This window comes from Xenopus laevis, chromosome 6L (assembly GCF_017654675.1).
Source record: "Xenopus laevis strain J_2021 chromosome 6L, Xenopus_laevis_v10.1, whole genome shotgun sequence".
Lineage (NCBI taxonomy): Eukaryota > Metazoa > Chordata > Amphibia > Anura > Pipidae > Xenopus > Xenopus laevis.
The window spans coordinates 129,333,851-129,405,939 of NC_054381.1; the positions used below are offsets into that span (position 1 = coordinate 129,333,851).

General features: G+C 37.9%; 1 protein-coding gene across 2 annotated transcripts; it reads right to left on the reverse strand.

Moving 5' to 3' along the window:
- Positions 1 to 4,742: 4,742 nt before the first annotated feature.
- On the reverse strand, positions 4,743 to 53,836 carry trpa1.L (transient receptor potential cation channel, subfamily A, member 1 L homeolog). Of its 2 annotated transcripts, XM_018241519.2 has the most exons (28): positions 53,727 to 53,836; positions 47,317 to 47,462; positions 46,043 to 46,205; positions 44,538 to 44,713; positions 41,429 to 41,536; positions 39,921 to 40,029; positions 39,689 to 39,834; positions 36,993 to 37,129; positions 34,023 to 34,071; positions 31,386 to 31,485; positions 29,829 to 29,929; positions 27,152 to 27,321; positions 26,502 to 26,666; positions 26,217 to 26,331; positions 24,589 to 24,755; positions 23,833 to 23,923; positions 22,116 to 22,175; positions 20,329 to 20,427; positions 19,372 to 19,442; positions 17,740 to 17,953; positions 15,514 to 15,603; positions 14,583 to 14,758; positions 11,727 to 11,856; positions 10,514 to 10,696; positions 9,499 to 9,567; positions 7,579 to 7,698; positions 6,547 to 6,644; positions 4,743 to 5,593 (listed from the first exon to the last, which is right to left on the reverse strand). In XM_018241519.2, exons 2-28 carry the CDS (start codon positions 47,437 to 47,439, stop codon positions 5,395 to 5,397), a joined length of 3,429 nt encoding a protein of 1,142 aa, XP_018097008.1. In that variant the 5' UTR covers positions 47,440 to 47,462; positions 53,727 to 53,836; the 3' UTR covers positions 4,743 to 5,394. The 2 variants fall into 2 exon arrangements, with proteins under 2 accessions (XP_018097008.1, XP_041422426.1); XM_041566492.1 differs by lacking the exon at positions 53,727 to 53,836 and having other exon boundaries at positions 47,317 to 47,558.
- Positions 53,837 to 72,089: the final 18,253 nt, after the last annotated feature.

Sequence of the window (72,089 nt, forward strand, 5' to 3'; positions counted from 1 at the left end):
TGCATTCAATCATCCAAAGCTTTAAAGCCACATTAATTTATGGATTAAGGTCTGGTTCAGTGGAACCCTAAGAACTCTGTGAAATCTAAATCCTGCAAAAGAAAGTGCTCCGGTGCATCTGAATCCAGAGCCAAATCATGGATTTCAGCGCATGCACCAAGTTATGGGAATAACAGCAACACATGATGTTTTTAAATACCACATGAGTGTTTCATTGAAAAGGTCACTGATAGGACATCTCTTTTAAAGCATCACTTAGATAACCACAGTATATAAAATAGTCACTAGATGGCAGTGTCTTCAATTGCAAACCTAAAAAGCTGCCTTCTGCTACATAAAAATTTTAAATAAATAAAACTGGTGCTGTTGTTTTCCAGAGCACTTTATGCTTGTAGAAATGTTTATATAGTGAATAAAGCACCCCCTCTTGTAAAATATAAGGATATTATAAGTTACCGAGGAGTTTCATGACCATATAAAAGTACGAGGCCGAAGGCCTCGTGTTTTTATACAGGTCATGGAACTCCGAGGTAACTTCTAATATCCTCATATTTTACAACAGGGGGTACTTTATTTATTATAATACACAAGTTTTAGGGAGTCATGTGACAGAAATGACATCAGAACTCACCGTTTATAACTGATGACATCAGAACTCACCGTTTATAACTGATGACATCAGAACTCACCGTTTATAACTGATGACATCAGAACTCACCGTTTATAAGGATATAATTTACAAGATATTCATGGCTTTTGTGTATTATAATGGTATATAATATATATATATATATCAGTCTTAGCCCCATGCATGTTGTAGAGTCTATAGGTTTCAGCCTGGCAGCCTTTATCATAATTAACCCTGCTCAGATGCTTTATTTAGCAATGGCATAGATTTTGGATCACTGGACTAAAATACACCTGTACACGTGTTCTACCTGTATGTATTTGGCTCTTTTACAACAGGAATTTGCCCTGCATGTAGGTGTAAGTGTAGTGCAAAGTTGGCCCCACTGTATAAGAGAGAAGAGAGTAACAGAGAGGTTTTGATTTAAGGAGCTGTTCCCACAGACAATTGTTAGTTGCACTTTCAAGCACCAAGAATTATCACAATGGGTGGTTTGGTTGTAGATTCATATTTCTGCATACTGAGAAACATACCTACAAATAACACTGCATCAAACAGGGGCATGCTGGGTAACATCTCCCTTCTAGGACTAGGCTGCAACATTGCCCTTTTATGCATTCTCATCCTGTACAACAGCAATGACCCAAGTCCTTGTACTCCAGGCTTCATCACGCATCAATGCTATGATTATTATAATTAATAAAATAGATGGTTCATTTGCTCCTGGTTGTAAAGGGATCAGGTCAGTGGCGTAACTAGATATTACTGGGCCCCACAGCAAATTATTTTTCAGGCCCCCAAAATTTTTAGCAGTTGACTTGTTTTACCAATATTTAATGAAACTGTATATGAATTAGGGCCTTGTGGGGCCCCTATACCTCCTGGGCCCCCCTGCAGGCGCAGGGTCTGCTTCCTCTATAGTTACGCCCCTGGATCAGGTGGCAATGCTTTCTCCCAGTCACACAGAAAATTAACACCACCTAGAACAGTATATATATATATATATATATTTTTATATATATATATTGCAAAAAATTCCAGCAACACCGAGATAATTTAATAAAAAATTGTTCAAGTGTATTAAAATTGCATGAACAGCCAACGTTCTCGGACCTTTCTCAAGGCAACACAGTATACACTCACGGGCATAGAAAAATAGTAGATTTATTGAAACCTGACATGTAGTGATGAGCAAAGTTGTTTGCCAGCCATGAATTCACAGCGAAATTACGAATTTCTCCATGTGCGAATTTTTCATGAAACTCATCTAAAATTTGCAGCGAAGAAAATGCTCAAAAGAAAAACACCCATTGACTTTAATGCATTAAGACAAAAAAAGTCACCATAAGAAAAAACACCCTTTGACTTTAATGCAATTGGAGAAAAAAGTCGCCATAAGAAAAAACGCCCATTGACTTTAATGCATTAGGACAAAAAAGTCGGACAGATTCACTCATCACTACTCACATGGTCTGCCACATCAATGTGTTTCGGTTCTCTTTGAACTGTCATTGGGATATATATAGATAGAGATATATATATATATATGCATCAAAGGACTTGGTGAGCAACTTGTTGTTCATGAGCCACTGGTTGGTTTTTATTGGCAAATATGATCTAATAAGTCTCATAATATCTGTATTCACTGTTTATTGGATAAAAGCATAAAACCACTAATTAGTATCATCAGTAACGTGAATACTACATGTGGAAATAGTGACACTCTTTGTAACAGTAGAGTGTGTTTGTATGAGTTGGATGAAACTCTTTACTGCAAAACATATCAATTAAAAAACAGGCGACTTTTAGCAACAGTAACAGATATTCAGTCTGAACCTACGAGAAAGAAACCATTACTGTGGGATGGATAACAGTTGTAAAATGGATACATTTTATACCTGAACCAACAAATGTATTGGAAATATTGGTGTGTAGGTGCCATCTCAGGTCATTTTGCCTGGTCATGTGCTTTCACAAAGAGCCAGCATTTTGGGATTGAACTGCTTTCAGACAGGCTGTTGTTTCTCTTAATCAATGTAACTGGAGGAGTCATGGTAGGATTTTTATTATTAAGTGCTATTCTCTTATGTACCATTAGGTGGGGATGGGAGCATTTTCAGCAATGCAGATGTCAGGGAGCTGGTATCTGGTTAAATACCCATTGTTAGGTTAATAAGCTGCTGGGGGGAAGAGGGTGCTATCACTCCAACTTGCAGCACAGCAGTAAAGAGGGACTGAAGTTTATCAGCGTACACATCACATGACTGAGGATACCTGGGAAACTAGCCCCACTAATGCATTTTGGAAAAAACATGTTTGCCTGTTATTGAATCCCTCTATCTAATGCCCTTCATGTTAACGGGCATTTAGTATAATTATACCCATTTTGAAGCAGTTAAGTTTGTAGTGCAAAGGGTTTTTTTAGGGTTATAGTAAAACAGAGAACAGCAGCAGTCTAAACTCTTCTGTTATTTCTAATAATACTGAATGTAAAGTGCCCTGCTTGCCTATGGCTTGGCCTATGAAGGCAGCTATAGCAGCCTTTTCTTTACTTTTACACAAGTCATTGAGATAATACATATTTAGTTCTAGCAATGCTGTGTTTATTTCTAGTAAACTCTAAGGAAATCCCTTAGGCTTTTACAAATTAATTGGAAATTGTAGTACAAGTCATAAACAGAAGTCAATGTAATATCGTTTATTAGATGCTTATAACACTGTAAACTGTTATAAACTACAGGAAGTTCTTAAAGGGGTGGATGCCTTTAGGTTAAATTTGAGTATATCATAGAATCTACCATTTCTAGCAACTTTGCAATTGGTATTCATTATTTTATCATAGTTTTTGAACAGTTTGGCTTTAGTTTCTACATCTTTCCAGCAGCCGATAAAATATTGCTCTGTGAGCTTAACATTTTAATATTAGGGGCACATTTACAAAGCTCGAGTGAAGGATTCGAATTAAAAAAACTTTGAATTTCGAAGTGTTTTTTTGGCTACTTCGACCATCGAATGGGCTACTTCGACCATCGAATGGGCTACTTCGACCTTCGACTACTACTTCGACTTCGAATCGAACGATTCGAACTAAAAATCGTTCGACTATTCGACCATTCGATAATCGAAGTACTGTCTCTTTAAGAAAAACTTCGACCCCCTACTTCGGCAGCTAAAAGCTACCGAAGTCAATGTTAGCCTATGGGGAAGGTCCCCATAGGCTTGCCTGCGTTTTTTTGATCGAAGGATATTCCTTCGATCGTTGTATTAAAATCCTTCGAATCGTTCGATTCGAAGGATTTAATCGTTCGATCGAACGAATAATCCTTCGATCGTTCGATCGTAGGATTAGCGCTAAATCGTTCGACTTCGATATTCGAAGTCGAACGATTTTAGTTCCTAGTCGAATATCGAGGGTTAATTAACCCTCGATATTCGACCCTTAGTAAATCTGCCCCTAAGTGTTAGTATTTTTGCTTATCTTTCTATTCAGTCCCTCTCCTATTCATGTTGCAGACAGTCTCGCATTCAAACCACTGCCTGGTTGCTAAGATAAACAAGACCCTAACAACCAGATAGCTGCTGAAATTCCAAATTGGAGAGCTGCTGAACAACAAGCTAAATAAATGAAAAATCCACAAAAAAAATAAAAAAACAATTGCAAATTATCTCAGAATATTAATGCATATGTGATACTAATAAGCCAATTTAAAGGATAAGTAAACTTGAAAATAAGTGAATGTAAAATTGATGAGGGTGCAATTCTAAGAACTTTTGCAATGTACATTCATTATTTATTTATTTTTAATTCCAAGATATTAAATGATTTATGTAGTGTTATAAATGAATTTTGTTACAACAGCGCCACCTGCTGTTATTAACAAAAAACATTAGAAAACTTTCTCAAATCTTTCCTAACCAGAAAACATCAGACCAGCCCTCTTTCTTTCTCCTGACAATTTCCTTGACTACTTGGTGGTCAGACTGGTCAGGTGGTGCTGTTGTAACAAAATTCATTCATGTTAATAGTACATGTATCCTTTAATATCTTGGAATTAAAAAAACAAATAATGCATGTACATTGCAAAAGTCCTTAGAATAGCACTCTTGTCAAAAAAAAAAAAAAAAAAGTGAATGTTAAGGTTTACTTGTCCTTTAAGACCTGCTTGAAGGAGGCATTTTAGGCAAAATAAGAACTTTTCCAGTTTAGTATAAACGAGACAAATTCCAACATTTACAATCATTTTCCCAGTGGTGAGTTCACAAAACTTGTATTACATACAATACACACAAAGACAAAATTCTTTGCATAAATGAAAAATGAACAACTTTTATTGCATTCCCTCGTATATATGTTTTCATTTTTACCATGTACAATTACAAATATGAAATATTGGAAATGGCTGATATAAGGAAAAAGTTGCACAGTAACTCAAGGCACAAAAGAAGGCAAAATAATGTGACAGCTGAAGTCACTGCATCAAAATTGTGCGCACAACTTGATGCCACCTTGCAGACACTGAAAAGCTGTTGACAGGGTTTTTCATGTTTTCAATTGCAAATTAAATGTGTGAGTGTCACTTTAGAACAACTCTCTGTGTCTTAATATAATGGAAAAAAGAAGACAACCCTACCCCATGCAATAAGCCGCATATCACATATACAACAGCAAGTTCCAAAGAAAAGCTGGCGGATGACATTAAAGTGGTAATTTAAGTTAATTTTCTGTAACATGCCCACGTTTGGATGATTACACTGTGATGTTTTATCTAGGCATTCTTGGCTTTTAGAGCTTTCGCTACGCAGTCCCATTTGCTTTCTTTACGATCAAGCTTTTGTTTCTTCGTCATTTTGTTTTGATAGTGATCATTATCTTCATCTTCGGCCTCTGAGACAATCTCCATTTTCTGAATGATCAGCTTAATTAGGTCATTTTGCTTCTGCATCATTGTAGTGAGATCCTTCAACCTAGTGCACACATCAGAGACACAGTTATAGGTAAAGTTGTTTAGCACTTGGGGGTGCCAAATGTTAGGCACCCCAAGTGAATGTATTGACTTACCTGAAACCCTGGGCCAGTGCTCCTATCAGCAGAAAACTGCACTGGCCCGGAGTTATACCAGTGAGCACCACAGAGCGATCCACTTCCTGCTTCTTCTTTCTTCGCGGGGCTTTAACTAAAAAGTCGGCTTTTTCATTCTACTGTGCATGCGTCTGCCCCGGGAAATTTGAAGAAAGAAGAAGCCAGAAGAGAAGTGCTCTGTGGTGCTCACTGGTATAACCTCGGGCCGGTGCAGTTTTCTGCTGATAGGAGCACCAGCCCCGGGTTTCAGGTAAGTCAATAAAATCACTTGGTGTTGCCTAATATTTGGCACCCCCAAGTGCTAAACGACTTTCCTTCTCCTTTAACCAAAATCTGATGAATAGGGGTACAGCCCAGGCACAAGGACACTGGCAAGAAGACTCTATTGCATAATAAGTGAGAAGGTTCTGTGGGCCCATCTGGCTTTTGGACTTGCCGGTCCCTAATAAAAGAATCAGAGGCACTGGAATACAGGTATTATTTCAGTTAGGAATTAGGGATGCACAATCCAGGATTCGGTTCAGGATTCGGCCCAATCCTTCTGCCAGGATGAACCGAATCCAAATCCTAATATGCATATGCAAATATGCAAATGAAGGGTTGGTAGGGAAATCACATGACTTTTTGTCACAAAACAAGGAAGTAAAAACATTTTTCTCCTTCCCACCCCTAATTTGCATATGCAAACTAGGATTCGTATTCAGTTCGGTATTCGTCTGAATCTTTCATGAAGGATTCAGGGGTTCGTTTCGAATCCAAAATATTGGATTCGGTGCATCCCTATTAGGAATAGCATGAAATTGCATAATGCAAAAAAAAAAAAAAAATCAAAACTGACCTGTTTTTCTGTTTCCAAAGCTCCAATTCCATTGTTTCGTCGTTGCTGGGAATGTCTTCTTTCAAATCTTCACGAGAGAAAAAATAATGAAAAACATTCTGGGAAAGGAAAAAAAAAAGAATATATAAAATTACTGTATCTGTTCTGGGAAAATATAGCATTCTGACTAAAGCTTGTCATACACGGGCCAATAAAAGCTGCAGATTGAGTCCCCCAGAGTTGGCAATTTATTGGCCCATGTATGGCCCACTGCCTGCACAACCAATACCTACACAGGACAAGCATGGTGGAGAAAGGGAGTAATGAGAGATCAGACAAAGACTCATAAGTATTGTATAACATCAATAGGGCTGGAGATTACGGTAATACGGGTGGGACATTGTGATGAATATCTGGTGACACTGTGGCCAATATACAGCCTTGCGAGGGATAACATTTTGTGATGCAATTTTGGGGGCAAATGAGACACAGGCAAAATTTGACAATCTAACTCCATATGGTGTCAAAACAAACGTCATAACAATGGGATTCCTTTCTTGTAATATAGTATTGTACTGGGAGAGCTTATTTTATTCATCTTAATGGAACTCTTGTGCATTTGCAATTTAGTCTGCATTTCTTCCTAGGTTTAATTTACTCTTTTTAAGAATACATTTGCCTGCCCTAGAATAGACACATAATGGCTGGAGAGCGGCACATGGAGAGGATCAGACATTTCATTATTTTTATAGAGTTTACACCAGATGATAACATAGCAGGCCTGACATTTGGCATTCTTTTCTTTTAAAATTTGGAAAAAAAACATTTCCCATTGATTTTCAGTACCCTTTCTTACCTTACATCCAATATTTACCATAAACAAAAGACTGACTTTTAGCTTTTAAATGCATTTTAAATGCATATCCCATTAAAGTAATGTAAGTACATGAAAAAGCTCTGCAATACAAAGTAAATAACACATGCTACATACCAGTTCATGGCTAAGAACATATTTTAATCTTCTTAAAAATCAAACAGGCAAATACTACTTACTGATGTGAAAGAAATTCCCCAGATTCTTGGTCTGTTTGGGTAAACGGTAATACAGATCTGATCCACGCGTTTCAAGAACCAGAAAGGAAGCTTCTTCTCTAAACTTGTATGAAGGCTCACCTAAATACATTCAATATAAGTAACTTTAGAGTTGGGTGTTGGTAGCCTTAGAAGCCTACAAGTCCAGTGCCATAGGATGTCATCAGTGATATTAAAGGGCTAACATGCCAACGGTTCTCCTGGCTGCCCAGTTTGTCCACCTCACTGGAACAAGCTAGAATTGGAGAGGACCACATTGGGGATTTTAATATAGTTTCTCCCCCCATATGTAATAAAAAACACTACGTTTGCCCAGGAGTAATGTTGGGCAAAAAAATCACGAATCAAATTGAAGTCAATGGGTGTCAAAATAATTTTGCCGCACATCAATTTCGACACCCGCAGCAATTTTTATTTTAGAGTAGCGAATTTTCGCATATTTATTTGCCCATCACTGACCAGGAGCAGTAACCCATAGCAACCAATAAGATATTTGCTTTTAAACAGGCGACCAGTAAATGCCACCTGCTGATGAGTTGTTCTGGGTTACTGCTCCTGGCCAAGCTTAGTGCCTTTTATTACATATGGGGGTATGTGTCTTATGGTACTGGGAAATGTGGTTACAAAACGAAAAGCTGGAGATCCACATATTTTTCATTCTTGACTTATGGTGATTATTTAGTATTTCAGTTTACTTAAAATGGTTTGGAGCATTTAGAATAATTGTTACAATGGGTAATCTGAACCTTTCTCTATTTTTCTTTTTTTTTTGGTGCATGATAATGTTTTTGTCTACATGAGCTGTTTGGCAGGGTTTACTAAACTGATGCTAGAGAATGATGTTTTATTTATCTATACACTAGTAGATGTGATGCCAGTCTGTAATTTTTAGTTCGAATCGTTGATTCCAAGTCGTAGTCGAAGGTCGAAGTAGCCAATTCGATGGTCGAAGTAGCCAAAAAAATACTTCGAAATTCGAAGTATTTTTCATTCTAATCCTTCACTCGAGCTAAGTAAATGTGCCACCCAGATGTTACGTTTTGTACACATTCAGAGTGATCATATAAGTCAGTGCTGTCCAACTTCTGTGATACGGAGGGCTGGAATTTTCTGGCCTATGTGGTAGAGGGCCGATAATGGAAGCCAGTGTTGACCACTCCCTCTTTTAAGAACTTTTATGAGCATGTCCACATCAATAGTGGTAGCACAAATGGTTGGTGCTTACTACCAGAATTGGCTAGTATGTGAACAATAGAGGTGTTACAGGTGTGAACAATGCAGGGGGATTACATGTGTGAACAGTGCAGGATTTTATATTCTGAATTTGAGGTGTATACAATGTAAAAAAAAACGGCTTTTAAAGTTACAATAGACGGCTTTTTGCCTCCCCTGGTAACTGGCCACTCCATGCCGCCTGAGGCAAGATTCTCACCTTAGACGAAATAGGGACTGGAGAGCCTTTAATGTAATGATGCTGTTGTCCGAGTGATGTCCTGGATCTGCGCCTAATACACGAGAGTATGTTGAATTCTGCAGCCTTTAATGTAGTCTGAATTTCTTTATTGAAGCAGTACATGTTTCGGACCGCAAAGGTCCGAGCAAGGACCTTTGTGGTCCAAAACATATAGTGCTTCAATAAAGATATTCAGACTACATTGTACGGCTCTCCAGTCCCTATTTCGCCTATGATACTAAGTGGAAGTGGCTTCTCCTGCAACTGTTGATGAGCCTTAAAGATTGAAAGAATCTATGCATGAGTGGAATAACAAAGATTCTCCCCTTGCCTCATGGCAGGAGCGGCCCTGTGTCCCTGTGTGGGCCACCAGTTGGACAGCACTGATATAAGCTATTGATAGATATGGAAATGGTTGTGCTCCTCACCTGCATGGCAATCCTTTTTAGGCATGCATTTCGTTGAACTTCTGCAATGTCCCCAACAGCCAGACCAATCTATAGTAACATTAAAACAGGTGCGTTAGGTTATTGTACTGAACAACGTAACATTAACCAGTATTTCTAGTACTCACCTAGATAGTACTGCTACATCACTTATAGTTATTTCATGTACAAATCAGGTCTGGCAAACTGGGTTATTGGCAAACCCAGGGGAAAAGTGCAAGATCAGTAAAAGGCACAAGGTCACATCCCCAGGTTTTGCTGCCCCTGCACCTCACTCCAGATTAAAAATTCATCTGAAGAGGCAGAACACAGCGAGTGCAGGGCAGCTCTATCCTATGTTACTACTGCATCCCATTGTGTTATATCAAACACCAATCTGCGCTTACCAATTCAAAAAAATAATTATGTGCAAATAATGTGCACTACTGCACCCCCACAGCTCCCTAACTTGTGGGGGCTGAATGAAGTTAAGAGATGAGTAAGAGGTGCCTATGTGCAGGGGCGTAACTATAGAGGAAGCCAACCCTGCGGCTGCTGGAGAGCCCTGTGAGGTGCTAATTAATGAGCAATTTCAATGTATATAGGGAAAACAGAACAATCTTTATATATGATGGGGCCCCAAAATGAATTTGCTGTGGGGCCCAGTAACATCTAGTTACTCCACTGCCTATGTGCCTCCTCCTGTCTGCCCCTCTTATGCATAAAGTTATCTTAGCTCTGAAATGGAGCTCAGAAACCTTTCAAAGAAGGAAGGCAGTGTGGAAAGTTCAAAAAGCGCAGATTACACCTATATTCTGCACTTTGCACACTACCTCCCTGCTGGAAATTACTGAACAATTAGTGCAGTCCTTGTGTCCCTGATTATCCCTGTGATCTGGTCTATAGGTTGTGGTGCTGTGGGGAATAAAGTAAAGAAATATAGGGATATCTGAGAAGAGCAGGATAACTGTGCAGGAGTGGACATATTTATACATTTTGAAACATATTAAAAACTTACAAGCAAATTCATAAGTAGGATCGGTATCAGCAATGTAAAAATAACAAGGTGGATAAATGTAAAGAATGGGAACTGTATTTGGTCATCAAGTAGCGGTTTAAGAAATCCTTCTTCATAGTTAATATCTCCTAACATCATAGTAAATGACTGCATTAAGGCAAAGTAGGGTCTGCTGAAGGTCATCTGTAATGAAAATAAAAAACAGACAAAAACGTGAGAAATTTTAAACTTTTGGTCTTTTTTTTGGGGGGGGGGGGGTACAAGACTGTTCAAGACTGTACATAAATTTTGCTAAGTAATAAGGTAAAGGAATACTTTGATGCTGTTCTCTCAACTTCAAGCTCTTCAATCCTGAGTAATAAGAATAGGGGGGAAGCTAAAGAGAAAGTCCGGTTAAAGATAGGGAGGGGGGACATTATAATTTAATAAGCATTGGGCTGTTGGACACAACTGAACAGTTTTAGGTGTCAAGGCAAAAATAAAATGTGACTTTATTGCTAGGCACCCTAGGTATGTGTTCCTGACTGGATATGGCTGCAGAGAGTATAGAGCATGGCCACTAACTGCATCTATTTCTAAGAAATTGGAGATGGGGCTATGATATGTGTCAGGGGGAACTGGAGGAATTCTTAAGAATTATATAGATTATAAACATGATTGGTTTTTGAAGCAATGGAATTTGCACAGTGGTGGGCTCTGACTGTCAACTACTCACAGTCCCACAGTCTATGAAAAATTTTCAATCTATGAAAAAGAATTTACACCCCCAGACACAACACAGATCAGAAAGCACACCCTGGAGGGGTCTCTGGTGATCTTACATCTTTACTAACTGTAGTGTATAGTTATGTCTGCCATAAACTACTCCTATTAGTTTATAGGCACTTCAATAAAATAACGTACAGGTATGGGACCTGTTATCCAGAATGCTCGGGACCTGGGATTGTCCGGATAAGAAATCTTTCCAAAATGTGGATCGTCATACCTTACATCTACTAGAAGGCACTGTTTCAGTATTACAGAGAAAAAGGAAATCATTTTTAAAAATTTGGATTAGTTGGATAAAATTTAATCCAAGGGATACAGCCTTTCTGTAATTCAGAGCTTTCTGGATAACTGGTTTCTGGATAATGGATCCCATACCTGTACAGCGCTGAAAATACAGCTCATAGCAACGGTCTACAGAGACACTAGATTAAAGAATGCAGCAAACCTGAGGATAGAGAAATACATAGAAGCTCAATCCAAACGCCAGAATTAGGAAAAAGAAGAGAAACACAATTCGCAAAAGGGTTCTCAAAATCTCCCAAAACATCACAATGTAAATTCCATAACTTTCAAACCTGTAAAAAGATAAACATTGGGAACATCTTATTTCTTTTTAAACAATGATTTACTTTTGTAGAAATGCACATAATTCTAGACAAATGTATATTTTTTACACACACCAGCTACAATAACCGACCCTTAGCTTCAGGAAACAGATGTCCTGTTGGGTTGATACCAAAATCTGACTACTGCTCAAGTCTGAATGAAAAGTCTGATACAAGATTTTAAGAACCTTAACATGATTTTAGATAAAAACACTGGCCACTTTTATTCTCCATTTCAGACCCGGCAAAATTCCTTATATATATCCTATATAAGGAGAATGAAGAACCTTTTTTTCATAAATAGGAGAGCCCAAGGTAACCACAACCCTGTAGCAGTGAAGATCTGTACCTCTAAAGATGCCACAGTAGCTCCCCATCTACTTTTCACATGCACATTGATAGAAAGTTGCATGGGTCTGTTTTAACAGACCCGGCCGCATCCAACCTAAATCCGAATAACCCAATGTGACCCAAACCCACTTACCAGCATTTTTTTTGCTCATGCTTGAATACCTAACCCGCCTCCCACATACGCATCACGTAAACATGGAAGTGATGTCACACGGTGGCCAGTTTTGTGGAGGAAGTATTGTATTTTCATTTTTTAACCTCCCAGATGGCCACCTATTTGTCCCAAGGTGCAGCAAAAGGGTTCTGGTGGAACGTCGCACAGTAGGGACATATTAAATATTCAGCCCGAGTCTCGAATGCTTTGTGGGTATTCTGTCGGTACACGACCCTCTGCAGGATTCTACTCTGTGCTACTTTCAGTTATCTGAGCACCAGGACCGATTAACAATATAATATAATTATAATTTTATATATATATATATATATATATATATATATATATATATTATATAAGGGAAAGTTGTGCTCACCACTAGTTTTTAAAACCATTAGGCGGGGGTGCAATGAGGGTGTGACCACAAAATACATATAGACAAATACAAGATTCCTCTGCACTCAACCCATTATCAATATATTTAAGACAGACATTTTGTGCATACTGCTACTGAAAAATGCCTTACCCTTTAAACAAAACCGGGATTGTTTGTCCATATATTGCAATATATTTAAGATGGCCAACTACGTCAAAGTCATCCCATATCTGGCCAGTCCTATGCTCAATTTTCATCTGATTCATTAAGAATTCTATGGTTTCATTATACATTTTATAAAAGGGACGAATACGTTTTACCTGCAACTTACTAGCTGCTTTCAAAGTAAAACTCCCAAACTTGGCTGCCCTTTTATTAGACACCAGTGGGATCACCTGACTATAGCTGGGAAGGGTGGGAGCTACAACATGGAGCTGGTCACTGCTCCTGTAGAACTAAACTATGAAACCATAGAATTCTTAATGAATCAAATGAAAATTGAGCATAGGACTGGCCAGATATGGGATGACTTTGACGTAGTTGGCCAGCTTAAATATATTGCAATATATGGACAAACAATCCCTGTTTTGTTTAAAGGGTAAGGCATTTTTCAGTAGCAGTATGCACAAAATGTCTCTGTCTTAAATATATTGATAATGGGTTGAGTGCAGAGGAATCTTGTATTTGTCTATATATATATATATATATATATATATATATATTATTTCACGCAGTGTCTGCACTCCAATGCAATTGCATTCAAAAAGAGGGGTGCTCAGTCAAAGTACATACATAGAAAAATCTTTTCAGACCAGCACAGACTATATAAGAAAATGTAATATATGATGAAAATGCAAATACAAGGCTAATTGGCAATTCACTCAAGTTCATATTATATGGCAGCTCAGAAACCAGTGCAATTAACACCAGAATATTCAATGCTGCTTGATGATGAACTTCTATTCTGCTTGATAATTTGCAATGCCCTCTAAGCTTACCTTTTCAACAGCTGCTCAGAGCACACGCAGTAACACTAAAATCAGAATTGATGAGCTCCTCTGCACAACTTTGAAGACCTGCATTATTATTGTTATAAAGATACTGAACCTTGGTGTCGTAAGCTCACTATCAAAAATATGGCATTTCTAATCATATTCGTTTTTAAGGGTTTAGTTCACTTTAAGGGGGTTATTTATCAAGGTCCGAATTTATATCAATATCGGCTGCTACAAACTCCGATCTAAGCCACTCGGGTTTTTAACGCTTATTTATTATTACATTTTCCCGAACATTACCTTTGCCGGAAAAGCTCAGATTTTCACGATTTTTTTGTGAATTTTCCCCGAAAACTCCGAATTTTTCAGAGCTTTCACCGAAAGCTCTGAAAACATTGTGAAGCCTATTATAACGCAAAAAATCACGAATTTTTCAGATTTCGGGGGATATCAGGTATTCGAAGCTTAGTAAATAACCCCCTAAAGTGTGGACAAAGAGCTATGCTCAAATTAGAGGTTATGAGATATAAGAAAAGTTAGAAAAGTTACAATTGGCACCACAATACACTGAGTGTTGTAGTCTGAGAACAAATACATGAGTCAGAGAGTCATTTCCTTAAAAAAATAATTTAAGTCAAGTCAAAAGCTGCTGCAAATTTCATACTGTGGCTACAATATATTCTAAATTCTACTAATAGCCCATCCACTTGCACTGTAAAGATATTCCAATGCCAGTGGCTGCACAACCCAAGTGAAGCTCCTCAATTCTTGCAACATAAATTAAAATGAAATAGGTTTAGATAATGTATTGTATTCTTACCTTTGAAGATAAATCAGAAAGTTAACCCAAGATGCAAATACAGCAATTGCTCCAAATTGCCACTGCAAATGTGACACCACAAGTGGCGTGTGGCAAAGAGATGATACAAAAAGAATACTGGATATATAGATGCACCAGTCTATAAAGTTGCTGCAGTCAAAGATATAGGCAAGTTTCTGAAATGAAGGAAAGGGTTTAAAACACAAATAATGGTCATAATATAGCTATGCTAAGCATTTATTATTATTATTGTTATCAAAATGGTTTTATATAATACCAAACCATTCTACAACACTGTACAACAGAAGAGTGTATACATCAAAAATACAGATAACATACAAATACGACAGCTAAAGGAGGATTATTAGAATGTACAACTAAAATATTCTAAAGGTGGCCATACACGGGTCTGTATAGTATGCTCTCCAACTGATCAGCCCATGGACCTGAGTGTATAACAGGCGACACATGATATCACCACCTTTCTGTTGTTTCGACTGATCCTTTAAATAGCATAAAGAATTCCATCCTGCAAGCATGAGCTGGATTTAACTGATAAGCACCAAAGGAATCATAACAGCTTGTTGAACATGGATGTTCTTAAAGTAGAAGCTATTTGTGTGTAATTTCAGTAGAACTTGAATTCAATTCAGTAACTTGAGTTGAGAAAACGGTCTGAAAGGCATATAGCCACATTTTGATGATGTGTGCAATTCTGGTATGACCTGGCAAGTGCCCCTATCCCTTTTCTTGGATAAATACTGTATTTAAGTGGCCACGCCACAAAAAACAGCCCTACATCATCATTACTTTACCATAATGCTATACATGCTGGCACAGCTCCAAGCTTTAATAGCAATGTTCTAGTATCACTTTAGCAATAAATGCACCGCTTATGTAAACCAAGGTACTGTATAAGAAAAAGCATCACCTGCTGACAGAGTTGCACAACCTCTTTTATGATTCCGAATAGACTCATACAAAACACAAGGCTCATACAGACTCGGGTGTACTGTGTATCCTGCAAAAAAAAAAAAGAAATGGCAATAAATAGTAGATAAAAGCATAACAATGATTACATATGCTTCTTTTACACTTTGTGATAACTGGACCCTCTCATTATACACAAGAGAATACTAAAAATAAAAATGTTATATCAAAGAAAACAAAAGTCCTGGAAAAAATGGGTTGCTGTCTGTGCCTATTTTGTGTATATTTGTAGTTACCTGAGACAAGTAGGGGGTTATTTATCAAAGTCCGATTTTATCTCAACATTTTCTGCTACACACTCTGAACGAATCCGCTCAGTTTTTTTCCCCTATTTCATTATTACATTTCCCAAAAATTTGCTTTGCAGGAAAAAAAACAGATTTTCACGATTTTTTCAGATTTTTCACCCGAAAACTCAGATTTCTTATGCTTTTTTGCTGGGTGTTGCACGAAACCCAGCACACATCAAAAAATCAATGGGACTTCTCAAATTGACTTATATGCAACCTCGACAGGTCTGAGATGCTGGATTTTCTATTTCGAACTTTTTATAAAAAAAATCATAAATTTTTCGGGATTTTTGCATTCGGAGTTTAGTAAATAATCCCCCTAACATTCCACTTACAGAGATACTGTCACCAAAACGATTTAGGCTACAACCAGACGATTGCGGATTTACCGCAGGCTGCTCCTCTTCTCTTCTTCAGGCAGGGCGTCTTTCGGCATGAAATGCAAAGTGTCGCAGTTCGGGGCTTTAATCCGATTTGTCTGTCTGCACCGGAGCAGACACAATACTTCTGGGTGCAGGCAGAGCAGGAATGGAGGAGACGGAGGAGAAGCAGGAGAGCAGATTCTCAGCCTGCATTTCTCTGCAGGCAGAAATTTGAAATTGTCTGGCACGAGCCTTAGTTTTAGGGGCATATTGTGTAAAGAACAAGCATGTATCATTAAAGTTTACTCCTTTATATACAGAAGGAATGTATGTATGAAAAGTTGTGTTTTGAGTTGCTTTATTGATATTTTTTCAAAAACCCTATTAACCTGCCAATCTGTTCTACTTCCTGCTAGCTGCTTTCCCAAGTTGGACAGGGGAGCTGCTGGAACTCAGCACTTGGACTGTAGGACAGGAACCAATTAGCGCATAGATGTACCTGACAGGGAGGGAACTGTAGATTTTCTGCATGAATACAGGGCCATGATTAGCTACTCACCTCCTACTCTACTTCTGGTGAGAACTGGTAGGACACACACACACCACTCATCTTAAACACAGACAGGGACCATAATGGATCTGTGTGCGAGGTTCATTAAAGGAGTCATTTTCAGATAATGATCTCTCTAATGAAACTGGTACGATATTGTAGTCATTATTGCTTTACAATTAGGGGATTTTGAGTTATATATGTCTCCCTTTAATATCCTCCCTTTAATATCCTCCCTTTATATATAGATATGTCTCCCTTTAATATGCCTCCCTTTATATGCCGCCTTTAAAGCAAGGCTTAGTGAAATATACTGTATATGCCAATAAGCTGTTGATTTGGTTAGGAGTGGCAGCAATGTTGGCATGTAAATGGCCAGACTGGTTAGTAGTTCTCTCCTATATCACAAAACTGCAGCCTAATAATTTATTTATATATATAATTTCCCACAGTACCCGCACTCAGACCAATGAAGCCAGTGGTGCATGATCAAATATATTGTGATATATGAATGGAGTATATATAGATAGACAGATAGATAGATAGATAGATAGATAGATAGATAGATAGATGATAGATAGATAGATAGATAGATAGATAGATAGATAGATAGACAGACAGACAGACAGACAGACAGACAGACAGACAGATAGATAGATAGATAGATAGATAGATAGATAGATAGATGATAGATAGATAGATAGATAGATAGATAGATAGATAGATGAGAGATAGATAGATAGATAGATAGATAGATAGATAGATAGATAGATAGATAGATAGATAGGTTGATTATTGTCTATTGTATCAAACGCTATTTCACATCCTGCCCTTTCTCACTAAACCAATGCAGGAATATTAAGCCTGGCTCCATTCAACTATCCACCCACATCCATATCCATCTTACTATCATTTCCATGTAACATTAATATTACACCACTTTAATATTCAAGACACAAATGTACCTTGAGCTGTAATGGTTCAAGCTTTCTCGTCATGTTTATACATTCTGGCCTCATGGATGAGTTAAAAAAATCAGTTCGCTTTAAGTGGTCACACTCTTCCATTTTGTCTAAAGACTCTGGCCTCACTGCATTGATTATCAGCAAAGTGAGAGGAATAAGCCCAAGGGAATATATTGCAAGATTGAGGAGATGTGCTTTAAATCCATAGGCCATCCTAGAGAAAAATATGGAAAATAAGAATTAAAGCATTCAGAACTAAAAAAAAAACATTTGGTGCATTGGTATCCCACTTATATTCCAGCTTCTGGCATGTTCTGAAATTAGCAGAAAGTAGCAACTTTACAGCACTCCTGTGTGTGGTTCAGCCTGGGCTGGTCTTTTACAGGTATTGAATCCATTATACAGAAACCTGTTATGCAGACAGCTCCTATTTTACAGAAATAATTCTGATTTTTAAAAATTATTTTCTTTTTTTCTGCAAAAGTATATCAGAACCTTGTACTTCATCCTAAATAAAGTGCATGGATAAAAATTGGTCGCAAAACAAGCTTATTGGGTTTATTTAATGTTTAAATAATTTTACAGGCCTTATGGCATGGTAATGTAAATTACAAAATGATCCCTTATCTGGAAACCCCAGGTCCCAAGCTTTCCGAATAACAGATCCTTTACCTGTACTTTACTGTTAGATCTGAATCAAAAGAGCAGTGGATAGATTACAAATTGAATGAACATTCACTGGTAGGTAGCAGGTATTTAGGATTAAATGACTCAAATACACAAGGGATATTTTTTGAACCAAAAAACAAATCACATAAACTACTACACTATCCCCCATATGTAATAAAAGGCACTATGTTTGCACAGGAACAGTAACCCATATCAACCAATAAGATATTAAAAAAGTGACCTGTAAATGCCTTTCTGCTGATTTGTTGCTATAGGCTACTGCTCCTCAGCAAACTTGGTGCCTTTGATTACACAGGCCCTTGTGTATTTTACCAAATAATTTTGCTATGTCATTTGCTGTGCAATGTCTTTGACTTTGGTTTTGCTGCTTTAGATGGAATTTGGGAAGTGATACCAAAGTGCTACAACTGAAATCTTTATAAGGTTCCAGGAACACATGAATGCAGTGTTTTTTGACTGATTTATTGTTATTCTCTAAATTCTGATTAACACACACAGCTCATAGAACACATCCTATTGTGCTCACATTTTTTTCCCCATTAAATATACTGTAGCAATGTTTTTTTTTGGAAAATAAAGAGTTGTTGTTCCTGCAGAGGAGAATATTTGGTTTTTGAAAAACCTATGCAAAAGATCACTCTGCCCAGTTTGGTGCCACAATGATTACCAACAACTTTTCCTGTCTGGAGGAATGGCCACTGGGAAACATTTAAAGAAAACCATAAGGCCCAGGTGGAACAACACCACCTACAACCATGAAAATGGGCACCAAACACTGCAAGCTTTGAGCTGACACAAAGATGGGAAGAATACTGTGGAGTAAAAGAAAGGGGGGTAAAAGTACAGCAGGATTGAAGTCAAAGATCAAATGCATTTAAAAATGAAGAACTATATAGTTATTACATTTTATTGTGTAACACTACTTAGTAATTAGGTACATACCATTTCATAAGCAAATATTCTTTACATACAGGATGAGACAAAAGATCTATACGCTGATGTTGCACCATGGCCTAGAAGAACACAAGAATAGCATTAGGGAAGATTAGAAAGGAACTATTCGGGTTGGCTGGATGACAGAGGTGCACCTTAAACAAATTGCCCAAAAATTCCAAGTTGGATTTAAATCAGAGCTTTGATTGGAGCATTGTATAAGATTTACCATTTTGTTTTTGTGTTACCCCAGTGTTATCCTGCCTTTGTTTTTTAGGAATGGGGAAAAGTATCCAGGAAAATTATTTTAGACTGAAAATCCAATCTGCATATGTTTCCCCTTGGTAGGTCATTCTCTAACCTGAAAAGGAAAGGAGCTGCACCTTTAAGATACAATCATTTGCCTTATGGTCTTACCTAGGGGCACATTTACTTAGCTCGAGTGAAGGATTAGAAGGAAAAATACTTCGAATTTCGACGTATTTGTTTGGCTACTTCAAACATCGAATTGGCTACTTCGACCTTCGACTACGATTTTGAATCGAACTATTCTAAGGATTTAATCGTAACGATTTTTCCTTCGATCGAATGAAATGCAGTAAATCCTTCGACTTCGATATTCAAAGTCGAAGAATTTAACTTCGATGGTCGAATAACCCTCGATATTCGACCCATAGTAAATGTGCCCCCTAGTGTGTTTGCAGCAAAGATTATTATGTTTTATTTCTTTTTTTTTATCATTATTTATACAAATTATTCCATTGTCGTTATTCTAACAGGTGCGCTAAAATAGAGAAGTGAATTGCACTGAATTCTTGCTATGCTATCAAAGCCTTTTGTGTTAAATACTATAAAATAGCCCTGGGGCCATAAAATTCTATTAAAAGACCACTATATGAAGGTTTATTGCCTTTAAAAATAGTCTGTCAAGATACAAATTGATATTTATATAGTTTTAAAACTTACATTTAAAGTTGTTAATGGTTCATAATGTACATTATTTTCCCCCTTGTGCGCATTTCTGAAATTCAGTGGACACTGAAGATATTTGAAGTTGTATTCTATCTACAAAACAGGAAAAAAAAGACAGCAAGGTTAGTTCCTGAACATTCCTCCAGAAATGCATTAAAACACATCAAGGGGGTTATTTATAAGAGGTTACATTTGTGAGGTTTTTTATACCTGAAATAAACTCACAACTCAAATGTTTTCTTATTTATGGAAAAACTTGAATGGAAAATACTTTAGTTTATTGAATTTTTGGCGAAAAAAAAACCTTGACTTGCTCAAATTTATTGAGTTTTCGAATGCAAACCACTGAAAAAATCCAAACATCATGAAGGCTACAAACATCTTCATATGGTTCAAGGGAGCTCTGCCATTGACTTCTACATTATCTCAACAGGTTTTAGCTGGAGTATTTTCTGATTCAAGCTATTTCAAGCTTCTGATAACTACCTTTGAAAACTCAAAATTTTCAGGAAAAAAACAACTTCAACTTTGATAAATAACTGTGCAAATTATCCCTTAGCATTTGCACTACTACACATTAATTTTATAATGCTCAGAAAATTGTGAGCAAATTACAGCAATGACAGAATCACACATGGCAATGGGGTAAATCTATAAAAGAATTGTAATTTGGGCTGGGTGATAGCAGTAATAGAAAAAACTATTTCATATTTCTGAACAAAGCTCAAATTTGCACTTGCTTAAGAGCCATTTATAAAAGCACTGTCATCTATAAACACTCCTTTAAACGTGAGACTAGTGCCTAGATGCCTTTGGTAGGGATGGGCGAATTTGTTCGCCTTGTTTCGCCGAAAAAATGACGGCCATAGACTTGTATGGCATTGTGCGTCAAAATAAAAAGACGCGCGTCAAAAAAGTTTAGCCGCGCAACAAAATTTTTTTGACGCCCATAGACTTTAAAGGCTTCATCGACATTTCGCCAGCGGCGAATTTTTGGCGAAACGAAAATTCGCCCACCCTTAGCCTTTGGCCTTCTCTAATAAATTGTATACAATGCAAGCAACATGCAAATTGCAGAATGCAAATGTGAGAACCCTGAATTAACACCTGCCTTGAGGGAGTTTACTTCCAGGGTTTCTTTTGCACCTACACATGAAATTTACTTGCACTCAGTGGATGGCATTGGTGTGCCAGAAGTGATGCCTTTCACATACATAGCAGTTCATTAATTTATGTTAATTCTCACCTATCATCAGTTAATCTTGCCCCAGTTGAAGCAAGTGCTGTTTTTTCGCTCAAGTCATGTATTATTACAGTGGAATGGACATGTTTTAACCAACTGGTGTATGTAAAAACCCTTTTTTAAAATGTGCCAATCATCAGAGCAGTCAAATCCAATTTATGGTTTGTAGAATTCATTTGGATTAAATGATTCAAGCCCTCAAAAAAAACTAGTCCTGCCCTATGACAGTAATTACAGGGCCTATCTGCTGCCTGTGCATTCTGGAGCTCTTAATTTGCATGGCTAAATGAGAAGGGGGCACGAATTCATGCCTCCCATCCTTCACCAATACAACACTGACTGTGTGGGGGAAGAATTCCAAAATAGAGCCAAGAATTTGTTTAGAGTAGAACAAAGTGTGTAAAGTGAAGAAATTTCAGTTTTTTTTGCACTTTGCACACTTATCTCTATTATGTATGATACCTACAGGCAATCGAGATTTGTATACTGATTTGGTATGTAATAAATTATACTGAAAAATATATATTGTGCAACTTACATAAAAATGAGGACTTTTCTTGTCTCCAGTAGATTCAGTCATACATTTGTCTAATAAAGTCTTGAAAATATAAAAAAATATAAAAAGATAAATAACAGGTAAATTGGAAATATCATTGCATCTGCATCATTCTTCAGCTGTAACCACAATGTCCTCATTGTAAACTGACTGGATTTAAATGAATGTAGACTCGGTCTAACCCTGTTAACATTTTTAAGAAGCAGACCCCTTTTTTAATAGGCCCGCCGCCTATAAGTTCTTTACACTCCCATTGTTTAATGCCGATTAAAGTAGCTACGGAGGGTGATATTTGTCAATGTTATTCATAAATAAGGGGTGTAACCGCAATTATCAGTATCCCCTGGGGAGGAAGAGTTCCTTTTCTTGGTATTACAAGATAAAATTTTTATGATTCAAGTTTTTTCACAGGTAAGCTAGCAATCAAGACTTTTGAGAAATCAAATGAATTTGTTATTTTTCAGTTAGTTGAATTGATTGGAAATCTCAATTGATAGCTCATTTATTAAGACCCCTTACACCCTCATATTCATACATATGTTTTATTTTTATACTGTATCAAATTTAAAGAGGGAGCTATGATACAGTAAAATAGAAGTTTTAAGTCTATTTTCACAAATTTACTAAAAAATGCCAGATTTATTATATTTGCATTATTGTGGTTTGGAGTAGAAAGACATACATTTAACTGGTTATAATGCAGAAAATGTTATTTTAAAAAAATATTGAGTTTTCTGTAAACTTAACATTTGAGGCATTTGTAGCCTTGCGAGCTACATCACTGTTATCACTGTTGCGGTTCTTTGAAGATTTGATATTATACTGTTGTGGGGTTTTGATCTATATGAGAAATCTCAATAAAAGTATATACTGTACATGAGAAGGCATATTTATAAAAAAATCTAATTTGTGATATTTCAAGTTTTTTTTTATAAACCTCAAAACTAAAACACTCATCAAACTCGAATGTGTTTTTATTCATTAAAATACTTGAATGTCAAAACCTCGATTGACTAAAAGAGTGGAAAATATTCAAATGTAACAAAATGAGGTTCTTCTTATCTTTTTTAACAAAAAACGATTACAAAATTTTAATTAAAAAAATCGCTTACATTTGACAACTCCCATTAACATCTTTTTTTTCTCACTTAATAAATCTTGAATGTTCCAGTCTCTGAAACTCTAAGTCAAATTTGTGAATTATAGGGTGAAAAAACTTGAATTTATAATATTCTGCCCCTTGTGTTGTCATGATTGTTTTTTTTACATATACAGGTATAATAAAGTGTTTATATTTTTCTCTATATTATGAAAATGCTTTTAGGTATTAATAGTCGTATATCTATACCTTATATTGCCTATATTAGAAATGGAATTATACAAATATGCAGGTAGCATTAGAAATCTTAGAAAAAAACATAATATATATTTTTCCGAAGTAAACCAAAAGTTCCCCCTAAGTAACGTCCCTAAAGAGAGAGAGAGTACAAAATCTTCAAAAATGATCTGTTAATTAAATCAAAAGAAGTGTTAAACCCAACAGCACTTAACAGGTGGAGTCATAAGGGTTGTCTTATTCTTGTGTCTTTTTTCGTTTTCATCTTAACTACTAACCACAGATTTTAACACATAAAATGGCAACTAGAACTCTGAAATGTTACAAAACTATTATGCAAATATCCAGATACAAGACACCTACTTTGAAGGTTTCTGGAAGATGATATATCATTTCAAGAATGGCGCATTTGTAACTTGAAGTATGTGAGAATGTTTGCAGGACCTCTTCCCACCTGCATCAAAATACATATACTGCTCAATAAATGATGCGATAGGGGCATTACAGAAATGTCAGAGAACAATTACTAAGTGCAGTGTACAACGCACAATTCTGCATGCAAGTGTTTCCCATTGATGCTGAACCTGAGCTTGATGCATTACAATGGTGCGATTGCGTCTGCATGCAAATAAGGTGCAAGCCACGTGTAACGTTTTCAGGCGTAGGGTTGATACATTGTAGACAGGGAAGCACTCACAGAAGCAAAATAACGGAAATTAGGCTTTTATGTTTTGGTCACCAAGGGCCCTTTTTTCAGGCTTAGGGTTGCTTCACTTTTGGAACACACATTCAAACCACCGTTTGCATCCAACTCACATGTCACAAATCTGGTGCGCCTATTGACAGAACCTGTTGTAGGGACCATGGAGCTACCAGAAGGTCAAGGTTGGCAGTATCTCCAGGGTTCCCCAGCGTCAGTTATGTACAATGCATTAGATGAGGCAGAAAAAACACACTAACAATCATGTGGCATGTTTAGACACAAGCATCTTGACAAGTCTACTTTTCATTCCGAAACAATTTGTTTTCCTCTTTAATTACCCACAAATGATTTCTTCCTATAGACTGTTTACACATATATATATTAAATATAAGCAGTTTTACCAGCTGATTTCTTACCGGTCACTCTGTATTGAGGCAAGTACAGCATCTTTTTTCCCATAACGTATTGCTTCATGAATGAATGACGCTCCGTTCACATTCAGTGTAATGGAGGCTCCATTGTCCAGAAGTAGGCTGATAGCCTTCGCATGTCCCTCTCGTCCTGCCAGATGTAGTCCAGTGTTCTTAAGAGCAAAAAGAGTGCATGCACTTAACGTAAAATAACTGCCACCAAACACATTTATGGAAATATAAAAAATGTTCCACAAGCGGCACTTAGGTATAATGGGATTTTAGCCATACATTCTCAGTCACACACACACACGCTAAAGAATTAGCTGAAAAGTAAACAGAGTCAATTCTCCTTTGTTTTTTGATGTAGACATTGGGGCTTTGCCTTGACATGGCTCTTACAAGCTTACAACTAACTTTTACAACCAACCCCATTGCTACTCGTGGTTTCTAAAATAAAACCATAATTTTAGCACTCTAATATTAACTATGTGCACTTCTTGAATTTGGCGAGGTTCATGGCCCACCATTAGTGCCTTCACACCTGGATATCTGAGTAAGGGTCACAGCGGCATAACAAAAGCGCACCAGGCCCCCGTCCTCAACCCCTCTACCACAACGCATACTTGTGCAGGCGTGAAAATTTAAGAAAGAAGAGAAGTGGGGAGGGGAGGGGAAATTTTAATGCTAAAGAGGAAGCCGACTCTATGTTCTACCCCCCCCCCCAGCAAGGGGTCTGCTAACTCTATAGTTATGCCACTGAAGGGTCTACAGTGTCAACATGATATTTGAGCTTAAGACAGAAGGGCTCATGTACGACCACAAGCCCACTGGTCAATTTCCTCTTTGCTTCAAAATTAGCTCTTTACACTTCCAAATAGCTTTGTTCCACACTGCTCAGTACTTCCTGCCTTCTGTGCTAAATCAGGCTCTGCTGTGCCTATTGATGCAGGGGAACCCTTGAGCTACAACCATTGTCTTTTTGACCAGGTGATAAATCCAAGGTTCCCACAGCGCCAAAAGAATAGAGTGCACACATCATTGGTAAGCCAAACACAGGAAATGGTGCTTGATGGACTTTGGAAATATTTGTCCCGACGCATACACGCAATTACGTTCATTTGGAAAAATTGGGTACAGCTGATCCAGGTGCAGCTCAATTGCAGCAGATTCAACACCCCTTTGAGCCCACATCAACGCTGCAATTCTGGAAAAAAAATGCATTTTTGGGAAAAAAACATGTTGACTGCGCTGGAACTGCACTTTGCTCACTTTACTTACTCACATGTACATTATGTACATTACTGTATATTGTACTTATGTACAGAAAAAGAGCCCTTACATTCTCAGTCACTGAATGAACTTACTGAAAGGTTCAAAACAAGAGGCTTCCAGGAGAATAAAGATGATAGGGGCCATTTACTTAGACTTAGATCCCTCATGAGCCCTAATGCTTTTTTCATTAAAACCAGGTCACCATTACAGTAGCATGGAGTATTTACCGTAAGCTGGGTACACCAGTAAGTGTCATATGGCACTGGTCTTTGTACTTTGGTCTCAACATACATTTTTTAAATATTTTTAAATATTACAGCATGCTTTGGTTTGCAATAGTCAAATGTTATTGTTCTTACATTCTCTTTGTCTGTTTTGTCAATGAGCGCAATGGAAGTTTCCAGGAGAGTCTTGATTGTGCGGGTATAGCCGCCCAGTGCAGCATAATGCAGAGCTGTCCACCCATGATGGTCACTTAGGATTTTAAACAATACATATTTTAATGTGCTTCATTCATTTTATTATGGTCTGTAATTCTTAGCTACAGTACTTTAGGGGACATACCTATAATGTGAAAAGAATGTAATAGGTATGTAGACATATTTCAAGGGACCACAGCTGCACTTTGATAATTATTCTTTTACCTTAGAAGTAAAGCACCTCTTTTAAGAAGAAGAAACACAATCTTTTCATGTCCATTTTCTGCAGCTAAGTGGAGGGGCGTCAATCCTTTCTCATCTCCATCATTGAGGAGCCTGGCATCTGACATAAATCTCAAAAGTCGCTGGCAGGTGTTAAAACGCCCATAGCTTAACAAAAGGCACAGTAATATTTATTATACCTTCAAATATTCAATAGCTTTGAGTTAACTTTCAGTATGATGTAGAGAGAGAAATTCTGAGACAATTGTAATGGTTTTAGTTTTTTTTTTTAATTTAAGGTTTTTTAGTTATTTAGCTATTTATTCAGCAGCTCTCCAGTTGGCAATTTCAGCAATCTGGTTGCTAGGGTCCAAATGACAACAAACAACAAAACAGCTTGAGGTAATTGCCCCACAAGCAGTGTAGGTCATACATTAAGTGGACCTTTGATCCAATATTTTAAATGCGGAAAAATCAACAGTTACTACCAGGTGGGCAGGGTAGAAAGTGCAAAAATCTGAAGCAATCTGCCATGTTTTTTTAACTCAGCACCCTGCATTGCAGACAGAAGTGCATTTTATTAGGTCATCACCCCACTTTTTAAGACACTGGACTAAAACTGGACAGAATACTCTATGGGAAGATAAACTTACCATGCTGCAAAATGCAGAGGAGACCGTTTGTCTTTACTTTTGGAATACAGAGACATGTTCAGACCAAGCAAGTTGTTGACTGAATTCGGACCCCCGTGTCTGCATGCATAATGGAGAGGGGTACAGCCTTCACAGTCCTCATCGGTTACCAGCTGTTTAATATTTTCCATCTGACATAAAACACACATATCCAGTTATAATTGGATCTGTTACAGCATTCATTTGAAAGTGAATGTATTTTGTCCAAAAGCACAAAAAAGGAGGGTTGTGGGTGCACTCCTAAGGCCATATAAAAACATATTTAAATGCAATAAACCCTGTCTTTGTTACAAAGTTATGATCATAAGATTAGTCCAAAAGCACGTTTATAAAGGTGGCACTGACTGAACAAATGAACAATACAGAATTCCAAATACTGGACCATTCAGTGTTCCAAATGAACTGCCTTTCTTCTCCCCTGTCCCATAAGACTATTCTTCCAGCCATCAATGTAGGGGAACCAACAATTCCATCCAAAATATAGTGGATGTCTAGTTAATCCTTTCCACAAGAAGATGTTATTATGTTTTTTTTATTATTCTAATAGCTTCTTATTAGTGATGGGCAAATCTGTGCTGTTTTGCTTCGCCGAAAAATTTGTGAATTTACTGCAAAATTAGCGAAACGGCCAAAAATACGCTAAACGCATTGAAGTCAATGGCTGTCAAAATCATTTTGATGCACATCAATTTGGACACAAGCAGCAATTTTTATGCGTGCTACTATTTTATCCAAATGCATTAAAGTCAATGGGCGTCCGAATCATTTTGACGCGCGTCAATTTTTATGCACGCAACAATTTTTTTTTTTGCTGCCCTGGATTTGTCGCTGGTGAATTTTCCACGCAGTATCGCTAATTTATTTGCTGCCAGCGAAATACAGAAATTTGCCGCAAATTTGTGCCTGACAAATTTATTCGCCCATTACTACTTCTTATATGACTATGAAGATTTTCATTCATCCAGGTCATGGTATATCTAGTATAGGTCAATCTAAAAACAACTGGACTTGCTGAGTAATCAATGAAGACGTTTCACTACTCATCCGAGCAGCTTCTTCAGTTCAACTGACTGGTGTGGGAAGTTCTCGGCATATAAACTCTTCCACTAATCCATTTACAATGGCACATTGTAACTCTTCAAAGAGGTGACATCTGAAGAAACTCACAGAGGTGTTGATTCTGTGTAGTTGTGATAGGATTATCCAATGTGTCATGCAACTCCTAGATACAGGTGTTACTTGTGAGAGTTGCATGAATGGATGTGTGAAGTGTTCTGAATCCGCCGGGGTACAGATGTTAGAACAGCATACAATGCTGTTCTAACATCTGTACCCCGGCGGATTTTTTTACTGCTGAAGCAACTGAATCGGAGTGCTAGTATCAGTCCAAGCAACAGTAACTGGTTGTAAAAGATTTTTTTCTAGAACCTCTATCAGTTATTTAGCTCCATTAAAAACCAAAGAGCAAAGTAGTAAAATGAATAAAAAATTTAGAGCAGACTGACACTACTCACAAAGGTACTTACTTAAATGCTCCTTACAACTTGCCACAGTGTGGATACAGCCATCCGATCAGTCCTAATAAACTACATGCAAGGCACTCAATGACAAAAAGGAACCCTGGAATTACTGTCAGCTTGGGTGTCAACCCCTCAAAATGACCTCTCAGCAATGAGATTACTGTCTTTACCAGATGTTACTTATATCAGAAAGAACCAGCAATCTTGAATCCCCATATGCCAACTGGTAAACTAATAGACTAAACAGCTCAGCTGATAAGCTAATAAAACATTTGGGGAGTATTTTAATAAATAAAAATAAGGAAAACTATTCCCTCAAACAATGTAAGTTTCTATAAAAAAGATATTTTTTTTTTACATAACACAGCTCAAATGCAAAACCCTGCTTCATGTAAACAAATTAAATGGTGTGAAATTACTCAGAGTGGTCCTCTGAGAACTTTTGCAATTTACATATACTTTCTATTTAAGTGGATTATGAGATAATAGCAAATAATTCAGAAATAGCTAGAAAACTCATTTACATTGCAAAAATGACTATAAACCTTGAGTATGTTTACATCAATTCATTTTCTGGGTTTTGCTCCCCTTTAAGCTTACAGCTTTTCCAGTAACACATAACAAGCAATCAGCAGGTAGCACTTACTGATCAGCTGTTTGAAACCAAATATCTGATTGGTTGCCATTGGTTACTAGATGTGGGCAGATGTAAGAATTGTTATTCTATTACCCTGGTAACCCTGATATCTCAAAAAAAATTAAATAGAATTAAAGAAATAAAGAATTAAATAATACGAACTGCACTTACTAAAAACTGGTTGCATCTTCCTTTTAAAAAGTTCAATGGAAACACATCTATTTATGCAACAAGCCCTTCCCATTATCTGACTGCAAAGCAGGGCAGTTGCATGGGTCTGAGCAACAATGTAAACCTTAGCATAGATTCTGCTAACTATTCCACTTACAAACAGACTGAAAGCTGAATTGCTCTTTTGGCAGCTTGCAATCTATGTAATTTTATGTAGTTTTACTTACACTTTAAAGAATACAAGTGTTACAGCAGTTGACAGTGTTGATTAAATGGTTGGTATCCTATTGATAATTATGGCATACAGTACCTGCAGAAATTCATTATTCAAGTTTTTCAAGCCTCCTGGTTGTAGTACCATCAGATGCAAAAAATTCCTTCCAAAATTGTCTTTTAATTTTACATCTGCACCTATAATTAAAATGGCACAGAGGAAATCTTAAAAACATATTTATACATATACATACATATTTAGTACTCTGGTTAGTACTCTGGTTCTGTGTCATCATTTGCTTTTCTAACTTCAAATTGGAACAGTCAGATAATTGCATGAAAATGCCTTAGCAGTGCTTAACAATCGGTTGGGTGCCTTGAACCTACTGTATGCATGTAGTTCATGTGCTGGTATATAAAAGGTTGCAGCACAGAGATGACAGCCTGGTTAGGAGTTTGGAGTGAGTTGGTTAGGGTAGGAAGTTCATGCATGCATGTGCGTAGGTAGTGGTCCCGGTGAGAACTAGTCCAATGCTGTGGTTTGGTTTATTTAAGTGATTTAAGTAAGTTCAACTATAATTAAGCCAGAATTTTACTTTTATTAGATTATAGATGGAGCTATTCTAAGCATCTTTGGATTTGGTCTAAACTTCCTCATTTTTCATGGGGTTAAAATTATCACGGGGGAATGTAATAAAAATCGCTAATGGAAAAACTATTTGCAATGCGAAAAGTTATGCCTTTGCGCGAACAAATTTTGCTTTGTGCGAATTTAATATAGCTTTTGCGAGCCCGGAAACTGTTTAGCGACCACTTTCGACAGTGAAAGACCGTTTGCGAATTTTATAGTTTGCGCCAATGCGCAGTCAATGTAATAAAACTTCTTACTGAAAAAGTCGTTATGTTTGCCCCAAAACAATTAAATTTCAATATTCGCAATGCAATAACAGTTTAAAAATATTACATTGCGAGATGTGGATTTTTAGTCTTATTGGTGTTAGTCTCCTCTTTCCAGCCTGACAACTGCAGAACAGATCAGCAGGTCCTCTATTACTCATCTCCCATTCTGATTTTCAAAATACTGCCTGATCACCTGCATAATAAAAACACAGCAACCAGATGGCACATCTAATACAACGATTGAGAGATGCAAAAAAACACATACATAATAAAAAAATAAAGATTACTTTCAATTTGTCTTAGAATCATACTACACTATAAACATGGATCTCTGTTTTAAAGCATCATATAGCAAAGGCCAGAAGAAATGGTTGGCTAAGAAGGAGAAAGACAATGCACCAGTGTCATAAAGTGGAACCATTATTCTGATGCCTTATGAATGAAAATGGTGCATATTAAGGTTTTAAAGTAACAGCTCCCCTGTGTCACCTTTTCACTTACAGGTATAAAGGGGATACTGTACTTGCCCCTCTTGCTACAAATAAATATGGGTATTTTTTGCTTTTCATGGCTTATTTGGAACTATTCACTGTGTTCTACCTATAAAAAGATCAGTGAAATACTAAAATCAAATATATCCTTCAGAATCTGTGTAATTATGTTATTCACAAATACATTTATGTTCAGTGGCACTGCCAATGCTGTAGTTTTCATAACAAGGCTTACACCATAAGACATGCCAGTGGAACAGTACCTTTTGCAAGAAGTAAATTTAATGATTTCCAAGCAGAGCATGATGTGGCTAAAAGGAGAGGAGTACGCGATTCCTTGTCCTCACTGTCAATGTTTGCTCCCTGTAAGAAAAGCAGGTAGACATCAACTGCAGACAGAACAATAAAAAGTGTTGAGATACTTATCTTCTGCGCTAGCATCAAGCAAGCTAACTGAAAGAGCATGGTCTATCATAACTAATTACCTAACATTGTATTACAGAAGCATTATATGTTCACAAAAAGAAGAAAGAGTGCAAGTGCACATTATGCCTTTAAAAATAATATTTACAAAACTTAAATGTCTGGGCCAGAGCAGTTTTCTGCTAAAAGAATCACAAAACCAGGGTTTCAGGTAAATGATTACAATCTAATCACTTCTAATCTGCCTGATTTTTGGCACCCCCAAGTGTTTGTAATTTGGGACTTTCCTTCTCCTTTAATGGACATGGTCTTGTAACTCAGTCACACTGCTTGCTGGGGGCATGATTTTAAATGTAGCACAGACAAGAAGATTAATAGGCAGTGGAGGGCAAATTAAAGTGGAACACAAGCCTAAGCAATGTGTAAATCCGATGTCTTGGCTTACATTAGAGATATATTGTAGCTCTTTAGCCAAATAATCCATAAAAATTAAAATTGAAGTTAAATCTGTCAACTTGTAACTCTTAATTAAAATGGGAAAAGGATGCATATATGAGCCATGGCAAGTTTGTACATTTGATCAAACACAGAGGTCTTGTCCTGCAGGTGATCAATTCAGAAACATGCAGCCCTAATTTCTTTAATCTCCAGATCCAGGTCTACATGTAATTCTATGGTTACCATGTGCCCATGTGTGCAGTTCATCCCTTCTGGCTGAGCATGCAGATCTCAGACCAAAGGAGTAAGCAAGGACGGATGCAAGTATGTGAATGTTACCAATACACACACAATTTTGCACCCGTTTCTGTGCATTGCATTGCATCTGTAAAGAGTCCTTTCACATAAAGGACATAAAAAAGGGCATTAACTCAAGGGATGAACATAATTATGCCTCTTTATAGTTCCCTGGTAAGGCCTCATCTGGAGTATGCAGTGCAGTTTTGGACTCCAGTCCTTAAGAGGGATATAAATGAGCTGGAGAGAGTGCAGAGACGTGCAACTAAATTGGTTAGAGGGATGGAAGACTTAAATTATGAGGGGAGACTGTCAAGGTTGGGGTTGTTTTCTCTGGAAAAAGGGCACTTGCAAGGGGACATAATTACACTTTACAAGTACATTAGAGGACATTATAGACAAATAGCAGGGGACCTTTTTACCCATAAAGTGGATCACCGTACCAGAGGCCACCCCTTTAGACTAGAAGAAAAGAACTTTCATTTGAAGCAACGTAGAGGGTTCTTCACAGTCAGGACAGTGAGGTTGTGGAATGCACTGCCGGGTGATGTTGTGATGGCTGATTCAGTTAATGCCTTTAAGAATGGCTTGGGTGATTTCTTGGACAGACATAAAATCAAAGGCTATTGTGATTGTAAACTCTATAGTTAGGATAGATATAGGTATATAGAATGTATCTGAAAGTATGGAGGGTTATGTGTATGGATGCTGGGTTTTCATTTGGAAGGGTTGAACTTGATGAACTTTGTCTTTTTTCAACCCGATTTAACTATGTAACTCGATTTTTCGAGTTGATTTTTTGGGTCAAAATTTACATATTCGGTGTAAAAAAAACAGGGTTTTGCCTGAAAACTTGAATAAAGATTTTTCCCAGGAAAACTCGGTCAAGTCGCGTTTTCTGGTTTTCAACCCCAAACTCGCTGGTTTGAGGTTTTTTCATTCGAGTTTATTTTTTAAATTAGAAACTGTTCGAGTTCTGGACCATTTTCTAACATGCATAGCTGGAACTCTGACTGCAGAGCTCTGCTTCCTAGCTCATTATTCACAAGTGTTGTAAGTTTCTAAATATAAGGATCGAGGAAGGGCCCTCAGAAATATTCTAATGCAGTAAATTTTGGAAAAGCCATCTGAAGGTTTTCTTCCTTTTTAAAATCATGTCCACATGATAGAATATCCTAAGTTTTTGAAATGTGAAATTAGCCTGTTCCCAGTTATGCCAACCCAGTCTGGGATCATTACCATTATGCAGCGGTTCTAAACTTTTTGTATCTGAGCACCCCTTTTGCAGTCTGTGTTTTTTGTTTTAATGGGTGCAATAATTTAGCCCTGAAAATATCTCGAGGTGGTGGAGTCATGGACCCTATGATATGCCAAAGCAAGAGGCACAGATGTCTCTGGTGTTCCCACAAAAATGACACCTTATTTTTTAACATGGCCATTAGACCAAAACAAAGTAGTTATGCAGAATGATAAAATACGCTCATGCTTTACTGCTAATGCCACCGCACTATTACAAGGCTGTGTATGAAAATGAAACAAGAACGAAAAAAACTCATCATTTTAATGATACATTCACCAGTTTTAACAGAAGCTAAATGGTGACTGCTCCTCATACACCTTTACATTTTAAAAGGAAGTTAGCAAATGAGCTAAGCTACACAGCAACACATTAATCAAAACCAAATATAATCTAAATGAGAACATGCTTTACTCATATTTAAAAAGCGGTTTACGATATTTACCACTGATATTAAATACTCTGCCAGTTCAACATGATCAAACAACACCGATCTGTTGGGGAAAAAATTAAACTTTAGTATTAATATATTTTTTTTATTGGCAATGTTATGACTAAAATGCCATCAATATGTATTTAAGATATTATTCTATTTTATTTAAAACATTCGAAAGTAACAAAAGGTACATTAATGAAACTGAGAAAGTTCAAAGAAAAGAAAAGCTGATAAAGGGAATCGGCTCGGTTAGGAAATTTGGCTAAGTTTGGATTGTTTACACTGGAGATGAGACATTTAAGGTGGGGCATGATAACTATGCATAAATATACAAGGATATTAATGGATAAAACACAATTTCAAATGCAATTTGTTTGTGGGTCTCCTTTCATTTTGGAGTTGATACCACTGCAGTTATCTAAAGGGCATCTGCACCACTATAATTTTACTGCAATCTTGTGTGCAGAAACACTACTAGGTAAATATATAAGGGGAACATAAAATAAATACTAATGCCTTATTCACCAGTAGATTGTTCTATAGGACAAAAGTGCATCCCCTGACATTAGGAGAAAGGACGTTTCAGCTTAATTTACGAAAAGATTATTTTTACAATGTGAACTTTGCATTTAAACCTTTTTCCTCCCAATCCATATTTTATCTCAATAATCCATCATCCAGTTTACTGTATAACCCTGCCAACACATCCCATTGTGTCCTGTTACCTATCCCTGCATAAATATAAATTGCTGATGATACTAAGTTGTGCAGAACTATAGGTTCCATGCAGGATGCTGCCACTTTGCAGAGTGATTTGACTACATTGGAAAACTGGGCAGCAAACTGGAAAATGAGGTTCAAAGTTGATAAAAGCACCTATGCACTTGTGTGTTATACACTAAATGGCAACATGTTCTTAATTGAGAATGATCTGTCTAATTCCAGGCAGTGTCATTCCATGGCTATTAAAAAAAAGTATTGTCTTGCATAAAAAGGGACAATAACTCAAGGGATGAAAATATAACTTTGCCTCTTTATAGGTCCCTGGTAAGGCCTCATCTGGAGCATGCAGTGCAGTTTTGGGCTTCAGTCCTTAAAAACTCTCTTGTCTTGCATAGATGTTCCTCATTATCCTGCCTACAGATTCTTATTAGTGGTGAAAATGAATTACAATGGTGTCTTTAATTCATTCAGTCAGTAATAAGGGAACTTATTTAAATTTTGGTTTCAGTAAATGATAGGTGAAGGATGACAAACACAGCAATAGCTGAATTATTTATTTTTTTTCAACTTTTTATTTATTTCTTCCACAATCTAGTCATATAATTCAACAATCAGGTCACAAGAGAAAATAGAGATTTACAAGTCAGAGAATATCTCAGGGATTCATGACAAGTAGTGGTATTCGGATTGTGAAAGTATCATATAACAAAAGTTAAGTACAGTAGGAAAAAAAAGAAATAAAAGGAAGAAGAAAAGAGAATGATAGAGGAAAACGGGGGGGGGGGGAAAGGGGTAGGACTCTCGCCAATTGACATCTTACAGCAATCAGATATATGAAAAATACACCACTTCAAGTTGTACCGAAAACCTTATAGGTACTAGTGGCAATAGCTGAATTATTTTCCCAAATTAATGATCAAAGGACACGTCGCCACAACAAAACAGTATATCAATTAAATATTCCAGATGAATTATATCACATTAATAACTGTGCTGGAGAAAATGCAGAGGCTTGCAACTAAATTGGTAAAAGGGATGAAGGATTTAAAGGAGAAGGAATGACAAAAAGAAGTCTTGAGAAAGATCCTCTTGTTACTACTTCACCAGCTATATATATATAATATTCCTTCTTTATGTATAAATATATACATATAGAATGTTTTCACCTCAGCCTCTCCCTCCTCCCACACTTCTCTGTGTACTTTTAATCTTCTCATGTCCTAATTAGTTTTGGATTACATTTTCCACTTTTTCCCAGTGTTACTGTTAGATAATTAGTTTTGTCACTCAGAATACAAGGTTGCTAATGAAGCCAAGTCATAAAATGGAAGGGGATAATAAATGATTAACGGCTTGAGTTAGTAAATAGCACTGTATATTATTTGCGGAAGGAAATGAAAGGCTGCAGCTATAAAGTTATTAATGTGATATAATTCATCTGGAATATTTAATTGATATATTGTTTTGTTGTGGCGATGTGTCCTTTGATCATTCATTCGGGAAAATAATTCAGCTTTTGCTGTGTTTGTGGAAAAACAGTCCTTCGCCTATCATTTACTGAAACCAAAATTTAAATAACTTCCCTTATTACTGCCTGAATGAATTAAGGACACCATTGCAATTCATTTTCACCACTAATAAGGATCTGTAGGCAGAATAATGAGGAACATCTGTGCAAGACAAGAGAGTTTTTGGCCAAGAAGTAATTCTGGGCAGCCCTGAAGAATTCGTTTTTCAAAAGTGACTATTCTAAGTTTTTCTCAAAAGAAACATGTTAAATCAACTAAAACCATCCTATAATAAACATGTGGGAACACAGCACATGTGATGTTCATGTGATTCTCATGTTCTTGTGTTTTGACAAAGCATTTTTTTGCGTGGACAAATATATCAGGCAACAAGATGGGAGATGTGTCCATTCATCTTGCACCTTTCATTTAATTTAGTCAGACTCCAGTTTAGTTCATGTATCCCTAATGTGGATTAAGGCTAATGAGTGCAGAGAATGCTTCCGTATCAACAAGTATTTGCAGCTTTGTTGCATCCACTTGTGAGTTGTATGGGGACTGGATGCAACAGGAGGTCCAGCTATGATCCTCTTATTTAATGCCCAGTCCCTGCACACTTCACTAGTGGATGTAGCGAAGCAGCGCTCAAGCACCTGGTACAAAAATTGTTCCCTTTAAATATATGGCATGTCTGACAATGAGTATAGGATTATTCAAAATTGAAGAAGATTAGCTGTTTATTCCTTACTTGTGAAGAGGCGTTTCATCATTTCCATCCGGTAAATCAACTATTTTATGATCACCACTGTATGATGAAACCATAAATTTCACTATTTCTGTTGCGCCTTGTGTAGCGGCAAAATGCAGAGCTGTTGCATTGTCACTCTGGGGAAAAAAGGGCAAAGGGCCAAGACACATGAAATATTAGTGAAACATGTAATGCATGGAAAATGTCTGATTAGCAGAGATGCATGGGCACTACCATGGGATGTAATTTGTAACAATGATTGAAAATGAAACAGCCTCCAAATAAAGATTATTCTAGCCAATGTCATGTCCTAATTGCAAACAGGATGCCAGATGTGCTCTTCCAACAGAACTCAAAACTAAACACTGTTTATTTGTAGTCCCACAACCTCACCATTTTTGGTTAAATCTAGTCAAATTTGGATTGAAAACACGGACAGGCAGTTATATCATTATATACTATTATATAAACTGAAGTTTTGAAGTTTTCCAGATGACAGATCCTTCCTTAATGCATACAGTAATGAGAACTTTACTTTAAGGCTAGTAAAAAAAAAATGTAAACATTGAAAAAAACAATACGATTGTAAGCGCCTCAATTAAAGCAGTTGTTTTTGCCTAAAATTGAATGACAACAGGATAAGAATAAACCAATTATAAAGAAGAACGGAAGGTATAATCACTGGGGGATGCCAAATGTTAGGTACACAGAGCCAGGGCCAGTGAAGTTTCATCAAACAGGAGCAAATTCTCAGGGTTTTAAATAAGCGATTACAATCCCTGAAAAATGGCAACCCCCCCGCCAGGTGATTATACCTTTCCTTCACCTTTAATAGCCACTTGTTTATGTGCACATGTATAGATACATATTAGCCTACATGCTTTCTACCAAGGCTGCGATTTTAGCTCAGTCTCAAAGACCATTAACATCTAAATGCAAATTCTTATTGACGTGATTTATTCCAAATGTAAAATTCTTTAATGCAGATGGGGATTGCAGACAAGTTCTGGTACTAGTGCGCTTCAGCCCATTGCCAGCACCATTATATCATATTTTCTCTAAATAAAGCCGACCATAAGTGCGCAGATTTAAGATGATGATTTGGTCTGTGTATGTTCCCTCTCTGTCTGCCTCCTTGATACATATCTGCCCGATAGGGCAGGTTTGTCAAGCGATGATTGCATTAGTCCATGGACAGACAGACCTTCATTATGATCCAATTGTTGGCCCGGGAGCCAAACAGTCAGATCAGCCTGTTTTGGTCCAGTATGTAGATAGCCAAAACAGGCGGATGGCCATCTTAAAGGTCAGTGGTCCAAAAACCCTTTGTATTCTTAAACCACAGTCCTCCAGCCTGATGAAAAAAGAAGGTACGAAAGCAAATAAAAGTATATTAGTATGGTATCCCTTTAATGCATTTTATACTTTCCAACAACTAAGCATGCCTATACACACAGCTAGAATCCTATGATTAAAATTAAAATATTATATTCCCTTGTAAAAATTAGAAAAGGTGTCTTTGCCCTTTCAATTATCTAAAACTAAATATATTACATATTTTGTAGATATTTTAATAAGTGTTTACGTTTTAATACAGTTGTTTTGAGGGGTGATAGCCTCCATTGATATCTTTAACAAAAAACTATTTGGAAGTCAAATATTTTTTCAAACTTTGGTTTCAAGGGAGAGTTAGAGATGCAGTGAAGGATAATAAAAAAAAAAGCTGCTTTAATATCAGTAAAACAGTTTAGGTTTATCTTATGGGTATTCTTTTCTTGATCATTTATATTATGACTTTTGTCAAATTTGAATTATTATATCCCTGTAATGGCCTCTGAATTGTCTTTTCTACCAAATATCAGTGTCAGGAGTCATTAAACATGAGGCCATGAGAAAGGCATAATGAGGATGACCATACCTACAAAACTTCTTACTAGAGGCAGTCTTACTCACCTTGTCTGTCTGTGCAGTGTGGGTCCGTAATTAAAGACTTTTAACAATTATAGCATAGAAGAATATACAGTGGTGTTTTGTGTGCTCTTGCCAATCTCTTTTGTAGTAATTATTCCCAGTTCCTAAGGTACCTTACCTAGTTACGTTTACGTTAATTAACTTTAGGAGTAATTTACCTAAACCAGGAATGGAAGCAAAACCGTGCCCCATATTGCTCATCAAAAGAGCAATTCCAGCTGGGGTATGGTTGCACTGTGCACCCTACACTGAACAAAAAACTGCCATAGGGCAGGTTTTAAGGACAGGGCCCTGTTGTGACCTGCACCTGCTGGCACTCTCAAATTTGTGCACCTGATAGAATGATACCTAACAGGTAGTAATACTGTATATTTATCAGAGTAACACAGAGACCTAGGGCAATTCATTCATGTGCAAGGCAAGGCTCAAAGTACCAAAAACTGTTCCATTTTTTTTTCAGTTTGAGCTTCCATGCATGTAGTAAATGCCCCCTTTGCTTTTTGTTTCAGAGCAGTTATTTCCCTCTCCAAACCATAGTTTATTGGTATCTTGCTTTTATGTAACACCATGAGTAGCTTCCTCGTGTGGCATAGTCTTAACTTCTCGTCTGCTTATTAAATATACAGATGTTTTTTTTCTAAAAAAAAATATTTGCAGTGTACTAGTCCCATAGAACTGGTGTTCAATATAAATAATCAGTAAATAAATGTGAATATAGCAACTACCTGTCTCAGATCGATTTTAGCGCCATATGAAATACAGGCTTTCACAACATCAATGTTTCCATTTTGAACCGCTAAATGGAGAGGACTCGCTTTTTCATTGTTTGTGAAATTGATCTGATGATCAATAGTGCACCCATTTTCTTCACCTAACAAAGGAATAAGGGTGTTTTTACTATAAAACTCCAAAGCTTGATTAAGCAAGCAAATGTAAAAATGATTTGCAGTTTGTTACCTTTATTCAAAACAATGTCCATGCACTTCAGTGATCCCATAAACGCAGTCATGTGTATTGGATAACATCCCAGCTTGTTTTTTTTACACAGCTTTGCTCCTCGACCGAGCTACAAATCACATATAAAAGAACAGTAATGCACTGATGTTATTCACAGCTTATAAAGGAGAACTAAACTCTAATATGTGAGTAGAAATGCAATCTATGTACAGTAATGATTCAGGCCTTTAGATGTTGTTAGCAGTGTCTCTGCACATGCTCAGTGTGCTCTGGGCAGCTGTTGAGAAGCTAAGCTTTGGCCAGTGATCCCCAACCAGTAGCTCGTGAGCAACATGTTGCTCTCCAACCCTTTGGATGTTGCTCTCGGTGGCCTCAAAGTAGGCCATTATTTTTGAATTTCGGGCTTGGAAGTGAGTTTTAATTGCATAAAAACTAAGTATAGTGCCAAGTAGAGCCTCCTGTAGGCTGGCAGTCCACACAGGGGATAACAAATAGCCAATCACAGTCCTTATTTGGCACCCAAGGGACTTTTTCATGCTTGTGTTGCTCCCCAACTCTTTTTACATTTGAATGTGGCTCGCGGGTAAAAAAAAGGTTGGGGAACCCTGGCTTAGGCCAAAAGGTGACAAGGCTAGGTTGGTTGCCATTATACACTATTTATATTTCAAGCAGCACTTATTAAAAGGATGCCATTTTATACTTCTGTCACTTAAGAGATATAAAAGAGGCCCAAGCTTCTAGTAATTGAATATAATTGTCTGCATTGGGCAGGTATTGTTATAATAATCTCCCATAGTTCCTGTGAATAAATACTGATCCCAAATCTCCCTCTAATCGTTTGTAAAGTATACCCCCTTATCTAAGGCAATATCTTTCAGTATATATAATTAGAGGGGTGGTATAAATTTAATTAACTTTTAGTATATTATAAAATGGGCAATTCTAAGCAACTTTACAATTGACCTTCATTATTTATTTTTTATCGTTTTTTAAATTATGTGCCTGTTCCTTCTGACTCTTTTCAAAACAAATGCTTTGCAAAGCTACAAATGTATTGCTATTGCTACTCTTTATTGCTCCTCTTTCTATTCAGACCGTCTCCTATTCATATTCCAGTCTCTTATTCAAATCAGTGCACAGTTGTTAGGGGAATTTGGACCCTAGCAACCATATTGTTGAAATAGCAATCTGGAGACCTGCAGAATAATAAGCAAAATAACTAAAAAAACACAAATAATAAAAAATTAAAACCAATTGCAAATTGTCTCAGAATATCACTCTCTACTCCAACATACTAAAAGTAAACTCAAAGGTGAACAACCCCTTTAAAGTAAATGTGCCTAGTTCAGTTCAGTGTCTTACTATTACTTTTTATTGATTGCGTGTTTCAAATCTGTTTAGCCAATTCACTGTCCATGGGCAGACAAAATTATGCTTCATGGTTGGGACATATGAACCACCTTGATTTACAAAGGAAAAAATGACATGTATAGTTTTTATGTACTTACCAGCAGAATTAGCGCCTCGTGATTATCCTTGTAACATGCTTGCATTACTGGAGTATTACCAAGCTCTCCTTGAAGATTAATGTCTGTTTCACTATGCAGGATCAAAGTCTGAACAAGAATAGATGTTTGATAATTAATACAGCCTGACATACATTACAGAAGCTACAAACACAAATAAATAACTTTGCACTATTATACACAACTTTATAGTTGCATTTACAGGTATGGGACCTTTTATCCAGAATGATTGGGACGATTTACATCATTTGGATCTTCATACCTTGAGTCTATTAAAAAAGCCTTTCAGTGATTACACATACAGTAAGTATATTAGAGGTTGTTATAGACAAATATCAGGGGACCTTTTTACCCATAGTGGATCACCGTACCAGAGGCCACCCCTTCAGACTAAAAGAAAAGAAATTTCATTTGAAGCAACGTAGGGGGTTCTTCACTCAGTGAGGACAGTGAGGTTGTGGAATGCACTGCCGGGTGATGTTGTGATGGCTGATTCAGTTAATGACTATAAGAATGGCTTGGATGATTTATTGGACAGACATAATATCAAAGGCTATTGTGATACTAAATTCTATAGTTAGTAAAGGTATAGGTATATAGAATTTATGTGAACGTGTGGAGGGGTGTGTGTATGGATGCTGGGTTTCATTTGGAGGAGTTGAACTTGATAGACTTTGGTCTTTTTTCAACCCGATTTAACTATGTGTAACACCTATTTTGGCCATACGGGGTTAATTCACCAGCTAGTGCAATAGAGCATGGGTTACACGTGACTCTAACTAACACTTCAGGTTACTGTGCAATAACAAAAGACTTGGGCGCCAGGAGGTTCTTAATAAAACAGGAACAAGGTTTATTACTATGCACGAGGCAAGAGACATCAGGTTTAGTACTCACGCAGGAGCTGAGGCAACAGCACATAGAGAGGTCACACAGATCTGCAGGCAGGCTCGACCTAGAGCAGACACAGGCTGACACTCCCTGGGGACAGACTTGGCAGGTATCCCACTTCACCTCTGCGACATATTCCAGTAGTGGTCTCTGGATCAACCTCAGGGCAATCACTCTCTCCTGATTCCCTCTCCGCTGGGATCCCTATACTACAGGCAATATGGCCTGGGAGAGATACCTCCAATCTATCACTCCTATGTTGGAGCTCAGAGCTGCTCTTTCTCTCTAACCTCTCTGCCTTTCTCTCCTAGAGAGACTATGACAAGTCTGCCCTAGTATATTCCAGGTCCCCGACTTGGACACATTCCTTCTTCTGGGCCTTCTGTACTCAGCCCCAATGAGCACACCAAGATGGATCAGCATCCAGTGGCGGAAGAGGCCACTCCTTACACACACTATAGTGCAATGTAGTAGGAAGCTGTCACACCTCTCCTGGCAGATCACTCTAAGAAAAAAGGTGGGGGCCTTAAAGCTGCAGGGCAGATTAACCCGTAGGGGCCCCTACATATGTAACGAGGTAACTATCATTTAAACATTGATTTAACCCAGTAGAATTGTTTTTCCAGTTCTAAGGATTAATTACATCTTAGTTGGAATCAAGAGCAAGGTACTATTTCATTACTATTTCAAAAAAGTAGGGCAAACCTCCTGTAAAGTAAAATAAAAATCACTGTTGATTAATACATTAAAAGACACAAGTGGCTGCTGTGGAATAGACGCCTAACGTGTTCCGGGCTGAGCCTATGATTAAGGGGTGTTCTCAGATGGGTTAGGAATCTATTCCACAGCAGCCACTTGTGTCTGCTGTATTAATAAACAGTGGGATTTATCTACTTCTTTCCTACTTTTTTCTTTTTTTGCAGTTTGAGGAGTTCTGCATGCATGAAGGCACACTAAATCCTTTGCAGTCCTTTTTGAGACATCAAACAAATGGAGTATGGGTGAGTCTGAATTACCTTATTGCTAGATTATTACAAACTCTATTTCATTACTAGGAAAAAGGAAACCATTTTTAAAAATTGGAATTATTTGATGGAATGGAGTCTGTGGGAGACTGCCTTTCTGTAATTCTGAGCTTTTTGGATAGTGGGTTTCTGGATAACATATTCTATACCTGTAGTTATTTTAGTTTAAAAAAGACAATAGGCGATGAAGTGCAACACCTTAAATGTCCCTAAGGATGCATATACATTATGGGGGTTATTTACTATAATCCAAATATATCTCATTGTTTCAATAAAAAAAGGTTGACCAAACGCCCATCCCCGATTTTGCCTTATTTATTAATAAAACAACTCAATTTAATCAGATCAGTAAAAACTCAATAAAATCAAAACCCCCCCAAAAATCTCGTGATTTGGGAAAAAAGTCAGAAAAAATCATGATATCGGGTTTTCACTCAATTTTATCGAGTTTTTTACCGATCCAAATTAAATCAGAACCAGATATTCAAGTGGCTTGGTTTGCAAGTGTTATTCCAAGTATTAGTTTGAGAGCTGTCTTCATCATGGTGCACATAGGAATAATTGGTACAATATCCTCTGTTTATCCTCTTGTGCAAGAAATACTAGTCCATCCTAATCTCTCATTATTCAACTGAAACTTAGTCAACAGGTAGAAAAACAGCAATGAAAATCAGGTTGTCTATTTGTTTGGTGAAATTTTTTAGTTTCACAGGAGATATCACATCCTGAAAGAAGGAAGAGGTGTTTTAAATATAACTATGCAATAGGGGTCATTTATAACACAAGTGTTCATAGTTTTCATAATTTTTCTATTGGCACCTGCAAGCTGAGCTTCATGCAGGACCTTCGTGTTTGGCATCAGTGTGGCTTTGTCTTAACAGATGCCACTATTAATTAATTATGCCAATGCAGATGCTTAGATACACTCACTGATTACTTGTGTCCTTGGAACGAATAAGCACTGCTGTAGATAACATACAACAGAACCTAGTTTTCAACAGATATGTTTATCAGCATTATTTATATTCAGTTCAGTATTCAAGTAGGGATTAAATATTTGGGTAAACAAATAAAACTATGTAAGCTACAACTTGCTGTATATCATGACCACAGTACAGTAAGAGTATGTTTGGCAAACGCTTCTACTCTGGCCAAACACCCTGAAATCTTCTTACCTCAACAATGGAGTTATGAAAAAGTTGAATCGCCAGATGAAGAGGCGACAGCCGGTAGTAGTTTGGTATGTTCGGGTCAGCTCCTCTACACAAGAGAACTTTTAGACAGTCTAATTTATTTTTTTGCACAGCCCAGTGAAGAGGTGTATTTCCTCGGGAATCCAATGCATTGATCCCTTAAAAGAAAGACAATACCACAAAAATCATATTTTGAAATATACTTTATCTCTGAGCCTTTTTCAAAGTTACTGTATGTTGCGGCCACCATGTTTTTACTGGATCTTTATACAGGGGCAATTGTGCATGTTTACTATAAGCACAGTAACTCTGTGCATGTACAGCAGATCCTTTGCAAGCCCCCTATACCCAAGCAAGGTTTTATTTTGAGCTTTATTTGTCTTGTATAATTCAGTACAGCAAATAGACAATTCATTAATGCATTGGTAGACAGACAAAAGTTACAAGACTGCTTTTGTGAACCAGTAATAATAATCGAAAAAAGTTTTTTGTAATTTATGCTGCTTTCAAGTTTCTTTTCCCGGAGACATGTAATATGCTGAGTGTCACTTAATGTGACTGCATCAAGCAACTGCTCCTCTTCATTAGGGAAATGCATGTACTGTAATTTCCTCCGTCTGTGAATAGAGAGCAGGTGGGTGCTGAGTGATCCCCTCCTATGTTAAGCCTGACAATCCTGACAAACAAGAAGTGCTGCAGGTCGCCCTGCATGAGCAATTATTGCCCAAAAATGTATACTGCATGTTTTCTGGAGATAAATATAGGTCCAAAGTGACTAAACAATCATTTAATATATTTAATCCATGGGTAGTATCTTGAGGCAGATAGCAAACTACTATAAGTAGTGATGTTCAAAGTTCCCTGTTGTGTCACTGCCCTTAAGGCACCCAATAGCATTCCAAGGGCAGTCCCATGCTTGTCACTGCTTCATTTTAAAGCAGTATATGTGACTTTGCATTTGCACAATGAAAGCATCCCTTTAGGCATATATGGAGTTTTGGGTTAAACTTTGTGGCCGCACAAGTGCCAATTAGTCAGAGCTTCTAAATATCAGCACACATTTAAGTATAGTTAAACAGAGACTGTTTAGTAAGAGCTGAAAGAAGACATAATATAGCAAAGTATAATAACAAGGTTAGTGTTCTACTTAATAGCCATGAATTACTAAGTCTGGGTAAAAGTGCAAAAAACAGGCACAATGCAGCTCTTTGCACCATTGTAAAGTGATTTGTGAATGGGCCCTAAGAGGTACAATAGTTTTGTCCAAAAAATAAAATCTTTTTTTTTAGCAGCTGAATTATACAATTCATACTGGGAGTGTCTTTTTTTATACTAAGCCCTGTTGCATGAAGGGCATTATCATAGTACATTATATAAAGCATATTGTAGCTCTGGGTACCTAGAGGACAAGTAAAACCTAAGATGGCCACACAAGATGAGACCAGTCCCAACTGAACTTTAAGGTTATGGGCACACACATCTGATACCTTCTTTAGCAGATTCATTGACGATCATCAGCATTAAATCCATGCTCCCCAATTTAGTGGCATGATGAAGAGGGGTAGCCTCTGAATCATCCCTAGCCGCCAGACTTCCAGGATTCTTCAGTACAAAGTTCCGGACACGGCAAACATTACCCTCTGCAACAAGCTGAATACAAATAATAAATAAACTGTGAAACCTTAAAGGGGAACTCCGGCTTCCAAACCAACATTTGATAAAGAGGACACATAACACAGAAACCCCTAATATACCCATCACAGTTATGTATTTCTTCAAAAAGTATGAATAAATGCCATTTTCTATGCTGAAATCTAGCTGTTTAACAGTTCTTCTCTTTCTGCATCATCTGAAATCCTGGCAGGGAAGGAGGGACTAAACACTGATGTTACAAATTGTAACAACTTCTCCACAGCTTACAGACATCATGCAGGGACTACCTTTCCTTATTGAAATCACATGTGCAGAGAATTGTGGGGTTTGAAGGATGTAGGCTAAGGACAGCTGGCTGTTGATACAAAGTAACAGTAGTCAGCCAGCTCAGTAAAGTAGTCAGCCAGCTCAGCAGGATAGCAGGGGGTTAGGCATAGGGAACTGTCAGAAACCATTAAAAATCATGAAAAGTCTGCATATTTTTTAATTGATGTATATTGCAAAGTTGCTTGAAATTATGTTTACTTTAAAAAAAAGTATTTATGTTTGTGTGGAGTTCCCCTTTAAATTTCAAATTGTCCCTAATTTTCCACTGTTTATTTGTGGTCCCACCTATATATAGATTATGCATAATACATTTCCTTGACTCTACATTTTTCCAGAATTTATACAATTTTTTTCTGGTCCCCTGAAAACTGTTAAAAATCAAATCCGATTGTCTCAGAATATCATTCTGTACATCATACTATAAGTTAACTAAAAGGTGAACAAGGCCTTTAACTGAATCACATAGTAAATGGAATTGTGCATCAGAACTGTCATATAAAGTCATGGAACAGAGAGGAGCAATTTACATTGATTAAATAGAATTGTTAAGACACATGACACCAATCCTGCTGGCCTGGAATAAAGAGAAAGGGAATGCCCCCCATTACCTGTCATTGCTGTGCCTTGCCTAGCTGCCTGTAAAAATAACAGTGCCTTGTCACCAGTGTTTTCCAAGGGGCATAAATCCAGCACCAGTATAACTTCAACCTATTGAGTAAACTTGAGCCAATATTTGGTATAATGGGCACTGGGAAACCCTATGGCCTTTTACGTCACCTACCTTAAATATCAGTGAAGGATTTTCATCCATGGAGCTACAGCTCTCATCTTGCAGAAGGACCCCATCGTATACGTTGTCCTTCTTGCCTTTGGAACTGAGCATTCTCCTGATGGAATAAGCCATGGGCTCGCTGGTTGCAGCTGCGACTATAGAAGTATAAGGTACAAGGATGAGATAGACGCCTGCACACCTGGTGCTGGGAGCTGTTCTGTTGCTGCACTTCAGCTTGCTCCTTGTATATCTCTGCTAGATAGCTTGTTGACATCTGGGGTGGAGAAACATTTTGCCAAACATAAAACACTTCTGTTAATGTTCCCACCCAGATGGCAAGAAGTTAAGGAGGAGGAAAGCACCGTCATGCTGACGGGCAAGTACAAACAAGCTGAGCGTTACTTGACTGTAATACACATTACTCTTTATCAGAATCAGTGTTGTTGCTGCATCTGACTGACTCACATTACAGCACCAATGAACTATTAACCCCTAAAGAAAAGTTAACTCTGTTTACAAACTCTGTGAACTCACATGCAAAGCAACTTTCCCTGATATTGGGCGGGGAAAATATTTTCTACTGTCTTACAATCTCTGTCATGTTACAGGTACGGCCTTTGGAAATCATAACTGGGAGTTCTGTGACAGGGAATGTCTTACCTCAAATATGTGCAATCAGTGTTGGACTGGGACACCAAGGGCCCACCAAAAACCTTAGACCAGGGGCCCACCATAAAACCTTAGATCTTCATCTCCTCAATCAACCTGTATTCTCCTAGTTTGTTTTCTTTACATACTATAATCTTTTATTCCATTTATTTAGCCTCTTTGTTCTCATAGAAATAGGGAATGGTCATGAAATAGGCCAAGTGTTTAGCAGCATGAGGACCCTGGGCCCACCGGGAGTTTTCCTGGTTTCCCGGTGGGCCAGTCCGACACTGCGTGCAATGAATTCATCGCTAGCTTATAAAATAATGCAGGACAGGAAACAAGATATTTCAGAAAAATATCTGCAGTGAAATGCACAACTTTGAATATACTATAAAGGGGCACTAAGTGCATGAGGCAAGTTGCATGTTGCGTAGGTTCAAGCTGCACTGTTTGGAAGTGGCCTTAGCATGATGTTAGAAATTGCAATAACCCTCTGGTAGACAACAACTCTTCTTAAAAAACATGCATTTTAAAAAACATGCTGTCAAATTTCCAGATTTACACCAGGCCTGTCTGTTGCACTTGCCATCAGAAACTTTGGGGCCCCATAAAATAAAGTCGTTTATGAATACACGTGCACAGTATAAACATCTAGTGGGTAGGTAGGTTTCGCTAGGACAAAGGATGACATTTATATATTTTTAACCATGTCTACTATAGCATTGACTTACCAAACATTTTGCACCTGTAGAGGACAGCCGGGAACTATAGGGGGGGGGGCTTGGGACTGATAAGTAGCTGCAATATATATATTCATAAGAAATTTCTTGTTCCCAAAGTTTAGTGACAAAATGATGAAGTTGCGAGGCCCAATAACTAGTCATTCCCTGTGGGAAGGTTCATGAAGAGATAGCTCATATAATTCAGTAATATATTACAATATTGAACTCATATATAGAGTTCAATTAATTAATGTGCTAATAAGCCAGGTTATTGGGGGTCAGTGGAATCTACCTTAAGTTTTTTAATTCATTGGTGGTCAGTGGAGTTTGCCCCTGCCTGTCCCTAACACGCTTCTCTGCATTATAAATGCTAGACACGTAAGTGACATACCGTAAGTTTTTAATGCAGTTTTTATAGAAGTTACGTAAATTGCATATACGTTTAAGCATAACTTTATACGTAACATGGCCAGGCTCCATTTTGAAAAATTCACTGGGTCCAGGACAACTGTTCCCCACCCCCCAGGGGTGCTCCGCCAATGAGGTGAGTTGATAAACTTGCTTCAGGAGGCAGCGCCACACCTGGTTGCCAGGGGCAGCAAAAATGCTGCTCCTGGTAACTAAGAGCTGAATTTCCATTTTTTCAACCAGGAAATTTGGCTCTTCTAGTGCAGAGAGCACATTTGCACTCTCTGTACTAGTGATGTGGACGCTCCGACCCCCTCCGGTGCTGAAAATGTGAGTGCCTTAGGGAGGGGGGGTGGCAGAATGAATGCCATCTCAGGCGGCAAAATGGCCAGGATCGCCCCTGCCCCCCCCCCATGGTCCTAGTTGCAGCTGCCACTCTTTGCTGTGCCAGCACATGCTCCAATACCATGCTCATATGTGAAGGCTAATGTCTTGGCCCCCCTAAAGTGTTAATCCAGTACTGGGTATTCAGAGTTGGGGGTGAGTTGTGGATGATGGATTAGTGTTGTCCATTAGTGATGGGCAAATTTCTCCCGTTTTGCTTTGATGAAAAATTTGCAAATTTCCCACAAAATTCGCGAAACTTCAAAAAATTTGCATGATACTTGAAAATTGACGTCCACGTACATTTTGATGCACGTCAAAAGAGTTGTTGCAGTTGCAGTCTATTATAGCTTACTATGTCAGACTCAGGGCAGTTAGTAGAGGAGCCAGAGGATTTAACAAGCAGAGCCAAAGAGATATGTTTGTTATCCACCAGCATAGCAGCAGCTCAAGCAAGAATAGAGAGCTTTCCGGAGGAGCATCACTGTGAGGGCAATGTACTCTGGGGACTGGATATTTGCTACCACCAAGTTCTACTACTAGTTATGCCCAATGCCGTGCCTGTGCCTAATACCATCAAGGGAAATACCTATTGAAATATCGTGAAGTTATTGTATTTGTGCAATTTTGAAGTAACACCCAAGAGACTGTTTCCAAATCCAGCCAAAAAATAGTTAACTGTCTTTTTAAAGGCACACTTGAGAGAAAGAGTGCTGTGGAGCATATGCTCTGCTGGGAATTACAGGAATTGTAAATAGCCTGATCAGTTTCTGAATAATAAAGGCATTGTCCTCTGTATCAAGGAATTGTACAGCTACTAGCTAGTAGTGTTTTATTTAAAATCACCACAAACTATTAACTATCTAACTTGATTTGCTGGCCTCTAGTAAAAACACTATAAACCAAAATGTAATATGACGCTTTCTAAATTAACTAAATTGCACTTGAATTGATTTGTTCAACAGCAGGATCAGCCTGCCAATATGCTAAATATCTGCCTCTCCTAGCCCATTCTGCAAAAAACGATTTGTTCTCTTCTCACTGCCACATTACTATCAGACAGCCATTTCTGTAGTTTGTAGGGATCTCTGTTAGAAGAAAAATCTAATGTAATGTGTTAACAGGCTTCTTCACATCCAGATTTACTGTATATCTCATCTACACAGACCCCCAGCTGCCTTTCACTCCCTGCCCCCTTCATGATTATGCATATTGCTCTTCCATTAAGAGCCTCAGCAACAGGTTCAACATATTGCAGCCCAACCCATAATAAGCCCTATTGTCTACTGTAGTTATTTTGTTCATTATACTATTATTATATTTTTTTGCTGTAACCCTGTTTATGAATTTTTACCTGTAAATGGCACATAAAGTATATTCAGTATAGTTGTTTATAAGCCATAATTTGGTATGTTTCCTATGGCCCTATCTAGCTGTTCCCTAGAAGATTTGCAAGTTGAACCAATTTGGCATTACGAGGCACCAACCTAAAAACTTGCGATTTAATACCGTATTCATGTAAATGGCTGCTTTAGTCCCCAGTGTCACAGTAAACAAACTGTTTAATTGTGCAATGTATTGCCCATCAGAATAATATGTTCAAAATGTTTTTACTATTCTCATAGGATAGGATTTCCACCAGGATGTCAATGGAGTATCTCTTTTTTCCACCTTTTAGCAGGTTCTATAATGTCATATCTGGTTAACAAAATCCCAAGATACAACACAACCCTAAATGGACAGGCATATTAAAGTACTCAAACTTTTTAGCACTGGGATATTTAGTCCAGTATTAACCTCCGACACAAACCTTAGCTCATTAGTAAAGCACAATCCACATTTGCTTTATTTCACTTCTACGTGTATAGGATCTGTTATCCAGAAACTCCTTATCCAAGAAGCTCTGAATTACAGACCGTGTCTCATAGAGCCCATTATAAGCATATAATATTTAAAAGTAATTTCCTTATGCTCTGTAATAATAAAACGTACTGTTGTAGTTGATCCCAACTAAGCTGCATAAATCCATATTGGTGGCAAAGCAATCATACTGGGTTTATTTAATGTTTAAATGATTTTTAGCAGACTTAAGATATGGACATCCAAATTATGGAAAGATTCCATATCCGGAACACCCCAGTTCCTACGCATTCTGGATAATAAAAACAGGTCCTTTACCTGTACAAATAATGTCTATTTTGCTTATTTTCATATACACTTCCACATATGACACCTATGAAGCTGAATGCAACAGAAATAAATAATAACAGCTAACCTTCACTTAACAAAGCAGGATGCATAACTTACTGCGCCATTGTGTACTTAGTAATAAACTGTCCTTCTGGCTCCTAAACAGTTGAATTAGTGGTTTATTGCTGCAAGAAACCCTGATAGATTAATCACCAAGTAAATATTTACAGCAGTGATGTGCACATGTAGACCAGCTGCCTATCTGCAGTTTAATTATATTTCAAATATATTTAAAATACAGATATAGGATCCCTTATCCGGAAACCCGATATCCGAAAGCTTCGAATTACGGAATGGCTGTCTCCCATAGACTCCATTTTAACCAAATAATCCAAATTTTTAAACATTATTTCCTTTTTCTCTGTAATAATAAAACAGTACCTTGTACTTGATCCCAACTAAGATATAATTATTCCTTATTGGAAGCAAAACCAGGCTATTGGGTTTATTTAATGTTTAAATGAATTTCTAGTAGACTTAAGGCATGAAGACCCAAATTACGGAAAGATCCATTATCTGGAAAACCCCAGGTCCCGAGCATTCTGGATAACAGGTCCCATACCTGTACATACATTACAATTATATTCAAAGGGTCAATAGACATGGTAAACATAAACCAAAATCAATAGGGTTTATACCAAATTTAGTGTTATTATTAATAATAATAAGACTACTACAATTATTATAAAAAAGCTAATTAATTCTATCCATACCCTACATTCCTCTGGAACCAGAAGAAGTCTTTATTTGATTTTGTAGATGGTTGAACAATGGTAAAGGGGAGATAAAGTGAAATACACAAACTTATTCAAAATACTATTTTGTGTAATTGCAACTTACAGTACTTACATTTTCAGTTATATTTCCTAATTTTTCCCTTGGTCACAGTGACATTTTGGGTTAATGCTCCAAGAGGTAGGATATGAGTTTGTTTTTTAACAGAATGAAAAAGAGTTACAAGTGGGGGATTTTGGGGAAAGAATCCTGAGATAGAAACAGATAGAGAGACAGGTTTGGAGTTTGTAAGTTATGTAGCCATAAAACTGACTGTTATATACCCCAAGGAGATCAGTTCTTTCTAGGGTTTGGAATTTAGCCTTTATTGGTTTCTTACCACTAGCGGATCAGAGATTATTGTTTGGGGCATAAATCTTTACTCTTTGGGGAACAAAGTGCTGTCCGTGTGGCTACAACATAACGTAATCGTAATACTTATTCGAAGTTACAGAATATAAAACACCCAATGCACAATTTTGTTTTTCAAACAGTTTTGTTATTTGAGCAGCAGCCTAATACCTATACTCATTTTTTTTTTTTAGAAATTAGAATAAGCAGAATGAAAATATATAAAAAAAAAAAAAAATTAAAAATCAACTCTGTAGTCACCTAAACCCCCTTCTCCTCGAAATAAGATTTGTGTTGCTGAATGTACAGAATTTGGATGCAAAAACACACTTGAATGCTTATTCTGTAGATGTGGACAATTTTTTAATGAGTGAATGTTTTTATTCGGAAGGCATAATATGGAGAAAACAGCTATTACCTCCCTGGAACGTCTGACTGCAGTACTTATACTTCACAAGAGTACAAGTAACTAAAAAAAACAAACATCTAATCATGCAACAAAATTATCTAGGGAATACAAAGATTTTATGTGGCTATATCAAGAAGATACAGGTTAATACATTTTTTACATCATATTAACTGCTATTTTATTAGAAAAAGATTTTTATTGTATCTCACAGCTAAAAAAATAATAGGTTTTTAGTTTTTAGTGTACAAAGGGCAGGCTACAATAGTATTGTAATAAACTATTATTGAATCATATTCATTGTATTTATTTCATTTAATCAAGAAGCAGAGTTTCTCTGTACTATTAACCTCTAAAAATAAGTAAAATGTAGAGGAAATAAATAATATAATTAAGAATACTTTAACTTTGTGCTTTCCTTTCATTTAAATGCATTACTTTTAGTATAGATATTATGGTTGGGTTGTACTTACAGGTGCTCAGTTCTCCTGTTCAGAAGTGTCCAGTTCCCCAGCTGTTTTGTGAGAGTCCAGGGATACAATGCCTTGTCTTACAGAGATCCTCCACTTTTATAGATCTGCAATATACAGAGTCATGGATTGTGTCACAGTGTAAATAATTAGTGTCCTGCTTGCTAGCAGTGTGTTTTTTTTTTTACAAGATGAGATGAGTGAGTGTATAAAAGAAAATCAAGATAAATGCCTCGGGAGAAAATGGTCCATTTCCATAATGACTTTTAGAGGCACTTTTTAAATTCTCCAGTAAATTCCTGTAATATGATATCTAAGTCTGGATAAGCCACGCTGTAGAGTCATCAGGGGGGTAGCTTGAGCTCTTTTCAAACACTTGATAATTGCCTGTGAAAGCACATCTCAGGTATTTTGGAACCTGTCTGCCGACCTCTCATATGGTAAGTAGTATTACATAATTATTATTGATTTCAATGCTTGAGAAAAGTCATTAAAGCCAGTGATATATTTAAGACCATATTTTCTTTATCTAAATAACCTTTTGCCTGATCATCAATAAATATATCCATTAATATTTCTGTTTGGCAATTATTGCATATACATTTATTTTTTCACAAGGAGGCTGAGTAGTACGCAGTTTTAACAGAAAAGATGGAGTCATCTAATAAAGGTTAGTACAGTTGCAAACTCGCTGCTATAAGCAATATGGGGGTGATTTGCCACTTTACATATGAGGGTCTTATTTGAGGGCAAAACCAATAGTGGATCAGCCCTGGACAGCAGCGTTGGGACTATCAGTTCTACCAGAAGGAACTCAATACCTATTAAGGTCTTCAGCTCATTGATAATGACAACAATGAAAGAGAGCATTTATGCCCTAGCCATCACATAACCTCATTATGTTTAGTTGGCTAGCTACTGTCATAGCTTCTTTCCCACATTAACTACTTTCATGAAAGCATTTTGCACCCTTTACTGTGGCTGAATGAGTTTGGATGATTCATACTACAAGGTACACTATGAAGTAAAGGAAAAGAAAGTTAGCCAAGATATATTTATTAAAGTTAAACATGATTTAAATAAATTGAAGAGATCAGGGAAAAGACAAAAAGCTAATGGGTAAATCTGTATACAGGACAGATGTTTGAGAAGAGTACTGAACTGTATGATACGGTTTTATTTTCTCTGCTATTAGAGATTGTAAAGTCAGCCTTTACAATCTCTGATAGCAGAGAAGCTCTTCAACAAAATAATACATAAAAACATCTGGGCCAGGTCTTAGAGATGTGGAAATAACTAGAAATATATATTTGGGGCAGAGTTTCTAAATGAAACTGATCTTCTTTCCTTTTTATTGGAATTACGTTGCCCTTACAAAGATTTTTTTCATATTTTCTTCTGGATTTATGCTCTGGGATCTGAGCTCAATACAAAATTGCTCCCAAAATTGTGCTCTTTAATATGCCAATTACAAAGGTGCATGCACCTGTACACACATTATACTCCTGCTAACCAATGCATTGGTTCAGCCAGTAAAGAGTGCACAGATGAAAGAGGCCTGGACTCACATAGCATGTTATGGCTACTATTTCTGACACATCAATGTGTAGAAAGTGACACCATTCACACCAACAATGACTATAAAGAAAGCAAACGTACAGTGTCTGTCAATGCAATTTACCAATGCAGATGATAACTAACAAAAAGTACACGTTAATTTGTGAATGTGAAAAATGTTAATTTGCAAAACTAGCAATTTGCAAATGTTTTCACACTTTGCACTTAATACCTGTTTTACTACATGATCCCCCTATGTTTTATTTTAAATCAGCTCTCCTTAAAGGGGAACTAAAGTCTAAAATGGAATAGAAATGCTGTATTTTGTATACTACACATAAACACAAACTTACTGTACCACAAGCCTAATAAAACAAATGATTTCAAAGTTGGCTGCAGAGGGTCACCATCTTGTAAGTTTGTTAAACATCTTTGCAAGACCAAGACTATGCACATGCTCAGTGTGGTCTGGGCTTCAGTTGGGAGGTTAAGCTTAGGGATCGTCATAAATGATCAAAACAGCACAAGTCAAATAATATCTGCCAGAAGCCCATACATCAAGGCGAATCAGAATATGCAGACTGCAATGGGTGCTGTGTTGTCATGTAATCTAATGGGGATTTTATAGTTTTTGTATTGTTTAATACATACTTTCTCCAACTCTGCATAACCAGTGGCTGCAGCAAAATAATCCTCCAAATAGTTTATGTTTGAGTTATGGGAAGTAAGGTAGGGGGGTTGCCCCCTGCTGTTCGAAAGTATGATTGTTTCCCTGCAGAGCATCTAGGGACCATCTGAAGTTTCCTATCCACAGCAGTCAGAGCAAGTAATTGAAGGGGGAATTTCACTGCATACAGTCAGGTTTCTTATAAAAATGGTACACATTTTTTAATTAAAGTATATTGGAGATCAGTTTCTTTTTCAAAGTAAAAATGGGATTTTATTTTTTTTTTGCCTTTATACCCCTTTAAAGCTAACCATACACAGGCAAATTTAAGATGCTAATCTGGCCTCTTCTACTGATTCAGCAGACTCTCTGCCTGTGTATGTGCCCTTCCTTACAGTGCCCTGACAGATATCTGTCCGAAGATAACAGAGGCCTGATAAACCTGAAAATCAGATTTGAAAATCTCATTGGAAAATAATTGATTAATGCAAGTTTCATCGAAGACACTCTTTCTGATATAAATGCACTCAGGGATCAAAACATTGATCAATAAACCTACAGAAAAATATTAATAAGCGGTGTTATTGTGTGCATACAAATGAATAGAGAAGAGCCACTGGGGACAGATCCAGCAGGGCAGAATTTCAGGTGAAGCACTTCAAGCACAAGAATAATTACATTGTAACAAAAGTAGTCACATTTAAATCTGCTTTCATGTTTGCTTTCCACCTACTTATAAATTAGCGATCCTCTGGCACATACAGTAAATATAATTGATTTTATCCTTAAAAAGATTTAAAATTTGTGGATGATAAGTTGTGTTTTTGTCGCCTGAATTATTTACAGGCCTCAAAAGCCACAGAATCCAAAGCAAAATAATCACTTTCAAGATGTTTGGACATTTGTATGTATTATATCATAGTTAGAATAACATAACAGTATAGTATTTCAGCTCAGTTTATCAGCTATCAAAATAAAGGCCACTCATTTAGCTTGTGTGCCCCACGCTTAGCACAAAATGGTACATCTCTAGTCTATGCTAATCATTTATTCTCCCCATCTGTACAGGCCCCATATGTTTAATATACTAAGCCCAAACTGAACCATGAACCTTGAAAGATTATTACACACTAATAATATACTGTATGTAAAAATAGTATCAGCAGTATTGATAGGAGTTTTACGGCAATTGACTTTGGTGTTATAATCTTTGTTTAGGGTTTTTAGGTAAGGGATATATGTGTGTGTGTGTGTTTTACAGACTTCTGCATTTATTTGGTCACAGGATTTCTCAGTGATTCTTTAATGTTCTTTGGGTGTTTTCTCCACCAGCGTTTTACCAAACGGCAAAGAGCATGTGACATCAGAGCAAAGTTTGCGGGCTGCAAACAGAGTACAGTATGTGCTAGAGTGCAGCTAAAGTCCAGTATTGACCATAGATTTGCATAAAAATAATTGAGTTTCAGACACTTTCATACAGTACACCAATACCAAATTCAATAAGCAGTTATGTAAAACACCCATTAAGCACTTTTGGCATTTTGGAATACTGTATCTCTTGTGGTTAACAGAAAGACATTAAGTCTTCTTCAGCCAGTCCTTCCTCATAGTTGGCAGGGAAATCGTGCTGCACTTAAAGTCTGTCTCTTCACAAACTATTTTATGGAGAGCTAATATCTAAGAAAGAGTCACTTAGATTTAAGTAGCAGAATAAAGTAGCATTGCAGTATTTTCTAGGTCAGCTTATATAAATTTTTTTAGCAGTCAGAAGGACCCATTACATTTTATTTCTTTACGATTCATGGTCATTACCATTAATGAGTTCACTTGCCTTTTAGAAATTTTAGAAACCACCTTTCAGTTTTTATTGGTATATGTATGCTTGTCCAATAGGGAAGACTAGACTTCCGTTGCTTAAAAGATCTAAAGAGTCCAGGATTAAGAAATATTGGGGGTGGCATCTATGCAGGAAAATAATATCGCTTTAGGGCTTTACGGGGTTCAAGTAAGTTATACTCTTCATCAGTGTTAGGGTACAGGTCAATACACTGCTCATTATGGAGTGTATTTGCATTTTAAGGATCTATAAGAAAAAAGAAGCAGGTCTCCAGAATAAAACAGACAATTACAGCAATAGTCCAATCTGAATATTTGCTCATATTAAATCAGTTGTCCTAATGTCATTTTTATATCTATTTTCATAAGCAACCTATTTCTTCTCTTTAGCAGAGATAAGTGTCAATGTTGTCAGACCACTCTTTTTCCATGGTATTGGCCATAAATCTCTTGGTTTTCTAAATCAACCACAGGCACAGGTTCGAGCACTTTTGAGCCAACTTGCTAGAAATTAGCCATATAGATATAAAGTTTTTTGGGACATTTTTTTGTTGTGAAATGAGTGATTCTTCCAGGCCTGGACTGGCAGTCAAAATAGGCCCTGCAATTCCAAGTACACAGAGGCCAAAACAGCCCCTACCAGCCCAAACAGCCCCCTCCTAGCCCACTATATGGTAACTTTCTTTGGTTACCATATAGCAGCCCCTCTGGCATTTGCCAGAACCCACAGATTGCCAGTCCGGGCCTGGATTCTTCCCATGCACCTCCAAGTGTGCACACATTAAAGGCATAAACATAGATTTATATTATAATATTTTGTATTATATTTTAAGCAAAACTTGACTTTTCTCCAGGTGACCGCCGCTTGAAAATGATATTGGAAAATACAGTGTTCATCCTTCACTGTTTTTTATGTGTATAGAGTATATCCCACTTACTTTTTACATGGTATAATAGATAGACCCCTATCCGTTTATGGTTTTAACAATATTTTTTGTGGATATTCTTGGAGGGCGGAGTATTTACTAAAACTCAAATTAATCTAATTTTTTTTTTTAAATAATTCTTTTTTAAAAAGTTTGTGCAAAAAAATGTTGAGACAAAATCATGTTTAAGTCTGATTGACAAAAACTCCAAAAACTCAACCAGAAAAAATTGAGGTTTACTAAATAGGCCACTTGGTGTCAGCCTTTTTGATGATTTGTAATATGTATCTCTACTTTTCATTACTAAAATCACATGTGCAAGATAAACTTTATTTAGTTAACATTTCAGTGCCTATGGGAAACACAAGACACTCAAACCATATACAGTACAATTCCCCAAAGAGTTTATCAGACATGGGTGCCTCTAAGTGTCAATATACACAAAATATCATTACAATCATCATGGGTACAATACAAAAAAATTATATTTGATATATATATATGTAATATTTATATTTCCATTTTTATTTAATTATTTATATTTTAATTACAGGTATGTTATCCAGAATCGGGACCTGGGGTCTTCCAGATAATGGCTCTTTCTGTAATTTGGATCTTCATACCTTAAGTATACCTTAAGGCTACTAGAAAATCCTTAAAACATTAAATAACCCCAAAAGGCTGATTTTGCTTTCAATAAGGATTGATTATATCTTAGTTTGGGTCAAATACAAGGCACTGTTGTATTATAACAGAGAAAAAGGAAATCATTTTTTAAAATTTGTATTATTTGGATAAAATTAAGTCTATTGGAGATGGCCATTCTGTAATTCGGAGCTTTCTGGATAACTGTTTTTCAGGTTAACAGATCCCATAGCTATATTAATATTTATATTTGGACATGATATATGATTGCTTCTTCTTTAATTTTAACAATATGTACAGTAGGTAACTGAAATTGTTCCAAAAGTTAAGTGAGCTTTAGGAATCACTAGCAGATATGGGTTAAAAAAGGGTTATAAGGAATGAGATGAGATCATAAGTAACCAAAACAATGCAGATCTTGTGCAGGGATGATTAGGCAGTATTTTATATTAAGTGCCTCCTAATTTAGGCATAACATTCAAAATTAGATATTGGAAGCAACCCACTGTCATTCTCAACATCCAGAATAAGTTCTTCTTCCATTATTTAGATTGTAAAGGTCATGGTATGTTCAAATCTGTAAATATTTAATCAGGTGCAAATAGCATTTGAACACAAGTTGTAAAAATACTTGAAACGCTAGCAAAATTATGCAACCCAACTGAAATATTTACTTCCTGTTTGTCGGTGCCAAATCGGATGTCTTTGTTTATGGGATTAATTTGGGTTATTCTTTGCCTAACAATTACTTTTTCCTGATCTACATCTGTTTCTGAATTGAGCTGTGTAGGAGTTGCCCGGCTCTTCTTTATCAATTCTACTTTTTACATCTGTTTTTAATCAAATATAGTCCAACTACACTATGTGCAATTATAATGGACTACAACTAAACAGGGCCCTTGACATGGTAATAATAATATTACACAAGAGCGATGACTATCCTGTAACACAGCATCTCTCACATTGCCTTGCTGCTGCACCACCACAAATATATATATATATATATATACATACAAAATCAGCGCAATATGTTGGCACTCTATAAATACATGTTATAAAGAATAATAATAATAATACACAAGAGCCATGACCATCCTGTAAATTATATCCTTATAAACGGTGCTTAGTGAAGTCATCAGTTATAATTGGAGCTTAGTGATGTCATTGTGTATTATAATAAAAAATAGAAGTCACCTCGGAGTTCCATGACCTGTATAAAAACACTTGGCCTTCGACTCGTGTTTTTATATGGTCATAGAACTTATAATATCCTTATATATTACAAGAGGGAGTACTTTATATAGTGAATAAAGTACCCCCTCTTGTAAATTATAAGGATATTATAAGTTACCGAGAAGTTTCATAACCATATAAACTGTATATATTAGGGATGCACCGAATCCAGGATTCGGTTCGGGATTCGGAGTCGGTTCGGGATTCGGCCTTTTTCAGCAGGATTCGGATTCGGCCGAACTCTTGTGCCTGGCCCGAACTGAATCTGAATCCTAATTTGCATATGTAAATTAGGGGAGAGTAGGAAATCACATGACTTTTCGTCACAAAAGAAGAATTTTTTTCCACGTTTTCCTTTCCTGCCCCTAATTTGCATATGCAAATTAAGATTCGGATTCGGTTCAGTATTCGCCCGAATCTTTCACCAAGGATTTGGGGATTCGCCAAATCCCAAATAGTGGATTTGGTGCATCCCTAGTGTATATATATATATATATATAGACAAATACAAGATTCCTCTGCACTCAACCCATTATCAATATATTTAAGACAGATATATATATATATATATATATATATATATATATATATATATATATACAGATTTAGCAGCGCACTCCTGGGGCTTCTCTTTAAAAATGAATGCTTTTATTTCATCATGGTACAGGAATCAATGTTTCGGCTCACATCCTGAGCCTTTATCAAGATTACATACCTCTTCACAAATTGTGTTTAAATACTGTACATGCAACCACCCCCCCCAGGCGTGTCGAGTGTCACACACCAATCACCAATTCCCAATTGATACAATAAATATAACTATAATAAATAGACAATAAAAAGCTAATATAATTAATACATTAAATTCAATACTTTAGGTAAATACTCAGAGGTTATCTATATTCAACTTATTAATCAACCATGCTCCCCTGTTAATCAGTGCTACAAATGTAACTTTTTTATCTCAAATTCAGGAAACAATTGAAGTAACATTGTTCACTTAATCCTCTAGGGGTCATGGTGCGTAATCTTTTTATCCAGTATGTTTCTCGTTGTAATAATGATTTTGACCTATCCCCACCCCTCTTCGGTTCTGGTATATGGTCTTTAGCTATATATTTAAACGTTGGCAATCTATGTCCCTGCTCAAGAAAGTCTTGGCAACCGGTTTCACCGATTTTTGATCTCTAAAGGCTGTACTGATGGCAGACTTGTGTCCGTCCATCAGTAGCCTCAATGTTAAATCAGTTTTTTCTATATAAGAGAGTCCGCACGGGAATGTTATCATGTAAATCACGTGTGGTCATGTATGTAATGCGATGCTTGATTTTTATTTTCTGACCTGTATGAGGATGGTTAAATACCTCGTCTGGGGACATGTACCTGCAAGAAGTGCAATATATGCATTTTCCAGACTTAAGCCAAGTGGATTGTGGCCTCTGGTTACACCCAACCGGATCAGTTGCTACTAACATGTCTCGAAGATTTTGTCCCCTTGTATAAGCCAGTAGAGGAGATAAATATTTACGGACTTTTTTTAATGCCCAATGATCATATTTTTCAACGTTGTTGTATCTCAGGGTCATCAGGTACGGCCATCTCTCTAGTAGAGTGCATGGTTCAGTGTGTCAGTGCCATTGCTAATTACAGTAGTTAGATTTAAGTCCTTTCCAGCTGTAGAAATCCTTCAAATTATTTATGTTGTTGGCTTCTCCTGCTCAGTTATAAAGACCATACAATGGATGACGTCAAATGAAAAAAAAAATAGTCTTCTACTGGTAAAATCATGTTAAGGCTTATTATTTCTTTAATATTCTACATTTAGCTCTTGTTATTGAAAGGAAATTAGTCATAATGATAATGGCTTGCTTATTGTATTAACTGACTAGCATCAGGAAGTTGTATCCTTTTCATTCAGCAATATTCATCATTATCTACAGAATTTGATTATAAATGGGTGCCACACTGTGGTTAGGCGCAGCTGAGTGTATTTAAATAGTGTGACTGGATGTGCTATTGAGTGAACCCTTCCCTGCCTTACACACCACTCTTTGACCAAAGTATAAAGTCTGTCATCCTGAGGCAATTTCCTTAGCAAGCCGAGGTGTATGATGTTTCCAAATGTAGAAAACCTACCAAATGTAGGTTTGCCCTGACCAAATAGCCCGTAGCAACAGATTTCTATGGTAAGTGTTAATATTAGTAATAGCTTCCTTCTAATTGGTTTCTATTCTGATACAGGTATTGGACCTATTATCCGGAATCATTGGGACCTGGGGCTTTCCGGATAACGAGTCTTTCCGTAATTTGGATCTTCACACCTTAAGACTACTAGAAAATCAGAAAATTGTGTAAACATTAAATAAACCCAATAGGCTGGTTTTACTTCCAATAAGGATTAATTATATCTTAGTTGGGATCAAGTACAAACAACTAGTGATGGGCGAATTTGCGGCGTTTCGCCGAAACGGCGAAAAATTTGCCGAAACGGCGAAAAATTTGTCGAAACGGTGAAAAATTTGCAAAACGACGCCGGCGCCTGTTTTTTACGCCGGCGTCCGTTTTTGACCGCGAATTTTCGCGGGCGTTTCGCAAATTTATTCGCTGGCGGCGAATCACGCAAATTCGTGCCTGGCGAATAAATTCGCCCATCACTACAAGCAACTGTTTTCTTACTACAGAGAAAAAGGAAATCATTTTTAAAATTTTGAATTATATGATTATAATGGAGTCTATGGGAGACGGCCTTTCCGTCTGAATAACGGATCCCATACCTGTACTGTGTAAGAATAAAACTGGCCCTTGAAAATGTAATACAGGTAGGGACCTGTTATTCAGAATGCTTGGCACCTGGGGATTTCCGGATAAGGTATTTTTCTGTAATTTGGATCGTCATACCTTAAGTCTACTTCAAAATATTGTAAATATAAAATAAACCCAATAGTCTGCTTTGCCTCTATTAAGAATTAATTATATCTTAGTTTGAATCAAGTACAAGGTACTTGTATTCTCTTATTTCTCTTATTAAAGAGAAAAAGGAAATTATGTTTTTACATTTTGAGTTATCTTTTTTATAATGGAGTCTATCGGAGATGGCCTTCCGGTAATTCAGAGCTTTCTGGATAACAGGTTTCCAGATTACAGATCCCATAGCTGTATGTTATTTTTGCTTTACCCCTTTCGTTCATGGTCGTGCTTGTTTTAGACATCTTGATTCATGATCACCAGTGTTTCACATTGACTCATGGCAATCAACTAATCCCAAACAGATAAAAAACAGGAATAAAATAATAAACTGCTACCTGTTAGGGATGTAGCGAACGTCGGAAAAAAAGTTCGCGAACATATTCGCGAACTTGCGCAAAAACGCGAGCGGTTCGCGAACGGTTCGCGAACCCCATAGACTTCAATGGGAAGGCGAACTTTAACATCTAGAAAAGACATTTCTGGCCAGAAAAATGATTTTAAAGTTGTTTAAAGGGTGCAACGACCTGGACAGTGGCATGCCAGAGGGGGATCAAGGGCAAAAATGTATCTGAAAAATCTGCCTGTGTGTGCTTGGAAGAGATAGTGTAGGGGGAGAGCTGTTAGTGATTTCAGGGACAGATGATAGTAAGTTTGCTGGCTAGTAATCTGCTTGATACTGCTCTGTATTGGAGGGACAGAAGTCTGCAGGGATTTGAGGGACATTTTAGCTTAGGTAGCTTTGCTGGCTAGTAATCTGCTGTTCTCTTTAAACAACTGCCATACGTTGACCTTGTAGGCATTGTTTGCCCAGTTTTTTTGGACGCAGCCACTGAAGCACAGTTGCCAGAAAAAATATGCCATATAAATGCTGAAAATAGTCATTTTTCGCCATACGTTGACCTTGTAGACATTGTTTGCCCAGTTTTTTTGGACGCAGCCACTGAAGCACAGTTGCCAGAAAAATTATGCCATATAAATGCTGAAAATATAAATTTTTTGGTTGCAGCCACTGAAGCACAGAGGCCAGAAAAATTATGCCATATAAATGCAGAAAATATGCATTTTTTTGGTCGCAGCCACTGAAGCACAGTTGACAGAAAAATTATGCCATATAAATGCTGAAAATATAAACTTTTTTGGTTGCAGCCACTGAAGCACAGAGGCCAGAAAAATTATGCCATATAAATGCAGAAAACATGCATTTTTTTGGTCGCAGCCACTGAAGCACAGTTGACAGAAAAATTATGCCATATAAATGCTGAAAATATAAATTTTTTTGGTTGCAGCCACTGAAGCACAGAGGCCAGAAAAATTATGCCATATAAATGCAGAAAATATGCATTTTTTTGGTCGCAGCCACTGAAGCACAGTTGCCAGAAAAAATATGCCATATAAATGCTGAAAATAGTCATTTTTTGCCATATACGTTGAGTCAACGTATGGCAAAAAATGACTATTTTCAGCATTTATATGGCATATTTTTTCTGGCCTCTGTGCTTCAGTGGCTGCGGCCAAAAAAACTGGGCAAACAATGCCTACAAGGTCAACGTCGTTGACCTTGTAGGCATTGTTTGCCCAGTTTTTTTGGCCGCAGCCACTGAAGCACAGAGGCCAGAAAAAATATGCCATATAAATGCTGAAAATAGTCATTTTTCGCCATACGTTGACCTTGTAGACATTGTTTGCCCAGTTTTTTTGGACGCAGCCACTGAAGCACAGTTGCCAGAAAAATTATGCCATATAAATGCTGAAAATATAAATTTTTTTGGTTGCAGCCACTGAAGCACAGAGGCCAGAAAAATTATGCCATATAAATGCAGAAAATATGCATTTTTTTGGTCGCAGCCACTGAAGCACAGTTGACAGAAAAATTATGCCATATAAATGCTGAAAATATAAACTTTTTTGGTTGCAGCCACTGAAGCACAGAGGCCAGAAAAATTATGCCATATAAATGCAGAAAACATGCATTTTTTTGGTCGCAGCCACTGAAGCACAGTTGACAGAAAAATTATGCCATATAAATGCTGAAAATATAAATTTTTTTGGTTGCAGCCACTGAAGCACAGAGGCCAGAAAAATTATGCCATATAAATGCAGAAAATATGCATTTTTTTGGTCGCAGCCACTGAAGCACAGTTGCCAGAAAAAATATGCCATATAAATGCTGAAAATAGTCATTTTTTGCCATATACGTTGAGTCAACGTATGGCAAAAAATGACTATTTTCAGCATTTATATGGCATATTTTTTCTGGCCTCTGTGCTTCAGTGGCTGCGGCCAAAAAAACTGGGCAAACAATGCCTACAAGGTCAACGTCGTTGACCTTGTAGGCATTGTTTGCCCAGTTTTTTGGCCGCAGCCACTGAAGCACAGAGGCCAGAAAAAATATGCCATATAAATGCTGAAAATAGTCATTTTTTTGGTCGCAGCCACTGAAGCACAGTTGCCAGAAAAATTATGCCATATAAATGCTGAAAATATAAATTTTTTTGGTTGCAGCCACTGAAGCACAGAGGCCAGAAAAATTATGCCATATAAATGCAGAAAATATGCATTTTTTTGGTTGCAGCCACTGAAGCACAGAGGCCAGAAAAATTATGCCATATAAATGCAGAAAATATGCATTTTTTTGGATGCAGCCACTGAAGCACAGTTGCCAGAAAAAATATGCCATATAAATGCTGAAAATAGTCATTTTTTGCCATACGTTGACCTTGTAGACATTGTTTGCCCAGTTTTTTTGGTTGCAGCCACTGAAGCACAGAGGCCAGAAAAAATTAAACCAGTAGGGTTTGCACCCTAGTTTGTAACGGTGGCGGAGGGAGGAGGAGGACGCTAAAGGACAGCTGTGTGTGGAGTCATGAGGCTTGAAGAGAAGGACAGCTGCATAGAAGTCAGAACAAGTCTTCCGGCGTGCAGTAACCCTCCGAGATCCACCCCTCATTCATTTTAATAAAGGTCAGGTAATCGACACTTTTGTGACCTAGGCGAGTTCTCTTCTCAGTTACAATCCCTCCTGCTGCACTGAAGGTCCTTTCTGAGAGCACACTTGAGGCTGGGCAAGACAAGAGGTTCATGGCAAATTGTGACAGCTCTGGCCACAGATCAAGCCTGCGCACCCAGTAGTCCAGGGGTTCATCGCTCCTCAGAGTGTCGATATCTGCAGTTAATGCCAGGTAGTCCGCTACCTGCCGGTCGAGGCGTTCTTTGAGGGTGGATCCAGAAGGGTTGTGGCGCTGCCTTGGACAGAAAAACATTTGCATGTCTGACGTTACAGACTGGCCAAAGGGCTTTGTCCTTGCAGGTGTGCTCGTGGCAGGATTACTGGCACCTCTGCCCCTGGAATGTTGATGAGTTCCTGAAGTGACATCACCCTTAAAAGCATTGTACAACATGTTTTGCAGGCTGGTTTGTAAATGCCGCATCTTTTCGGACTTGTGGTATGTTGGTAACATTTCTGACACTTTATGCTTGTACCGAGGGTCTAGTAGCGTTGCGACCCAGTACAGGTCCTTCTCCTTAAGCCTCTTGATACGGGGGTCCTTCAACAGGCATGACAGCATGAAAGACCCCATTCTCACAAGGTTGGATGCAGAGCTATCCATCTCCGCTTCCTCATTATCAAGGACTGCATCATCCACGGTCTCCTCCCCCAGCCACGTACAAGACCAGGGGTCCCCAAAAGGTCACCACTAGCCCCCTGGGAAGCCTGCTCCTGTTGGTCCTCCTCCTCCTCCTCCACAAAGCCACCTTCCTCCTCTGACTCCACTTCTGGCACCTCTCCCTGCGTTGCAGCAGGTGCCTGGGTTCGTTCTGGTGATTCCGACCAGAAATCGTGCGCTTCCAGCTCCTCGTCACGCTGGTCTACAGCCTCATCTGTCACTCGTCGCACGGCACGCTCCAGGAAGAAAGCGAAGGGTATTAGGTCGCTGATGGTGCCTTCGGTGCGACTGACCATATTTGTCACCTCTTCAAAAGGTCGCATGAGCCTGCAGGCATCGCGCATAAGCACCCAGTAACGGGGGAAAAAAATCCCCAGCTGTGCAGATCCAGTCCTACCACCCAGTTCAAAAAGGTACTCGTTGACGGCCCTTTGTTGTTGCAGCAGACGTTCCAACATAAGGAGCGTTGAATTCCAGCGAGTCTGGCTGTCAGAAATCAAACGCCTGACTGGCATGTTGTAGCGCTGCTGAATGTCAGCAAGGCGTGCCATGGCTGTGTAGGAACGTCTGAAATGGGCCGACACCTTTCTGGACTGGGTGAGAACGTCCTGGAATCCTGGGTACTTGGAGATAAAACGTTGGACTATTAAATTTAACACATGTGCCATGCAGGGCACATGTGTTAAATTGCCTAGTCTCAACGCTGCCAACAGATTGCTTCCATTGTCACACACCACTTTTCCGATCTGCAGTTGTGTGGGGTCAGCCACCGATCGGCCTGTGACTGCAGAGATGACAGGAGTACAGATCCGGTATGGTTTTTGCTTTCCAGGCACGTCATCCCCAAGACAGCGTGACAACGGCGTACCTGGCACGTCGAATAGCCTAGGGGGAGCTGGGGGTGCACAGGTGTGGAGGAGGAGAAGGAGGACCCAGCAGCAGAGTAAGAAGAAGAAGAAGACGAGGTAGAGAGCGATGGAGGAGTAGAGGTGGTGGCAGAACCGCGTGCAATCCGTGGCGGTGACACCAACTCCACTGTTGTTGTTGAGCTACCCATTCCCTGCTTCCCAGCCATTACCAAGTTCACCCAGTGGGCAGTGTAGGTGACATACCTGCCCTGACCATGCTTGGAGGACCATGCGTCAGTAGTCATATGGACCTTTGGCCCAACACTAAGTGACAGAGATGCGGTAACTTGGCTCTGCACATGTTGGTACAGGTGTGGTATTCCCTTTTTAGAAAAAAAATTGCGGCTGGGTACCTTCCACTGCGGTGTCCCAATTGCTACAAATTTGCGGAAGGCCTCAGAGTCCACCAGCTGGTATGGTAAAAGCTGGCGGGCTAAGAGTGCAGACAAGCCAGCTGTCAGACGCCGGGCAAGGGGGTGACAGTCAGACATTGGCTTCTTACGCTCAAACATGGCCTTCACAGAAACTTGGCTGGTGGCAGATGACTGGGAATGGGAACAGGTGGTCAAGGTGGAAGGCGGAGTGGAGGGTGGTTCAGACGGGTCAAGGAGAGCAGAGGTAGAGCAGTAAGATGCTGGACCAGAAGGAGTGTGGCTTTTAGTTTGCCTGTTGCCTTTGAGGTGTTGCTCCCAAAGTGCTTTGTGCTTGCCGCTCATGTGCCTTCGCATAGAAGTTGTACCTATGTGGCTGTTGGGCTTACCAAGGCTCAGTTTCTGACTGCACTCATTGCAAATTACAATGCTTTTGTCAGAGGCACACACATTAAAAAAATCCCACACTGCTGACTTTTTGGAAGTGTGCGATCTGGCGGTAACAGTAGAAGTTGGCGGAGTTGGCGGTATTGGCGGCAATGGCGGGTGCGTTGGCCGGCTGAACACAGGTGCCGATACATGTTGTTGCCCTGCTGATCCCTGCGGGCTGTCCTCCCTGCTTCTTCTAAGTCTTATTCTCCTACTGCCTCTCTGACTCTCCGTCTCTCCATCTGAACTACCCTCCTCTTGCTCTCTTCTACTAGGCACCCACAAAACATCAATCTCCTCATCATCATTCTCCTCAGATGCATCAATTTCTTCTGACACATCACAGAAGGAAGCAGCAGCGGGGACCTCCTCCTCATCACTCATTATGTCCATCTCTATCGTGTTCTCTGCCAGAATTAAATCTGGTGTAAGGTCCTCATCTCCTTCATCTTCTTCTGGCAATAATGGTTGCGCATTACTCAGTTCAAGAAACTCATTGGAAAATAACTCCTCTGACCCCAGTGAAGAAGGGGCACCGGTGGTGGAGGAAGTGTTACGTGGGGTGGCCATAGCAGTGGAGGATGAGGAGGATGTTGTGGTAAAGTTAGAAACGGTAGAGGATGGGGTGTGCTGTGTAAGCCAGTCAACTACCTCTTCAGCATTTTGGGAGTTCAGGGTCATTGGCTTTTTAAAACTGGGCAATTTGCTAGGGCCACAGGATTGCATAGCAGCACGGCCCCTAGCACGGCCTCTGCGTGGCGGCCTGCCTTTGCCTGGCATTATTTTTAAAAAAACAACAACAACAACAAAAACTCAGTTGGTTTTTCTGGAAACGATAATACACACAGCTAGATGGCGGGTTGAAGAAAACACTGTGCAAATAATGCCTACAAAGTCAACGTATACACTACTACAGCGGTGGATACGGATTACGTAAAATATATGAATGCTGCTTGAAAAAAAGTAACTCAAGTGGTTTTTCTAGAGACGATAATATTATCAATATTTAGACAAAATGTGAACAAGGTCACACAGCTCGATGGCGGGTTGAAGAAAACAGTGTGCAAATAATGCCTACAAGGTCAACGTATACACTACTACAGCGGTGGATACGGATTACGTAAAATATATGAATGCTGCTTGAAAAAAGTAACTCAAGTGGTTTTTCTAGAGACGATAATATTATCAATATTTAGACAAAATGTGAACAAGCTCACACAGCTCGATGGCGGGTTGAAGAAAACAGTGTGCAAATAATGCCTACAAGGTCAACGTATACACTACTACAGCGGTGGATACGGATTACGTAAAATATATGAATGCTGCTTGAAAAAAAGTAACTCAAGTGGTTTTTCTAGAGACGATAATATTATCAATATTTAGACAAAATGTGAACAAGCTCACACAGCTCGATGGCGGGTTGAAGAAAACACTGTGCAAATAATGCCTACAAGGCCAACGTATACACTACTACAGCGGTGGATACGGATTACGTAAAATATATGAATGCTGCTTGAAAAAAGTGACTCCGGTGTTTTTTCTGGAGACGGTAATATTATGGATATTTAGACAGAATGGGAACAAGGTCACACAGCTCGATGGCGGGTTGAAGAAAACAGTGTGCAAATAATGCCTACAAGGCCAACGTATACACTACTACAGCGGTGGATACGGATTACGTAAAATATATGAATGCTGCTTGAAAAAAGTGACTCCGGTGTTTTTTCTGGAGACGGTAATATTATGGATATTTAGACAGAATGGGAACAAGGTCACACAGCTCGATGGCGGGTTGAAGAAAACAGTGTGCAAATAATGCCTACAAGGTCAACGTATACACTACTACAGCGGTGGATACGGATTACGTAAAATATATGAATGCTGCTTGAAAAAAAGTAACTCAAGTGGTTTTTCTAGAGACGATAATATTATCAATATTTAGACAAAATGTGAACAAGCTCACACAGCTCGATGGCGGGTTGAAGAAAACACTGTGCAAATAATGCCTACAAGGCCAACGTATACACTACTACAGCGGTGGATACGGATTACGTAAAATATATGAATGCTGCTTGAAAAAAGTGACTCCGGTGTTTTTTCTGGAGACGGTAATATTATGGATATTTAGACAGAATGGGAACAAGGTCACACAGCTCGATGGCGGGTTGAAGAAAACAGTGTGCAAATAATGCCTACAAGGCCAACGTATACACTACTACAGCGGTGGATACGGATTACGTAAAATATATGAATGCTGCTTGAAAAAAGTGACTCCGGTGTTTTTTCTGGAGACGGTAATATTATGGATATTTAGACAGAATGGGAACAAGGTCACACAGCTCGATGGCGGGTTGAAGAAAACAGTGTGCAAATAATGCCTACAAGGCCAACGTATACACTACTACAGCGGTGGATACGGATTACGTAAAATATATGAATGCTGCTTGAAAAAAGTGACTCCGGTGTTTTTTCTGGAGACGGTAATATTATGGATATTTAGACAGAATGTGAACAAGGTCACACAGCTAGATGGCGGGTTGAAGAAAACACTGTGCAAATAATGCCTACAAGGTCAACGTATACACTACTACAGCGGTGGATACGGATTACGTAAAATATATTATGGCTGCTTGAAAAAAGTCACTCCGGTGTTTTTTCTGGAGACGGTAATATTATGGATATTTAGACAGAATGTGAACAAGGTCACACAGCTAGATGGCGGGTTGAAGAAAACACTGTGCAAATAATGCCTACAAGGTCAACGTATACACTACTACAGCGGTGGATACGGATTACGTAAAATATATTATGGCTGCTTGAAAAAAGTCACTCCGGTGTTTTTTCTGGAGACGGTAATATTATGGATATTTAGACAGAATGTGAACAAGGTCACACAGCTAGGTGGCGGGTTGAAGAAAACACTGTGCAAATAATGCCTACAAGGTCAACGTATACACTACTACAGCGGTGGATACGGATTACGTAAAATATATTATGGCTGCTTGAAAAAAGTCACTCCGGTGTTTTTTCTGGAGACGGTAATATTATGGATATTTAGACAGAATGTGAACAAGGTCACACAGCTAGATGGCGGGTTGAAGAAAACACTGTGCAAATAATGCCTACAGGGCAAATAATGCCTAAAAGGTCAACTTATACACT

Excerpts from the sequence above, each read along its gene's own strand:
- trpa1.L (XM_018241519.2), bottom strand. The coding sequence starts at position 47,439 with ATGGCTTATTCCATCAGGAGAATGCTCAGTTCCAAAGGCAAGAAGGAC. Across the intron at positions 29,930-31,385 it reads AAATTTACTTCTTGCAAAAG|GTGCAGATGTAAAATTAAAA; the intron begins GTACTGTTCCAC and ends TTTTAATTATAG. Across the intron at positions 5,594-6,546 it reads CTTTGGAAACAGAAAAACAG|GTTGAAGGATCTCACTACAA; the intron begins GTCAGTTTTGAT and ends TGTGTGCACTAG.